This window comes from Trematomus bernacchii, unplaced genomic scaffold (assembly GCF_902827165.1).
Source record: "Trematomus bernacchii unplaced genomic scaffold, fTreBer1.1, whole genome shotgun sequence".
NCBI lineage: Eukaryota > Metazoa > Chordata > Actinopteri > Perciformes > Nototheniidae > Trematomus > Trematomus bernacchii.
In genome coordinates this window covers 1346133-1418221 of record NW_022987524.1, presented here as the reverse complement: position 1 = coordinate 1418221, position 72089 = coordinate 1346133, and the positions used below count along the sequence as shown (strand labels likewise).

The 72089-nt window shown below is 40.6% G+C and overlaps 1 protein-coding gene across 1 annotated transcript; it reads left to right on the top strand.

The window, feature by feature from the left end:
- The first annotated feature begins 12123 nt into the window (after positions 1 to 12123).
- Positions 12124 to 57387, top strand: LOC117472997 (junctophilin-1-like). Its single transcript, XM_034118468.1, has 7 exons — positions 12124 to 12712; positions 40830 to 41589; positions 50369 to 50487; positions 51632 to 51877; positions 52507 to 52937; positions 53790 to 53886; positions 56886 to 57387. Exons 1-6 carry the CDS (start codon positions 12334 to 12336, stop codon positions 53868 to 53870), a joined length of 2016 nt encoding a protein of 671 aa, XP_033974359.1. The 5' UTR covers positions 12124 to 12333; the 3' UTR covers positions 53871 to 53886; positions 56886 to 57387.
- The last annotated feature ends 14702 nt before the right edge of the window (positions 57388 to 72089 follow it).

The window sequence follows — 72089 nt, the reverse complement described above, 5'->3', positions numbered from 1 at the left end:
GCAGCAAGCTCCATCCTGGGGATTGTGATCTTCTTGAGAGGAGCTTCTAGAATAGAGATAGAATTGGGAGGGATGAAACCCTCTTTAATGGTCACACATGCAGAGCACACAGCACACACAGTGAAATTTGTTCTCTGCTTTTAACCCATCCTAGTACCAGGAGTCTAGTACTAGGAGCAGTGGGCAGCTATTGTACAGCGCCCGGGGAGCAATGGGAGTAGGGGGGGGAAGGGGGATGTCCGGTGCCTTGCTCAAGGGCACCACGGCAGGGCAGGAGGTGAACTGGGACCTCTCCAAGTAGAAGTCCACACTCCATATTTTAGGTCTGGTCGGGGACTTGAACCGGCGACCCTACGGCTCACAGTCCAAGCCCCTACTGACTGAGCCACTGCCGGACATACTCTTGCCTTTCCCATCATGAATGCCACGTGAATGTTGTTATTGTGGTTTACCAGTCTCAAGTAGCTCACTGTGCCATACCCCTGCTCACTTGCATCCGAGAAATGGTGTAGTTGTGCTTGGATCTGTTGGCTAAAGTCATTGGGCTTGATGCACCTTTTTACCTTGAAGTCAGTAATCTTCTGAAGATCTAGCTTCCATGTAACCCACTGCTTAGAAAACTTCTCAGGTATTTTCTCATCCCAACCGTAGCTAGTAGGGATGTTAAGGTTCACCAATTCGCATCGGTGCACCGGCATAAACGTTCAAGATGCGAGTGCACCGGTTGAAAGAGTGCACATCGGCTACAGTTTGGGTTGAACTCGCGATGCATCGATTGTAGCGTCTTTGCATCGGTAAAAAACCGATTCATTCATATAATATCCCCTCATCTTGTCAGCACTCAGCAGAGATGATCTTTGCTTCGCCACTACGGAGGCCGAGAGTCTCAGTTATCAACACACATGGAAGTCGAGGAGAAAGAGAAACACAGCGCACCGAAAAATACCTACAAATCAAACGTTTGGCAACACTTCGGATTTTTCAAGAAAGACGGATAACTTGAAAAATCGCTCGCAAATTGTAAACGATGCTGTGCGGCTATAAAGTACACAAGTAGTACGAGGAACTTAGCGACGCACATAAAGAGGCGACATGGGGTCTGCGGCTGAAAAGAGAAACCTGAAAGTTAGACAGATGAGTTAAATCACTCAGTGAGGTGTTCTGTCAGAGAGAGTGGTGTTTAGTTTACAACAGCCTGTGACTGCCAATAATAGTTTAAATGTCTTCCTTACAATTGTAAGCAGTTATGAAATACCTGTTTGTGAAAGGTTATTTTTATTCTTTATTGTTCATATAGAAACCACTGCTTTCTGCTCACTGGTGAGTTAGCCTATGAATGAGTGTTAAGCACATCAGTCAGCAGCTGTATGGGTATTGCACTTTGGTAGTTGTTATTTGCACATTGTTAATCATGGGCAATGCATCCTTAAATTGTGAGGTGTTATACAATTGTACTGTACTCTGGAGAGTTTTTTAAGGTAAAAAAAGGTAAAAAATAAACATCATGATGGGATGCGCAGTACTAGTAGAGAGAACCAAATATGTAAAGCAATTTTTTGTTAATGTATGATTTGCTGCATATAAGGAATAAAACAAAATCCTCTGTCGTACCATATTGAAGTATCATTATTTTGCATCGTGTTGAATCACATCGTATCGCCCCGTATCACATAATGTTGAATCAAATCGTATCGAACTGTATCGCAACAGGGGTGAATCGTATCGTATCGCATCGCCTGGTGTTTCTAATGTATCGTTAATGTATCGTATCGTTGGTAACGTATTGAGATGTGCATCGCATCGGCCTCAGTGATGGAGATGCACATGCCTAGTAGATAGTGCTACACAGCTCTTGTAATAGCAGCTTTACAGGCAGAGTGAAGGGTGGCACTTCTTCAGCATAACCTTTGTCAATTACATCAATGAGAAATCTGGTATATTCCTCATGAAATGATGCATTCCTACGAAGCTTTCTTTGCAGGCTGGAGAGACGTTGCTCAGCAACGTGGCGATTATCTGGCATTGAAATATCATTCCTCCTGAAAGGTAATCTTAGACTGTAGTGTCCATCCACAATGTTTGATGAGTCTTTTGCTATTTGCATGAATTGCTTGTCCTCTGCTGACATTTCTTTTGTGTCCTGATAGGCCTTTTCACTGAAGTCTGTGTTGTATTGTGTGATCAGTAACTCCTGTAAATTGACCAAAGAAATTCTGTTCACGGAGACGGTATTGCTGGGCTTCGCGATTCCTCCTCTCAACGGGCCATTGACCACCCATCCCAGTAAAGTCCTGCATGCGTATGGGCCTTCTCCTTGGCTATTAATAATTTCTATGGGTTCCATAACTTTTTATAAGTCTTTTCTTGGCCCATGGTGCGAAGAAGGATGTTTGTTTTCTTTCCTGACATGTTGAGCTGGTTCATGAGCTTGCTTGTGCAGAATGAAGCTGTACTTCCAGGGTCAAGGAATGCATACGTTTGAATAATTTGATTTCCTTTGTTAGATTTTACTTTAACAGGCACAATAGATAGCACACACTCCTCTTCCACTTCCCCGGCCCCAATATGCCCACATGCTTTTAGAATAGCCTTCTCTCCGGTCCTTGAGGTTTCAGACCTCTCACCTCTTTCCAATTTTCTTTCCTTTTCTCTTCCTATATGGAGCACAGTAGGGTGAGATTGGTTGCACACTTTACATGTTAAGCGGTTATTGCAGTTTTTGCTCATGTGACCTGGTACAAGACAACCAAAGCAGATTCCTCTTTCCTTTAGGAAGCTTATCTTTTCTTTGTGCATTTTCTTTTTGAGTGAGAAACATGCATCCATTGTATGTCCACCTGAACAGTACAAACAGGAAGCTTGGGAGGTGCTGCTGTGAGGCTGGGGAGATGTGGACTGGCAGTCAATGTTTGTAATACTGGTGGCAAAGCTGCTGCTAGTGGATGTTGGCCTCTTGTTAATACTTGCTTTGAAGCCCAGCTTTGCTGTGTTGACAGTTTGGTCCTGTATACAGCCAAAGACAGGGTCTGTTAATATCTTTACATGATGCTCAATGAACTTGACAAGGTCGCTGAATTTGACCTTGCTGTGCCGCCTTTCCATTAGCCTGTAGACTTCTGATCGCCACCTCTCTCTGAGTTTGTATGGTAACTTTGTAAGCAAGGATTTAAGATTTGAAGAAAGATCCAATTCCTCCATGTAGGTGATTTCCTCCATTGCATTACAGCATCCTCTTAAGTACAATGCAAAAGCCTGTAAAGCCTTGGGGTCCTCAGGTTTAATTTGAGACCATGACAGGGCTTTTTCAATGTATGCGTTAGCAATTTTAAACTCATTGCCATAATGTTCTTGAAGAAGTTCTTTAGCCTTTTGGTATCCCCTTCCTGGATCCATGTATAGGCAGGTTCTGACCAGTTCACGACACTGCCCCCTGGTGTACTGTTCCAAATAGTACAGCCAGTCTTTACCACAGACAGTAGGCTTGTTTGAGACGAGCTGCGGCTCGCCTCGAAAGTAGACGAGAATAGCCGATCGCAGCCGGGGGAGGTCTCAAAAAACTCGCCTGAAGTCGGACAGCTCGGAGTCGGCTTCTTCTTCTTCTTCTCTCGGTTTTTTGGCGGATTTCAAACAACTTTAAGGTGCATACCGCCACCTCCGGAGTCGGCTTGACTCGGTTTGCATTTATAAATGCACACGGCATCTATTGCACGTCTGTCCGTCCTGGGAGAGGGATCCCTCCTCTGTTGCTCTCCCTGAGGTTTCTCCCATTTCCCCTTTAAACTGTGGGTTTTGCTCTGGAAGTTTTTCCTTGTATGATGTGAAACGTAAGGACAGAGGGTGTTGTATTGTCATACTGATATTCTGTACAAACTGTGAAGTCCACTGAGACAAATGTAACATTTGTGATATTGGGCTATATAAATAAACATTGATTGATTGATTGATTGATAAAGAATGGACAAATGTGTTTAATCGTTAATGTCAGATATGTACTAAGTAAATACATTTGTTCCTGCTCAAGATTAGATTCAACTGTATTGTTATTGCACAGATTACAGGTACTGAGACAACGAAATGCAGTTTAGCTTCTAACCAGGAGTGCATAAAGCAGTAAAGTGAAAATTAATGTACACAATCTACAGAATAAAATATAGAATGAATTGAATGATGAATAAACAGTGAGGGGTATGAATACACTATATACACAGTAGCCTAGCCTAGTATTAACAGTGTGTTGTATGAATATGCTAAGATATATAAAGTATGACAACGGTAAGCAGTGCAAGTATAGTATACAAATATATAGATATTAATTTAATGATGATAAACATTGTGGAACAATGATGAAAAATGTGAATGGAAGTGGCGACGTAAAACTGACACAAAACAACAACACACTTTTGCCGAGCCAATGGAGAGTTTCATCCCCAGCACGGGGTAAAACCCACCAATGAGCGCTCAGCTCGAGATACCAGCAAGTCGTTTCCCATCAAGCATTTCGCTTCCGCAGCCCGTGGAGAGAAACTGCGCCGCCTCGCCGCGCCTCGCTCTCAAGTCTGCGGGCGTCTTTGTCCCGCGAGATTTCAACGTCTCATGTAGGCGAGCCTCCAGAGCAAGTCGGACAAAATGACTAACCATCATGCAACGCACTAGCAAGACGTTGATCGCAATTGCGCAGGTCTGCGCAGGTCTCGCTTGTCTCAAACAAGCCTAGTCTTAGCTTCAATGGCATGCTCAAAGGCCCTTAGAAAGGATCGGTACTCAACTGGATCTCCTTCAAAGACCTTTATGTCCTTTTGCGGTAACAAGGAATGGTGTTGTTGCAGAACTAGAGAGGCAGTCATGCCATTCTGTTTTTGTAATATTCTGTACAGAGTTGTGTCTCTTATGGAGTTTTCTTGAGTTGTTGGCTCACCTTTTCCATGTGATTGTGTTGGTTTCAAAGAGGGGTTTTGTGATGCCTTTGACTTCTCTGGAGCAGGATGGTGCAGTGAGTATCCATACTGGAGTCCTTCCTTTGGTCGCACACCTTGTATATCCACTATTTTATCCTTTGTGTACTCCTCTTCCTTTGCAGAGATTACATCCTTGTTTAAATGTGTTCATAATATTCGTTCATTCCATCCATTGTTGGCTGTTTGTCTTGAGTTTCCAGAATGTTGAATACAGAGATTTTAGCATCAGTAGCTTCTAACTGGGATTGCAGCTCCTTCTTCTATTTAGCTCCTGCTCCTCCTCCTCCAAAGCATGCCTGGTCCTTAATGAAGTTAGTTTTGCCATTAGCGCAGCTTCCTCTGCTTCTGCACAGATGCGAGCAGATGAACTTGATGAACGTTCACTTCTTTGTTCACTTCTTTGAGATCTTTTGGAGACTCCAGACACACTTTCCCAAAGAGAATCCTCCTTTCCTGTTGCACACTCAGACAGCCATCTTGTCACAAAAATAATAAACTATTCAATGCTAGTCAATTTTGATTGAAACCAAGCTTCACTCTCACGTTTTTCTTCTTCCTCGTTTAAAAGTATGTGATATGGCAAGTGTGAGTCTTTAAAACTTTCCGTCAAAGCATTATATTTGACCATATTCTCCTGCACTTCCTCTGCATTCATGCGGTCCTCCGTTAACTCCTTAATAATGTTTCTTAAGATGTCCCAATCTGGCTTGTCTGGATAAACGCAGGCTTGTAACATCATCCCCCTCCATTTGGGTTTCAGTTGGACTCAGATTTGCCACAGCTGCTCCAATCAGTTCATTTTTATTCATTTTGCTGATTATTTTTCACTTTTATATCAGCATTTATGAATCGGCACACTTTAGAAAGTTATTTTCAAATAGTTCTATGCTGTAGTATGTCTGCTTGCGCCGTTCATTAATTATATTACATATAATTAATATGTTTTTTTTTATGTGTGTATGTGTGTGTGTGCATGTTTGTGTGTGTCTCGCCAGGTTGTTGTACTCTGCCACCACTGCAGGTCTTGACACCTGGACATGCTTTTATCTTTCTGTGACCATCTTGTACAGGTATCTTTGAGCTCTAACCCGTGCACTGTGGACACCATAAGGACTGGTTTACTGTCCATCCACTTGGTCAAAGCCAGCTATTTTGGCTTCCTTGTCACCATTTCAGATGACCCTCTCCCTTGTTTAATCAAATATTTTATCACCGGTGATTTCGATTTATTTTGGGATTCTATTTTTCACAAGTGTTCCACTTTCAGGAAGGCCCTTTTCCAGCAATAGATCCAGTAGTTTGATAGAAGTAAAGTACCTAGACATATAGACAGACAGGAGAAGCAGGGGTTTCATAAGTGCCATATCCTTATGTAAATAGAAAATAACCATCAACTCTTTTAGTCATCATCATCATCATCATCATCATCATCATCATCATCATCATCATCATCATCATCATCATCATCATCTTACTTGTCAAAGTACATGTGAGTTCCCCTGGGAACGGACTCAGGCAAGAAAACAACCACGTTGCACCTATTCCAGGTCCTGAGTGTGAAGGTTTTCTTTCCCTGATAGACATCAAAGTCTAACACAATGCCTTTTAGAGTAGCAAGAACGAATATTTTTAATCCTGTTGGATTTGGCTTGCCGGGCTAAAAATTACGGACAGGTCACCGACCTGTCAAGGGAACCATTTTTTCATCAATGGAAACCTTTCCTGGCCTTGGAAGGTTAATTCTTCAGAAGTGGGCTGACTTTCCAAAGCAGGTTATTCTTCTTCTCTTCTTCTGTTACATTGAGATCATCGATGATTTTGAGTGAACGTCTGATCTTGATAAGCGATGGCGTGCCATGGACTCTGATATTACTGGTACTCTTATTTTTGTAGACCAGTAGATCTTTATTTTGGGGTATCCGAGGCATGCCATGTAAATGACAACCCAAAAGAAGGTATTGATCTCCTCAGGTGTTGTACTTAGACTCGAGCCTGACCCCTAAAGCTCTCTTTGATTTGTGAAGTGCAATATATCCTAAAAGACCTTGTTGTCGATGTATTGCTCAAATTGTTTAGAGGGGGGCTGTCCACACGGTTTGGGCCAGTATTACTAACAACCACTCTGGTTTCTTCCAACACAGGCTAAGAGATAAACAAATAATTAAAATAAATCATTGTCTAAAATATTATCCCTACTTCACCTAGCATATATTCTATACCTATTTCACACCAACAATAACAATAGCAAAAGTCAAACTTTAATGTTTTGAGAGAAATGTACACGTATACTACTAGTACTACTATAGTTATATTTCCAGAAGTCCTTGTAGGTTGAATAATGCTGCATCCCAACCCTACAGAAACCCACGTGCTAGCTTTGGCCCCTAGTGGACGACGGACCCTCTCTTCTGTAACTGTCTCCTGCTCTTCCTCAGTCAATGCCTCCTCCTCTGAGTTGTCAACATCATCCTCTTCCTCCATCACTGCCTGTGGATCCTCTTCACCTGATAATATATCTGAGTCTCCCTCACTGATTCTGTTCAGCATTCTCTCTGCCTCAGTTTGTTAGCTGCCTCCTTTTGTATCGTGTAAAATAGGGGAAATAAATAGTAAGCACATCCCTGTGTCCTCCGCAGAGGACATTCATATATTTACACTGCTCTGAAAACTCATTAACTACTCAGATGTTCCCTCAAAACACTGCTAATTACAAAATGACATACGTACTATTTTTCAATCCACAAAATGTGCTTGTGTTGATGGACGCCATTTTGAGATACAAGGAAAAACATTTTTTTAAGTCACAAACCCACATAGTCACATGTCTTAAAAAAAACAAGGAAGTCCTCTGTGAAGTAATTGAATGCTGTGGCATATTTGCTGTCAAAGTAATAGACCAACAAATGTGCACCACACAGGACAAAAATGAATGGATGGGTCTCAGGAGAAAAACTCTCGCTTTTGATAAATCTGGAAACCTAACTATACAACAAAAAATTATAATAAAATGAATCACGTTACCAAGTACAACCCCAATTTCCTGTAATTCCTCCGTTGATTTTTACCAACAATTGGCACAGGCTGCATGTATATCACAGACTGGAGACCGCTAGACATCAGTAAGAACCATCACAATCTCGCTGTAACAGAACTCCTGATGCATGACAAATGTTCTGCACTCGTTCCTTACAGTAGATGTGATGAAAACAGAGGAAAGGTGTTTTTCTGAAGCATTCTCCAGTTTCTTGAAGTTGCACAGGAATGTGAGATAGAGGACAGGGTCAGCACTGTAAGGAGAGATAGTGCTCACAGTAACAATAGACCATACGTATATGCAGCTCACACTGGGAATCACAGTGAGAGCGTTTTTTCACAAAGATGAGTGTCATATTATTGTTTCTCCTACCAGTTTGTCATGCATTTCTTTATTACAACACGCGTGTATTTGTTTTATCTCCCCCCAAAATACAGGTAAATACAAGTATTAAACTTGTGATTAATCAAGATAAATCACAGATTATTATTGTGAACAATGCAATAACATATTTTAAATTGAGTTACAACACTAAATAAAAGAAAAAAGCCCATTTCCGCTCACCATCCATGTCCCTGGTCTCCTTCGTGAATCCTTTAAAATCCAGACGGCTTGTTGACTCCATCTAGTGTCACAGTTTATCTACTACAGCTAGAGCAAGGTATTACTACTTCTGTCAATTACGCTGGTAATCAAATATAATTTTATTTAGTCATGAAACATAATGAACATGCAACATTTCCATAACCAAGGACAAAAAACACAGATACAATCCATAGTATCCATAGATATTAGCAGGTAAAATGACCTGAAAACATTTGCATACACTGTTCATATGTACATCTGTTAATTCCACAATAAACATTTAAATAAATCGTATCTAAAATGTGTCCTGAAATATAATACAACACTTCACACAAGGTAAAACAAAACTAGAGAAAATAATAGTTTCTTTCTTATAACCATGTCATTTGAATCGATGCAAATGCAGCATGCACAGATGTGGAGCAGCCAGCCAGATGTCCACTGCACATTGTTTTACCACTATTCCACATATACACTGATCTTAATCATTGCATATGGTGTTGCCTGGGCTTCCTCTTTTAGAGAATTAGGAGAAAATGGCAGTCAAGCTTTCTGAGTTATATGCAATCAGAGATAGCTGAATGTCCAAATTGACAAATCAGAATCAAGTACTCAACTAAACCTTGTTATAATGAACGACAATAGAACGGCACAAGATCTGAATTCTAACAATCTGAGCCTCCTGTAACTTTAAAAACCTCAGGATGAGCAGGTGGAAGTGTTTGCAATCCAATAAAATGACAGTCCTTCCTTGAGATGTCCTCATACTGAGGACACTGTCATGAGGTGGACTGCTGCTGCCTTCATGGTCTCGATTGTTTGAGATTAGAAGTCATGAATTGGTACACACTATACTGTCCAGTGGCTTCATATTATTTATCATATTATCAGCACAGCTGTCAGTCAGTTCCTCCCAGTCAGACTGTTAACAGAGCGACCAGAGTATCAGATAAAGTTATTATACATATACCACCTATAGTATTGTGAAGTTGTCGGAATTATAAAGGGAAATGGTAATTGTTGCTACTTAATTGCAAAACAACACATTTACAACAATTCATTTGTTGTAAATATTTGCTTTACAAATGTACAATGGTAGGAAGTAACTAAGTACATCAAGTACTCTAATGAAGTAACATTTTGAGACACTTTCAATATTTCCATGTTATGCTACTTTGTTCTTCTACTCCACTACAGTTCAGAGGTAGATGGTGTACTTTGACTCCACTACATGTATTTAATACCTTTAGTTACTTTACAGATGTGGATGAATGATGTGAAATATAACCAAGTGTTAAATCAGACTTTAGTTCCACCTGGAGTAAATCCACAAGCTACCCTGCAGTATACAAAGTCATTCAAACTAGCTGCACCTTTACCAGCTTTGAGAACACTTTAATGATCAATCATTATAAAACATATCATATATATTATTCTGAAATGGACCAATCTGCACAATGACTACTTTTACTGTCGCTACTTTAACTATATTTTGATGATAATACTTTTCTACTTTGAATTGAGAAACATTTTGAATTCAGGACTTTTACTGTAACAGAGTATTCCTACACTCTGGTGTACAAGAGAGTACTTTTCCCACCTCTGCAAATGTATTACATGTCTAACAAAGAATGGAAATAGAATTGTACATCAGTAGTGCATTTTCAAGTTCCAAACTATGACAGGCAACTGTAGTAATTATAATGACCAACATTTATATTACTTTTCATCAAGTAGTAGATGAACAGAGTTGCATCTGCTAAACACCACATTACCAGTATCATACAAATGTATAAATACAACAATACAAATGTACCAGGCAGTGTAAGACCAAGCAAAGCTATGCTTTCACTTATCTACACTTTTCGGAATATAACGTTTGCATTTTGTTTAGATTTTTGACCTTCATTTTGTAAAAGCCTGAAGTAGTATTTGAATTTCTGTTAGTATCAATAAATCCCTGACATGTGTATGCTGTCAGGATAATTGATGTAACAGATGTAACATGGAAACTGTTGATCACCCTCTGTGTGAATGTGTGACGGCCTGCAGACCACACTAAGCTGCCCAAAGTTAGCCGGAAGCATGCAGGCTGAGTGCTGTTTCTGCTTTCAAAATAAAAGCACATTTCTTGATCTTTTATAGAAAATAATGTTGCTATATAATGCTTGCTACTAATAGGAATATTTGCCTATTGCCCACATGCATGTGCAGTTTGGGCATATGGTTAAGTGTGTCTGAACAATGTTTTTCGAAATGTAGAAAAAAAATGTGGGGCATTTTTGTAGAGCACATCAAGCTGGAAGTCTGTGCCAAATTTCAAGTCAATATAAGTTCCTATGTGAGTGTTAGCATTATGGTCGCTCCCCCTGCTACTTTCTCCCCTAACACATCTGTTACAAACAAATATGTCTATGATCAAACCGCAAATCAGAACAATCCTTTTCAGAACTACTGTGTGTAAATAAAGTTGTGTGTTCTACATGTTGAATGTGTTGTCTTTTAATGCTAATTGTACCTGTATGTTTAAAGTGTTTCTAAGTCAATTGAAAACACTCTATTTAAAAAAATATATGATTATTTTTGTAATTTTAAATTATAAACTACTGAAAATAACACAATGGCACAAACTCAGTATTATACTTTAAGTACATTAATTATGATAGGTTTGCACAGCTCACCTATGCAAATATTGCATTACTGTTCAATTAAATTGAACATCATGACAATGTTCTCAACTGAGCTTTTGCAATACTGTAGAGGTACATAAAGATGCCTTTAATGTTGTTGGTTTAATGGTTTGTCACACCTTGTCAGCGCTGTCATCTGCCCCCAGTCACGTGACTTAGTTTACAATCTGACAGCTGGAAGCAAAGGAAAGCCCTCCGGCCTCATATGATATATGTGGTGGCGGCTGTGGCTCAGTGGATAGAGTGTATTGAACTGGTTTCATTAGTGAGTTTATTTAAGGTAATTAGTTAGAAGCCCTATTTTATCAGCCTATGTCTGCACAGCAGTTATAATGACCAAACTACATTAAAACAGGATTGTCCCCATTTTTTCTTTAATAGTTACTAACATTAAATATTTTAATGAGATATGGACCGCAAAACAAAAAATGTGCCTGAATAACGAATTTAGCAGTTGACATAAAAGTCAACTGAGTGTCACTTTCAATGACAGTGTTGTGTTTTTATTTTATGAACCTTTTACATTAAAAACAAGTAAGAATTTTCAAAAGGTCTTATGTTTTTTTTCCGGGGGGGGGGGGGGGGGGGGGGGGAGGCCCTTTTTCCAGTTTAGAGCAATAGCCCCTCCAAATGTCTGTGCACGTCCCTGCCTTGCTCTTTAACCTGATAGTTGTTTTCCCTTCTGCAGTGAGACCTGAGCAACAGGACCCTCTGGAAAACACGAGTTGAATGTCTGGCTTTTATTATGAAAACTCAGACAGGAAGACCACCCTGTCTCACTGCTTGTATCTTGTCAGTCTTCATTTCAGGGTTGGCGAGTGTTCCAGCCCTCAGCAGTGGAGCGACTCTGGCAGCCGTGGCGGCCGCCTCTCACCCTCCCACGTCCCGCTCTCAGTAACCGCCTGAGCTGCTGATGCGCCCGGCCGCCATCACTGGCCGTTCGCTCCTCGCACCTCCGCTGAGAGCCCCTCTCCTCACCAGGGACCCCTGTCATCATAACACCCGAAAACAACTCGCACTCTGGACTTCAGAATACGCCACCGAGCAGTACTTCACCCTCCGTTTCTGAATGACGGGCGGTCGGTTCGACTTTGACGATGGTGGCACCTACTGCGGAGGCTGGGAGGACGGCAAAGCCCACGGCCAGGGTGTGTGCACCGGACCCAAGGGCCAGGGTGAGTACTCGGGCTCCTGGTCCAACGGATTCGAGGTGGTCGGCGTCTACACCTGGCCCAGCGGGAACCTGTACCAGGGCTACTGGGCGCAGGGGAAACGCCACGGACTCGGCGTAGAAAGCAAGGGGAGATGGGTGTACCGGGGAGAGTGGACTCACGGGTTCAAGGGCCGGTACGGAGTCCGGCAGAGCCTGAACACACCGGCCAGGTACGAGGGCACCTGGAGTAACGGACTGCAGGACGGATATGGCGTGGAGACCTATGGCGATGGAGGTAAGAGGGGAACACCTGGGGGACAGATTCTGATCGAGTAACTGTTTGCAATTTGTATTAGTTGACATTTGGCCCAGGCTCGTTAACATGTGGTAGCCTTTCAACTTGGAATAGTCAATGTGTTGTCTCAATTAACCCTACAGAGCTGATTGTTTATGGCGACGGAGGTGAGAGGCAACCATAACAAGTGCAATGATAAAATGAGCAATGAACTGTGCAAAAGGAATTATATAACTTTTAATAAGAATAATAAAGACAATGAAGATAATAGTAATAATGGAAGTAGAGGAAGGATACCTTTATTTTGTGAAGTTATTTAAATCTCATGTTATAATCAAATATCTGGTCATTACATTTAATAAAAATGTAATTATATTTTATATAGTTTTCATTTCATATAAACATTTAGTTAAAATGCCCTTATTTATTGTACTTTGTTAGGCTACATTGTTTTTCTTTGTGAGTGCATTAAATAGCATAAAATAGAGCTTGAATTAAAAGAATAAAAGTGCCAGAGAAGTATGCCATAGATATCGGTACCGAGGTCTGGTCTGTCCTGTAGACCTTAGACCTGGGTCCTCCAGGAGCATCTGATCGGTCGAAAAAAAAAAGCAAAAGTGGCAAAGCAAACTGATTATCCCTGCATTCAAATATAGAGAGATGTCAGAGCGGGGCCTGCCTCATAGCACTGACATCCACTCTAACATAGTCCCCTAGAAACACTTTTTATGCTTCCCAATAGGGATGCTCCGATCGATCAGGCGCCGATCGTTATCGGCGATATTCACTCTTTGCCGATAGATCGGTGCTCTCTATAAAGGCCGATAAGGAGAGCCGATCACATGACGTAAAATACATGACACTTTTCTCTGTGCGCGGATAAAACAAGCTCGCCAAAACAAGCTCGCCAAAAGGGCTTCACCAGTCTGGCAGTATTTTAAGTGTCCGAAAATGACAATAAAATAGCGGTTTGCAACGTGTGTGAAGCAGAAATCCTGCAGCTCCACCTGCTGTGACGGACCGGTGAGCGGAGCAGAACACACACTAAGAGTTAGACCTAACACACTTAGCCATTTAATCTACCTCTGGAACAAGCTAAACTAGTTATAAATATATTTATTCTTCACTGTCGGGTCACTCATTACCAGTGTTGCCAACTTGGGGACTTTCTTGCTAAATCGGGCAACTTTCCAAACCCTCCGGCTACTTTTTTTTGTCAAAAGCGACTAGCGACAAATTCAGCTACTTTTTCTGGTGTTATTGGAGACTTTCTGGTGTTTGGAGAATCTGACGTGATAGCACGTAATTGTTACGCAGTTACTTTCCTCAACGAGCAGCGGGTGCTGAGCCCCTCCGCCGTCTCACAGCCTCGCGCGGCAGCTGCACTCGAGCAGAGAGGTGGCAAAGTGACCCAAAAGAGACACACTACGCGTCCAGACCATGGTCCAGACTGAATATTAATCGAGCATGCGCAAAGCCATCGCTGATCCCGCCCTGGCTTGCAGTGTGTCTCTTTTGGGTCACTTTGCCAGTCCCAAGCCCAGATAAAGAAGGAAGGTAGCAATTCCATCCCACATAACAATTTTTTGGATTAAATGTGACTAATTCTTTAACAATACTGGACAAAATGTATGTATGTAATGTTGGTCTACACCAGGGGTGCCCAACCAGTCGATCCACAAAGGTTCATGAGAACTTAGTTCATGAGAACTCTTTAGTTCTCATGAACTAAGTACAGATCGCGTTCACACCGGAATAAATTCCTGGGGAAGGATTAGGCCAGGGGTGCCCAACCGGTCGATCGCGGGGAGATTCCCAGTCAATCGCGAGATGTGTCTAAAAATAGAACAACAATATTCTGTTTTATCGTTAATGTCCTATTACATAATCTTCCTGTGCCAGAATAATGCACTTGAACGCATCAAAGCTTTGTGATTGGCGTGACCCCATATGTCGGGGCGTGGCTGGTGGGCAGTGGGCACTAGTTAGCTGACGTTGTCCGTGTCAACAGGAGTGACAGTCCGCACACACACAAGACCGCAATTATGGCAGAAGCAAAAAAGCCCAAAATATATAATTTTCACTCCGAGTGGGAGGATGATTATTTTTGTATCTATTCCAATTCAAAGTCCATCTGTCTCATCTGCAATGCGAGCGTGGCTTTATCGAAGAAGGGTAATTTAGGAGCGGCATTTCAAAACAGTGCACAAACGCTACGAGACGGAATTCCCTCCTAACCCCTAGATTCCACCGGGTCCGTCTGCGTCGTGATGATGAATGCATTTTTTTACCACTAAAATACAGCAACACATCTTTGATTCATGTCGTTTATAACTGGGATATTACAGTTATTATTAACTTTGTCTGTACAAAGTAGCCTGTCCAGGAAATATGCCCAAATCAACAAAAACTGCGAGCCGGCAGACAAGACGCTCCGCTTCTGAAATGCTTCTGAAACGCGCCCGGTAGGGTATGACGCCGGAGGAGGCCGGGCCAAAACCGCGGCGCAGCCGTGACGTGACGCAGACGGACCCGGTGGAATCTAGGGGTAATTCTGCCCTACGCTCCCAAAAGGTGAGGGACCTGAAAGGACAGCTAAATGCACAGCAGTCAATTTTCACCAGGCCCAACAACAAGAGCAAGGCTGCTACCATAGCATCTTATCGTGTCAGTCAGGGTTTGCGAAACACATGAAGTCTTTCAAAGACGGCGAAGTTGTGAAAGAAGCATTCCTGGAGGCTGCCGACGCGCTTTTGGGGACAGTGAAAATAACAGTAGCATTTCAACAGGTTTTTCATATCAGTGTTTCCCCTAGGATGGAGTCATAGCAGCGGTGCTAAGGCACGTGGGCCCAGCATAATGTATGTGCGAAGTGCGCCCCGTCAATTTGTTTCTATGTGTCTGCCAGCACAAGAAAGGCTCTTGAGGCCTAGTACCAGGGCCGGTTCTAGCCAATTTGCTGCCCTAGGCGAGATTTTATATATAAAGAATAAATGAAAAATCTCTACAAAAGACAAATACACTACAAAAACAGAAACTTATTGACATAGGTAATATACGTCAAAATGGCTTCAAATGTATTCAGTATTGTAAGAACATGTTTTAATTGGGAGGTGGACGTCACATCCTCTAGGGGGGTCCGGGGGTATGCCTCCCCGGGAAGATTTTTTTGAACATTTTAAACTAAAATGCTTCAATCTGGTGCACTTTGAGCAGAATTACTAGAGACGTGATCTAGGGGGTACAACTCTAAAACACCCATATGAAAAATATCAGTTTACATTTTAATAATCAAATAAGTATATGAACATAACCAATAACCTACCATAGCCAATAACAAATAAATGTAACTTATTTTATTTTTGTTGTTCATTCATATCTTATTTTACCTAGTTAACATTTATTTATTTATGCATATTTTTGTATCTCTCCAACTTTAAACGATATTTTTGGTTTACTCTCCTATAGTATGCATTGGAATGATTTCAAACCTGTTTTTATTTATCCTAATAATTATAAAGGAGTGCCTTGGAAATATGTGTTTACATAATTTGTGGTCAAAACGTTTGAGACCCACTGAGATAACTTAGACTAAAATTAATTATCTAAACACTCAGAGAGTCCTTTACCTCACTGAGCCTCTCAGTCTGACAGGAGAGCTCTCCTCCACCCTGGTTGTAGAAACATCTACTTCTTATATCCGTTAGCGCAGCTAGCACCAGATTCTAATAACAACAACGCCGGTACCGGTGCGCCCTCTCTCTCTCCCTCGCTCGCTCTCTCGCTCCCACGCTCGCACTTTAGCTGTGAGCTGCGGGCGCCTGATAAGCCAACATCCCACACTTTCATCACTTACAGCGCCCATCGTACAGGGCAAATGAAAAGTGTAACCGGGGTGAAAAGGGTGTTACATTTACTTAATTATGAATGTTGTTACATCAAGGCCAAAAATTTGGATGAGCACCAACGGTCAAAAAGGTTTTTTCCCCTCCCAGAGCTACCAGCGCAGCGCCCCCCAGATCTGGTGCCTATTATATAGGGCCTATGCCAAAAATCGGCCCTGCCTAGTACATACAGTGGCAATGTCTCAAGATTTTGCAAAAATACACCTTTATTGAACATACAGTAACATAAATACTACAAATCCACATAACAAACAATCAAAAATGAAAAAGTATTTTTTTTTGGGTAACTGGCTGGCGCCCCCTAGCAGCGGCGCGCATATTTCAGCAGCAGCACTATTTGTATATATGGGAAACACTGGATATAATAAAAACTCAAGTTAGATACCTTATTAATCAGCTGTAAGTTTTAGTTTGTTTGAACTTATTCATTATAATTATTGTACAAAATGATATAAGAATGCAAACATTAAGATCTGTTCTGTTTAAATTGATTATAGTCTATTATCAATTCAGGTTAAGAAACTTGTGTTGCTTGCATCCTATTTTAAAGGCATTTCTTTTTATACTCTACTAAAATGCAACAAAAAGGGTTTGATTCTATTAATTTTGTCTTTTTTATTGCACTTTGGCAGCAGATTCCTGTGTAGCTACAGATCTGAGTTGTCTTATTAGTAAGCCTAATTTATACTTTTGTAGCAACACTATTTTTATATACATGTAATGGCAAAGAAAGGGTTCAGTGTCTTTTCTTTTTTTCCTGTGTCATATGTGGCAGCACTGTTCAATGTTTCTTGAAAACATGACACACTGTAGTATGTGACGTGTGAATAAACTCCAACTCTGTATCAACAACACTGTTGTGTAACTTCAGTTAAATACTTGTATGTGTGTAGATTAGAAAGAGGTAAGATAAAGGATCTGCAGTATTTTATGAAGTATTCATCGTACAAAGGTCAGTTTTATACAAGTAGAAGTGTGTATTTACCTGGTAGTAGGCTGTCACTAATGGCTACGCCTCTCTATTTGGACTGGTAGATCTCGGCAGACTGGCCACTTTAAAAGTAGCTCTCGGTTCAAAAAAGCTACTGGTCTAGACAAAGCATTAAAGTCATCAAGTGATTGACTAACATAATTTTTTTTTTTTTTAAATCAACAGAAGGAAGTTCATTTGTAGTTCTAAACACATTAAGGGTGTTTTTTTCTTCACTTTTTGTATATAAAATATGCAAATTAGGCGATGACGTCATTTAGCGACTTCTAGCTACTTTTAGGACAGCCAACAGCTACTTTCCTTACTATGGAGTTGGCAACACTGCTCATTACTGGATCAGTGAGCTGCATGAAACGGATATTGACAGGCTGACAGGAGAAAGGGAGAGAGGAAAAGAGAGCGCTCCCGCTCATTTCTCCCGTGTTATTATCCAAAGTTAATGTAAATTTGAATAATGTACTTCATTTGAATGTAATAATTATGTTGGTTGTTGTTTGTGGAAGCGCCAGTGAATGAGCCCCATTAACTGAGTTTTAAACATCACTTTAAATGGAAGATCCTCATAGCCCCCACCCACTCGATCGGATCGGCGATCAGTATCGGCCGATACTGATTCCGTCGATCGGCGATCGGTCCCAAAATTGGCGATCGGAGCATCCCTACTTCCCAACTTTGAATAATATAACATTTTCAAAGTGTTGTCAACGTTCCAAATAAAGCCAGTTAGCTTCAGTTAGCTAGAGCAACAATAATGCCCATGTGTTCTGCATCAACCAACCAGAGGCTTTTGCTCTACATTTACACTGTTTACATATGCAGTAACTAAACTTCTGCAGACTTTAAGCCTAAACTAATTGTAACAAGCCTGATCTTGCTACCTAGCTGGGTAGGTATGGCCTAGCATTGTTAGCTAGCTCCTGTTTTCTTGAGCATTCCAAGAGCAAGCATGTCTCTTTTATCTTCAAAGTTGTGTGTTGTCTATGAGGAACATCTTCAGAATGAAAATGCTGCCAACGTAACGCTGAATTATCTGCTGTTGTTGCTCTCTGCCTGGCTAGTTAGCAGCTACATAGGTGGCCTTTTCAGCCTTGTCAAGCTGAATCAAATATTTTAGTTTATGTGTTTGTTTACTGTGTTTGTTTACAGCAGTAGCTAGATAGCTTATTAAGAATTTGCATTTGTTGTGCCTCTCGCTAACAGGTGATAACTGGACACTTCTGCTAGCATTTTTCAGCTAGCTGCGATAAATCTGCTGACGTTGTCGTTGTTTTTTTATGGAGAGAACAATTCCATTTGCGTTGCACACCGCTTGAAATTGCCATCAAGCAAACTGCTTTGGTTTTCATTATTTCAACTGTGACCTTTATCACTGCTGACCTTTCAAAGCGCAACCAATCAGAGAACAGCTGTATGAACCATAGAAACGTCACTAACTACCTATTTTCAACAAAAGGCTTTGCACCCTACTTGGTCTAGCAAATAGCAAATATTGTATGTGAAGGCAGATTAAAGAGGCAGGAGGCATGTGATTGGCTAAAAGGTTATATGAGAATGACCAACAACCAATGGCATATACCCAAGAGGTTCTGCCAATGGATCTGAAAACTAACAGCTACTTTCATGTGATGGTTGAACTTAATAAACTGAGGGACACCAACAGGTGGTCAGACATGTTCTGGAAGGAGAGCAGAGAACCCTCTCTTTTGGAGGGTAAATTAAACCATAATAATAATTAAGATGTTTGTTGAAATAGCACAGAGTAGACATTTAAAAAAAAAAACCTAACTGAAACTCGGCCGCACGGTCCCCTCGTTCCTTGGAAGAGGCGGAGAGGTGGGTGTTTGTCATCTGCTGGTGGACTAACCGGAGAGAATTACAGTGCTTGCCTCGACGGGGAGGGATTGCATTGAATTAAAGCAGCGGGAGCAAACGCTTGCCTCGGGGAGGGAGAAAAAAAGCCACAGCGGAGAATAAACAGAAGGGCAACCATGGCAACCATGCGCGGGAAGTCTTCTTCGCTGCTTTTGTGGCAGACTACAGCGCCACTTACAGGCCTGGCATATGTACTACAGCGTCTCCAGCGCTTTCGAGCGGCAATGGCCGGCCGTGGCCCAACCCCACATTCCCCTGATAGGTGGAGAGTTGGCCCAATAGCCGTAGCGCCACCGTCCTGACGTCAGGACAGGGTTCAAATCTGGATCAGTTTTTATCAGATCCGTTGCAGCCCCGTTTTTAGAGATTTGGGTATGGAGGAAAATAGAGAGGGTTGTGTTTTCTGACACTTGGTGAGTTCCCTGGAACACCGGGGACACATATTCATGTATAAAAGACGTACAAAAGTGCATTTTGCATGATAGGTCCCCTTTAAGGTAGTAATATTAGATCTACTAGATATTTTAATATTATTTATGCATCTGCCATTTCCTTATATGAACTTTAGATAAGGTCTGGAGAATCAGGTTTGGACATTCCCGAGTCTGGAGTTTCCCTTTTAAAAATGAAGCACACAACAGCAGATTGTCCGTGTCAATTTCACTTACTAGGTAACGGTTGGCACATGGTAAGTGTAACCAGGAGGCACGTTATGAGACACATTTAAGCATGGTTATGTAGCGTGCTTGTGATTTGTTTATTAAAAACCAAGTGTCTTTCTTTTCCTTACATTTTTAAGATGATTTTGGCAAAGACACTTACAGACAGATATTACATAACTGTTGTCTCTCCAGTCATCATGAATGCTTGTTTTCATCAGGTTTCACACCATAGACGCCAGTTGTCATAGAGATAGCTTACCTGATACTATGGGTTCAATATTCAAATATCAAATCAAATCAAATCAAATTAAATCAAGTTTTATTTATAAAGCACATTTAAAAGCGATTTTTGGTCGAGCCAATGTGCTGTACATGTAATAAAAACACATTACTACAATCACAATAACAGACAATAATTTACAACAGAAATATTAAAAAAAAAAACACAAGGAATAGTCAGGAGTCGTGCTCCGCTCTGACTAGAAGGCCAGAGAGAAGAAGTGTGTTTTTAGTGAGGATTTAAAAACCATAGTGTCTGGGCCGACCTCACATGGAGGGGCAGAGTGTTCCAGAGCCTAGGGCCAGCTGCTGCGAAGGCTCGGTGACCTCGGGTTTTAAGCCTGGTCTTGGGCACTACCAGCAACAGCTGGTCAGCAGACCTTAAAGCTCTGGCTGGGGTGTAGCGCTGGAGGAGTTCAGCTATATAGGCCGGAGCCAGCCCATTTAGGGCTTTAAAAACAAATAAAAGGATTTTAAAATCAATTCGGAACCAAATTGGAAGCCAGTGCAGTGAGGCCAGAATTGGGGTGATGTGGTCACGCTTTTTGTGGCCAGTGAGAAGACGTGCAGCTGCGTTTTGGACTAGCTGCAGGCGTTTAATTGAGGCCTGGTCCATACCCACATACAGAGCATTGCAATAGTCCAGTCTTGAGGTAACAAAGGCGTTAATAACCCTCTCTAGGTCTTTAAAAGATAAATACGACTTGGTTTTGGACAATAGTCTTATTTAAAAAAAAGCAGGATTTGACTACGGTGCTGACCTGCTTTTCGAATTTAAAAGTGCTAGTGAAGGTCACTCCAAGGTTCTTGACAGAGGGGAGGATGTTTTCATTGAGAGAGCCCAGAATATCAACTGGAAAATATATATATATATGAAATATATCTAATGATTGGATATTGATTTGAGAAAATGTTTTTATTTGGAAGCAATAGAGCGGTGCAGTGATGACATATTATATATGACCAAAGTTACTTGACAAGAAACAATGGGGTTTTTCCATTGGATTTCAGAATAATGCAGAATCTAAGATCATTGACAAACACACATTTATGATATTTGCACGTTTTGTTTACCAGAATAATCTGCACATATTAACACCACTTTTATGAATTTTGAAGCGTAAATACTTTCACCAGATGTAAATAGCTAACGTTTGGCTATGAACAAGTTATATCATGACTTCACCACCGCTAATCTAAAAGCAGACTTGTATTCGCTGTGATGAAGTTGTCGGCCTCCTTTGGTTACTTGTGAGCCACCGCCGTTTTTATAACTCATAGATTACATGCATTCACCAGTGGGGTATTTACTGAAATTTTTTAATGTCATAGCACAAAATGTGAAAATCTCTTAAACTTGTGTTAATCACATATCTTATTTCAGGCTTCAACACAAAAACTTGTTCAAAAAGCAGAAGTGATGAAATGCTGACTTATTTCTGGGGTTTTAGGACTCATTCCAGCACCACTGTAGCCTTACTTGAATTTAAAGGGGCAGAGTAATGTAATAAATTCAGGTAAACACTATTAGAATGTCTTATGCGGCTCTAGAGGCGCAAAATAAAACGGATGATGTCTTATCTAAAGAGACAGAGAGAAGAAGAGAGAAGGAGTTAACCAGGCAGGGGGGCTCTAACAAAAGTTGCATCGTGGGAAGTGTAGGAATATCTGAAAATCAAGCCATACAATACTAGGGACTGACAGATGTGAAGTCTTTTACACCTCTGCTGCATTGATTTTACCATTCTGTATCTCCTAACACTTTATGGAAGTTGAGTGCCCTTTACACCTGAATCCTCATTAAAGAACTCACCAAACCAAGCTGTAGGCTAGGCATTACAAAGCTTACTTTCACTCTGTAATCTGTGTTTGTTAATGTATTCTACACTTTGAGTCAGAGGGCTCAGAGTTAATGCTATACATTAACTGCAGGGTAGTTAATGTATAGCAGTACCAGGTTTGTAGAGCTTCTTGTACCCAGTACTGGTTATATGAAACCCTTTCGGCTGCCCTGCAAGGGGCCTCTCTATCTTTAGCTCGGCCCTGCACCTTGATGTGACAGGATTAATCCATCTTGGTTTGTGAAATGGTTCTTAGCCGCTGCATTAGGATTTTGCCAATCCCACGTTTTTAAAACTGCAATGATTTGGTTCACCTGGTCACTGTAAAACAGTGCTAGTGTAAAACTAGCCTGTTGAGCTAAGATTGCACATTCTCCTGTAGTAGGTAGCAACAGCTTCAATCTTAGTAGTGCATTATAGTGGAATGTATTACTTTGATACAGTAACTTAAAAACAAAACAAATTGAGGGCATGCAATTTCATTTTTATTTTGAAAGAGATAAATATAACCATAACACAATTTATTTTGTACAATAGCAGAGAATCATAATCTGGTTCTATGCCAAGTAGGTGTACACATACAAGGCATCTGCTTTAGTGTATAATGGTGAATACATAAACATGGTATAAGGAAATAAGTTGTAAGAGAAAGATAAATAAGAGAACGATTATAAGAAGAAAATATTACATTTATAATATAAATGTTTTAAATATATTTAATATGATAAAAATAGCCACATGGAATATACATACAGAAAAAGACAGTGTATCAGATTTGAAAGGGGTAGTGTTATACAGAAATATACAAAATAATCAGAGGGATAAGCTAGGCTCTCTTAAAAGGAACAAGATATTTGAGATTTCTTTTGTATAATTGTAGAATGGCTGTCGTAAATATTAACCTAACAATAATTACAACTTTTTTACATTAATAAAAGCAGTATTCTTTTTAGGGTTCACATTCAAAACGTATCGAACTGAAACAAGTGCACTTCTTTTGCATCCAAGTAGGGATGCTCCGATCGATCGGCCGCCGATCGATATCGGCCGATACTCACTCTCTGCCGATCGATCGGAGCTATTTCATCTACCTCTGGAACAAGCTAAACTAGTTATAAATATATTTATTCTTCACTGTGGGGTCACTCATTACTGGATCAGTGAGCTGCAGGAGATACTGACAGGCTGTCAGGAGAGAGAGAGAGGGGGAGAGAGGAAAAGAGAGCGCTTCCGCTAATTTCTCCCGTGTTATTATCCAAAGTTAATGTAAACTTGAATAATGTACTTAATTTGAATGTAATAATTATGTTGGTTGTTGTTTGTGGAAGCGCCAGTGAATGAGCCCCATTAACTGAGTTTTAAACATAACTTTAAATGGAAGATCCCCATAGGCCCCGCCCACTCGATCAGATCGGCGATCGGTATCGGCCGATACTGATTCCGGCGATTGGCCCCAAAATTGGTGATCGGAGCATCCCTACATCCAAGGATGACACATTTTCAAGTATTAAATTAGCTAAAAAATTATAAATTGGAAGTATTTACTATTCCAAAGCAGCAAGAGTTAGAGGAGGTGGAGCTGTGTTTGCATTGCAGCGGTGTGTGGAGAGGAGAGAGAGCACAGCTGGTATCAGTGTATCAGTGTATCATGGAGGGCCATGATTACTTCATGTGGACGTCTGTCTTGGTTAAACATATGCAGTAATCACTGCTGACAGCAGCATTTCCTCTGGTCTCCTGGGTGAAGCTCCTGTGTTAACTAGGTGCTGTGAGTCCTTGATCATTTTAGTTTTCAAATCCCTTTTTAAGCGCCTTTAGTTTGACATGATTTGTTATTTCTATTAAATTTGACTTTTAACGTATATTCAATCCAATGTCATTATGTGTTTATAGAATATTTATATTCTGTTGACGGACCAAAAAATGGGGACATATATTTGTTTAATTCCTATCCACATGACAGGGAATTGTTTCCATTGGCAGCTACAGATCTGAGCACCCAGCACACCATTTGGAGCTGTCTGGGAAGGAAATGTGCAAAATAGATGAACTCTCCTGGCCTTTCTCTTGCTTTGTAAACTGCTGTATAACATATATAAACTCTACTTTTAGTATGACTACTAAAAGTAGAGTTTTGTTTGACGGGACACAGTGATGAGTGTTTCAGGAGTGTACCTCCTCCGCTCATCCTCAGCTGGTCTGCTAACCATCCCCACCCCACGCCTCGTCACCATTGGTGCTCGGGCTGTTAGATGCATTGCTCCCAGACTCTGTTACTCCCTCCCCCACACATCGGACAGTCTGACACAATCACCACATTCAAATCCCAGCCTCCTCACTGTAGCGCTCTCCATCCTCTGTGTCCCCTGAGTAACCGCTCCCTATCGTCTGTGTCCCCTGAGTAACCGCTCCCTATCGTCTGTGTCCCCTGAGTAACCGCTCCCTATCGTCTGTGTCCCCTGAGTAACCGGTCCCTATCGTCTGTGTCCCCTGAGTAACCGCTCCCTATCGTCTGTGTCCCCTGAGTAACCGCTCCCTATCGTCTGTGTCCCCTGAGTAACCGCTCCCTATCGTCTGTGTCCCCTGAGTAACCGCTCCCTATCGTCTGTGTCCCCTGAGTAACCGCTCCCTATCGCCTGGGTCCCCTGAGTAACCGCTCCCTATCGTCTGTGTCCCCTGAGTAACCGCTCCCTATGAGTAACCGCTCCCTATCGTCTGTGTCCCCTGAGTAACCGCTCCCTATCGTCTGGGTCCCCTGAGTAACCGCTCCCTATCGTCTGTGTCCCCTGAGTAACCGCTCCCTATCGTCTGTGTCCCCTGAGTAACCGCTCCCTATCGTCTGGGTCCCCTGAGTAACCGCTCCCTATCGTCTGTGTGCCCTGAGTAACCGGTCCCTATCGTCTGTGTCCCCTGAGTAACCGCTCCCTATCGTCTGGGTCCCCTGAGTAACCGCTCCCTATCGTCTGTGTCCCCTGAGTAACCGCTCCCTATCGTCTGGGTCCCCTGAGTAACCGCTCCCTATCGTCTGTGTCGCCTGAGTAACCGCTCCCTATCGTCTGTGTCCCCTGAGTAACCGCTCCCTATCGTCTGTGTCCCCTGAGTAACCGCTCCCTATCATCTGTGTCCCCTGAGTAACCGCTCCCTATCGTCTGGGTCCCCTGAGTAACCGCTCCCTATCGTCTGTGTCCCCTGAGTAACCGCTCCCTATCGTCTGGGTCCCCTGAGTAACCGCTCCCTATCGTCTGTGTCCCCTGAGTAACCGGTCCCTATCGTCTGTGTCCCCTGAGTAACCGCTCCCTATCGTCTGGGTCCCCTGAGTAACCGCTCCCTATCGTCTGTGTCCCCTGAGTAACCGCTCCCTATCGTCTGGGTCCCCTGAGTAACCGCTCCCTATCGTCTGTGTCCCCTGAGTAACCGCTCCCTATCGTCTGTGTCCCCTGAGTAACCGCTCCCTATCGTCTGGATCCACTCTGATTTTCTCCTCCATGATCGTATGTTTGTGTTTTTATCATGTTCTGTTGCTTATAACCTCTTAGAGTATTTACCAAATTGTACGGTGTCCTTGGGCATCATGAAAGGCGCCCTTAAATCAAATGTATTATTATTGTTATGTAAATGCTTTCTATGAATATCTTTACAGTAATTTCACATTATATTAGAGATATATGCCTGTTTAGCTCTGTCTCTGCAAGTTGATTTGGAATTGAGTTTTTAGGTTTCATTTCTAGGACCTCATATAACTTCCATGCATTTCATTTTAAAGAAGTAAGGCAAATAAAAGATGAGGGAGGAAAGAACTGGACCACATATGTTTGGGTTATAAGGGCTCACTTGCTTAAAGCATTTCAATGGTGTGGTAAAAAAAAAAAAAGCATATAATAATATTGTAAAATGTATTTCCTATTCTCGAGACAGTTTTCTGATTCATGGTAAATGCTGACATTTTTAACATATTGTGGGAGGGGGGACATCTTCAACTCAACTACATTTTTGTGATGCGCTGCTTTGAGTATGTGCTTTTGTAACACACAAAGGCAGCAAATACTACTAAATACTATATGTCTAGTGCAGCAGCCATACAATAGACTGAATGTGCAGATATCAAATCAGTTTCACAGTCAATGTTGCAGTCAACAAATGAAGAAAATACAAATCTGTGATAAATAATGCTAATAATACTAACAGAATATAGAGCAATACAGATTGCAGTCAACTAATATGGTCATTTACATAATACATTACATGGGGAGCTTTAATGAGAGAGTAATTAACCTCCTACATCTGTGTTTTTTGTCCCATTCACCTGGGTTAAACACTATATTTTATTTAGATTAAATATAAATAATGGATGAATCAGAGGATGCCCAGAACGGATAAATCGCAATAATTTTACACAAATAAAAAATGAAAAGAACATTTGTGAACGACTTGTTGATGTTTTCAATCCTTTTAGAAAAATTAAAAATAAATTCAAAAACTCAGAAAAAGAATCACTTCAAAATGCTGTAAGATCCTTACTATGTGAAGAGCAGCTTCTAGAACACAGTCTTATGTGATATATATCAGTCAGTCTGCCAGAGAAGGCTTAGACCACATAGCAAGGTAGCTGCTTGGAGTTATGTTTGGCCAGCCAACAGACTTCCCGGTGTCTCAAGTTACTTCCATCTTTTAAAATAGCACATTCTCACATTCTCAAACTGCAGCCATAAGGGCCACAGCCCGAGCTTTATCACCTAATGACGCTCGCTGGTGGTGCTTTAAGCAACTGTTTTATGTCCAAACCTTTCAATCTGCAGCACACTGAGGCAAACGTACAGGTGTTAGGATCAGAGTGTGTCGTCTACACTCTCTAGGGGTTTAGCTTCAAGGCAAGCTCCAAAGATTCTACAATTTCATAGAAGTACACACTGAAAATACAATGTAGATGTTTCATTTCACAAAATCAAGTTAATAAATAAATGGCAGTGTTGTTCCTAGGTGCTTTGGCCTTTTATGGTGTGTTTACAGTCGATGCAAAGCAAATTCTTTGTGCGGCACGTTAATATATAAAGTCAATGCAAAACCGTTGATAGAGCCAAATGGAGAGAGTGATGCAACATTTGTTAACTGAAGCCAGTAATCTAGTGTTGAGATTATGGACCTGTCATCCTTTAAGTTGTTGAATCACAAAAGGAAACCATCAGCCCTAGGCCAGGTATCTGTGCAAACCATGGACTGCTGCTTTATTGTTGCCTGCATGACTTAATTCTGAGTGTGCAGCAATAGTAGCTTAGCCTAGCCTTGTTTGATCACCATTCAGAAAACAGGCAATATGCAATTTTTTGCTTGCCGTCTATTTTTTTAGCAATCTGACAAAGCTTTAACTTAGTCTTTTACTAATTGTTATTTATTATGGTGTGCCTTGGGCAGCTTTCGAGTATGTTTATTGTAATTCAATTGAAATGTGTTTACTCTGGGATCATACCACTTCGGTTCCCAAGATTGGTTCAGCTAGAGGTCGTAAAAACAGGTGAAATTCTCTGGGCTGTGTGTGTTTCCAGAAGACTTTATGAACCCAGATCAGCAGAGTTTTGTGTCCTGACGTATCTAGGATTTCAACAGCATTCACAAAGCAACAGTGGTTATTTTGTTCCATTGCTAATGAAACGTTGTAGGTGTCTTCATGGAAATAAGCCCCGCCTCCTCTCAGGCTAGCTTGAGTGACAAATAATGCCGCGGCCGAAATCAAGTTCACACAATAAAGTGAACATTTTAGAAATCATCACAACATTTAATATTTAATTATTTTGATTTGATTACATCTTTATTGGACATCTCACTATAATTTATTATGTTTATATGCATCTTATTTTATTTTTCCATTGCACATTCTTACTTCTTATATTTATATAATATATATATATATTTTTTTTTTTTTCTTTTTCACTATTTCATTCATTCTAAAAAGGAACAATTGTTACGAAAACTCATTTCGCACTGGGATTATTAAAGTATTTCTGATTCTGAAAACACTCAATACCTGACCAGGTAAAGTACACAGTACCGAGGAGTTGGAGTTCAGTGATGAGCAGAACATATGAATGAAGCTGTGAGACACATATTTAATGAGAAACAGCTGATTGGCTTACAGACTAGTAAATACCAGTGTTTCCCCTACCATTGTCTTGGAGGGGCGCTGCGCCCCGCCAACGGAGCCCCGCGCCCCCCCTGAAATTCAAGGTGTTTAAAAAAATAATAATAATAATAATCTTTTTTTTTTTTATAATTTTTCTTTTTTTAATTTGGAACCAAATTGCAACTAATCTATATCTACTGTCACTTTTCACATTGCACATGTGCTCTTTTATTAAATAAACTAAACGCTTTCATTTTAAGTTGTGAGTTTAGTGTTAATGACCCTAAGAAACATTGATGCACTAATCAATAACAATAATCCACAGCTCCTCTCTCTGCTCCAGAGGATTACAAATAAAAATGTCCCAATGCAGGATAACCGAGCTAGCTCAGCTTGTTGCTCTGATAACTTAAGTTCCAGAAGTCCATGACTAAAATCCTTCATCCGGTTAAATATTGTTCAAAAAATACCAATTGTATAGCATTAAAGTTCAAGAAAGGATGGTTTGCGGACAAAGAAAACGGTCTTTTCTTCAATTCCTGTATTTTTTCATATCGCAATATATATCGCAGGGGAAGAACATTTCGCAATGTCAGTTTTTTCCAATATCGTGCAGCCCAAATTTAGATAAGTGTGAAGGGGAAGAACATTAGACAAGCTTTTCCTTGCTGTTAATAAGGCCCAATTACTATAATTTATCAAGTTGTTTGAAAGAGTGTGTTTGGTATTGCAGAAAATAACTTTGTGATTTTTTAAGGTTAAATGCAATCGGCAGAAATAAAAAGCTAACGCTTTAAAGGTCCCATTACATGCTTTTCTGGTTATTAGACGTCCCCTTGTGTGTTATGTAGCTTTTTCTGCATGTTAACGGTCTGAAAAGTCACAAACCCTCAAAGTACACCCTGTAGCGAGTAAAACTCTAACACAGAAAAGACCTGCTATGCTGCCCCAGAACGCCTCGTTGGAGATTTCTCTTTTTCAATTTTTTTCTTCCTGGTCTAAGTGACGTAACGATGACCAAATGGACTCCAGACCCCACGCAGCATTCTCATCTGTTTGTCATTACTGGTGTAATTTCCTGGTTGCTCACAAACGCCATTGTAACACATAATCACTGATGTTCCGCTGTAACGGTGGTGGACTCATCAGAACATAGTGGGCGAGCTGACCAATCAGAGCACAGTGGGCTCATAGGGAGGGGGGGGCAGGAGCTCCAACAAGCTGTTTAGGACAGAGAGTGAATACACATACTATACAGAGATGCTGTATGAGAAACCAATGTGAGTTTGGAAAATTGAACAATGTAAATCTATTCTAGTAGACCTCAACAATGGAATTATGATCAGTAGAAATGGCCAAGACATGGGACCTTTAAACTAACTCGATCATGGTCGCATCGCCACGCATTACCACCGCTAAGCCAGAGGCAAACTCTGGTTTTAGGACTTATATTGCACCACTCTGATGGCAGTACTTTGAAAATGTTATTCATAAAAACTGTTAAGCTGCAGTTATTTATAAGAATACGTTGTGAAAAAATAAATGAGAGAAGAGGAAGCAAATTAAATACATAAAATAAAAAATAATTGTAGTCCATAGAGGACCTTCCAGTCGTACAATTAGCAGTGTCACTTATATTGTCCTGGCAAAGTCCTAAATGAGCATCAGGATACCAAACATTTGTGGAGGTGAAAGGTCATAACGAGGAAGGAATCTAAAAGCTAGACAGCAGAGTGAGTGGGGTTGCATCTAAAAATGTATGACATTTACAGTCATACGTGTAAAATGAATAAAACAATTGGGAGAGGACATGATGTTTAATATCTCAGGAAAGATCATGTTAGCTGTTTGGATGAGTCGATGATTACAGTCCCAATAACAGTGCCATAATTAAAGGAGTCTACAAGCTGTTAGTGTTGTGGTCCCCTTAACACAAAAGTGTAAATCCAACTTAACTAGCATGAATAGCCATTGCAATGTTGGTTGTTTGCTTAGAGGGTAACAATATTTCGTCAGCAGTATCATTGCAGTGAGAATTAAAGCAGCTACTATTTATAAATCACAGACTTGGAGTAGTTCACAGATGGTCAGCCCCCTACATGCCCACTATCAACGATAAATAGTCATTGCAAAGCACTTTTCAAGTGTTGATGAAAGTAAAAATAATTGAAAATAATAACGTCATGGTTATTACAAATAATGTAATCTCAAGGAGCTTCAAAACAAAAGAACCATGCGATTTTAAGGGTTAACAGTAGGTAGTTAATAGAGTCAAAATATCTTAGAGACCCAAGTTTAAACGGGAATATACATATGACTAGGACCAGTGGTGTAGTTTCCGTGATACGCTGGTATACGCCGTATCCCCACTAGAAAATGCCAGTGATTTCCGTATACCCTCTTAAAAATGAGCGATGATAGGTAACAACATCATTTTGTGACTGCGCTTTCACGCTTTCGCCCCTTCTGTGTTAATACTTTTGGACGTCGCTAAGCAACAGCAACACACTTTGTTCGGCTCTGACAAACCCCACGTTTCTCTAACGTTATCAGAATTTGATCCGTCCACCATTCAAGTTCGCAGAGCGCTAAACAGGAAGCAAACATGAAACGAAAACAGACGACAATATTTCAATGTTTTCCGAAGTTTTCCCCTACTACCACTACAGAAGAAGAGCCAGGTCAGGCGGCTGTCCTAAAGGTGACAGAGAACGAGCCCGGCGCTACCGCAAAGTTACCCGGTAAGTGAAATTAGCATGGTTATCATTAACGTAACTGTAGCAGGGGATAGTTGGTTAGAACTAGCTAACTTGATCAACGTTAGTGTGGTGGATCAATGGAAGAGAAAGGGAGCGAGATACTGCGTGTGTGTGTGTGTGTGTGTGTGTGTGTGTGTGTGTGTGTGTGTGTGTGTGTGTGTGTGTGGTGTGTGTGTGTGTGTGTGTGTGTGTGTGTGTGTGTGTGTGTGTGTGTGTGTGTGTGAATGTGTGTAGCTGTGTGTGTGTGTGTGTGTGTGTGTGTGTGTGTGTGTGTGTGTGTGTGTGTGTGTGTGTGTGTGTGTGTGTGTGTGTGTGTGTGTGTGTGTGTGTGTGAATGTGTGTAGCTGTGTGTGTGTAGCTTTGTGTGTGTGTGTGTGTGTATGTGTGTATGTGCAGTCATAAACAGAACACAATGTTTATATTATCTCCTTGTTTCGGACACAGATGAGAGCTCCTGGCCAGCCTTGTGGACTGAAAGTCAGGCTAGGGAATTTAAGAACAGGCATCCTTGGTTAGAGTGGAGGGACAGAAAGTTAGGTAAATGTCAGCACACATGCAAAGGAAAGCTGATCTAAACAACAGAAATTCATAAAGTCAATGACTATGCAAATTAGAGTTAATTCATGGTCATGTTAAAAGTGCATTTAAAACATTTGCACCATTCAATTACTATATGTTACTTATCAGTAGTTGTCAAATAATTAGCTATTGAAAAAGTGGAACATTTTTCTCCTTTTATCTGCTTTCCATGCATTTGTTAGCCATGATGTAAATATTGTAAGCATTTTATTAAATACTTTTGAGTAAATCTTGGCTCTTTTCTGCAGATGTTATTGGTAAAAACTTGTATTATGCTAATTAGTCATGGTTTTGTTTATTTCCAGGTTGTGCTCTTTGCAGCGCTACAAAATCAACCGGTGTCCTCACAGAACAACGAGTGTCTATGTCTGAGGAGTGGGTGCACTTTAAGATCCAGTCCTCAGATTCAAGCAGATCAACATCTCTGGCCTCTTTGAGAAACAAGATCAGACGACATGAGACGTCCAGAGCACACAAAATAGCCCAGGAGCTCACGGAGAAGGGTGGACAGGATTTAGTTGGAAATTTGGTGAGAGCTGTGTCAGAGACTGTGTTTGCAGAGACAGATTCTGTATTCAGAACAGCATACTATCTTGCGAAGATGAACCAACCTTTTACTGACCATGATAGTCTCATTGAGCTTCAGGAAAGAAATGGTGCCAACATGGGCACTAGTCTGCACTCAAGGTACAGTTCCACACAAATTGTAGAACACATAGCAAAAGAGATGCAGAAAAAAATAGTTCACAGTATTGTGACGTCTTCAAGCAAGTTGTCTGTTCTCATTGACGAGGCTACATCTATCAGCCACAAATCTGCAATGATTGTCAACTTGAAAGCCTCAGTGGATGGAGCTACTCCTGAATTTTTGTTCCTGGAGCTGGTTGAGCTGGAGAGCCAAAGGGCAAAGGATATAGAAGAAGCTCTGCTGAACTGTTTGGACACTGCAGGCTTCACTGAAGAGTGGCTTCAAAATAACTGGGTCTCATTTGTTTCTGATGGAGCCAGTGTCATGTTAGGCAAGAACTCTGGTGTGGCAACCAGGCTGACAGCAAGGTACCCTACCCTCTTCACATGGCACTGCATGAACCACCGTTTGGAACTGGCTGTATCTGATGCTGTGGATGAGGTTCAGGCAGTCAACCACTTCAAAGTGTTCCTAGAGAAGATCCACAATCTCTACAGTCAGGCCAATACAAATTATTTGAGCTTCTGGAAGCAGCACAAGAAGTGGGCTCGCAAGTCCTGAAAATTGGCAGAGTTTTAAGTACGCGATGGGTGGCCAGCAATTTCCGTTCTGTAAAGGCTGTGTGGACATCATATGAAGCACTCAATAGACACTTTGAAAATGCTGCAGGCGACCAAACAAGAAGCAGCAAAGAGAGACAAACTTATAGAGGCCTGGCACGTCGAATGCAAAGCAAGGAATTCCTGTGTGACCTTGGACTCATGTTTGATGCACTGTCTGAACTTGCAAACCTGTCTCAGCAACTCCAGGCCCATTCTGTCACACTCTTGAGAGCAGACCATCTTCTAAAGCGCACCATCAGAGTGCTGGCATCATTCAAAGATACCCAAGGAGAGAAATTAGAGGAGGCACTGACTGCACAAGTTTTGGGACATTTAGGATATGTTCCCTTGGAGTCAAATGCAAAGCTCACACCAATCAATGCAAAACAATTCCTACAAAGTCTGATCAACAACTTGGAGAAGCGCCTCTCATTTGATGGTGAAATGCTTCATGATCTCAGTGTTCTGGATACAGGCAACTGGCCATCAACCCCTGGCATACGGCATGGTGAGGCACAAGTGAAACGACTCTGCAGGCGGTTCAATCTTGGTGAAGAGCAAGCAGTTAATGGTATGAGAGATTTCCTTGAGCACCCAGACAGTGAGCCTGAAAGCTTAAAGCCACTCATACAATGCATGAAGACCTTCCCTTGCAGCACTGCTGAGTGTGAAAGGGGCTTCAGTCTCATGAACAATATATGCACAGACAAGAGATCGACACTGTTGTTGTCAAATGTAAGTAGTTTGATGATGATCAGCATCAATGGGCCCCCTGTAACACATTTTGAGCCAAGGAAGTATGTCACAACATGGCTGAGAAGCCATCGCTCTGCCACGCAAGCAAGGAGGCAATGCACACCTCAGATGCCTGAGTACAAACATATCTGGAAAGCTCTGTAGACGACCAGACTATGTCTAGAAGTGTTCCATCCTTTTTTCAGGGCTTGTGGACTAACACAGTGAACCCAGTATGGACATGTTGAGTGCTTTTTCAACCCTCATTTATTGAGGTGAAGCTTATTTGTTCATTTGTTTCTTGTTTGAAGCTAATTTGTCTTGTAGCACTTCAAGGATGTTTGCTTGTTCATTTAAGCTGATACAGTACATAGTTTGACAATGATTTATGGAAGATAATAGGGCTGAACAAGTTTGAATAAATATCTAATGCATTGAAAAATATGTTTTAAATGATTATTGTGTGATATTTGTGCAGATCTATGCGAAACAAAGATGTTTTTTTAAGTGTAGAATATGATGTGTGGGTCAGGACATCTGTAGCATGACCATATTTATTGTATATTACTTGAAAATTGCAGTAGGCCATATTGAGATTTTGATAAAAATTTCGATTAATTGTTCAACCCTAGAAGATAAGTGGACTTTTTCCATCATTGTTCATTCTTTTATTTTTGTATTGTTAATGTCACTGGCAGTTAAAAGTCACATAAAAATGCTTATAATACATTGACATGTTGATAACACATAACCAATCTCAAGACTAGTCTATGCATTAGTGAGTGTGATGGTGTTCATGAGGTGTTGCTTCGAGACAGGTGTCGCTCCGCGATGCGTCGCTCTAGGATGGATGAGTACAATTATTACAGTATACCCACTACAAAAAAGTAGACTACACCACTGACTAGGACCCTTGTGAACGGCAGGGAGAAACAGGTAAGACTTACATTTAGATTTAAAATCGGAGAGTGAATCTGACGCCTTAATCCTAGGAGCTGTTTGAGAGACTGTGGCCCAGGTCACCAGATAAAACCAAAATAGCAATCTGGCCGAGGGATACAGCAAAATCATAGGTTCTACATTATGTGCGTTCATCCGTACATAAAATAAAATACGAATATCATTAAAAACATTTATACAAAGGGTCAGAGTGAAAACGAATGTCCACACATAAATATGCTTTATTACAGGGCATAGTTGAATACTCAATTGTGATTGGTCAATTTGGACATTCCAGAGGTCTGTTAAGGAGAACAGACTGTTGTTAAGGAGTATGGGGGTTATTCCCTATCTTTATTCAAGAGCGTGGTCTTTAAATTTGAGAGCATAATTGATTGATTTCACGTTCAGATTATGTATTTTTTCCCTCAAACCCTGTCCTCGCACTCAAATTGTGCCTGCTTGTGCTTAGATTTGCTCTGCTTCTGCTCAAACTGTACGCTTGCACTCAGATATATTGCTGCTTGCACAGATTTCCCGTGTTCCAGCTTAAAACCTTCTCCTCGCACTGATTTCTACTGTGCGCTTGAATGTTTTGTGCAACAACCCTGTCAAAATCCCTCAACCAAAAGGAGGCCAGGTGTCCTTGCGGGTGCGTTCGCTTTACTTATTAGAGCGTCCCGTAAGGGCGGTTACTCTTTGGTTGATAAACTCCCGCCCTCCACGGCTTTCTTACATAATAATAATAATGCATTTTATTTATGGGCACCTTTCAAAGTTCTCAAGGACACCTTACAGAGCATAATTAAAACAAGCAACAAAGAAGATCACACAGTAATACAAGACTTCAAAAACAAAGACTTCAAAACAAATATGTATGTACTTCACTTGTTTCATTTACAACTTTTTGGGGAAAAAAGCACAGTTAATATATATATATATATACCAGCACCTTACTATAACAGCTACGTTAATAGTAGCCGTAGCAAACAGTCTGGAGGATCGCTGTCCAACATGGAGCAAAGTCAAGGACCCCAAGTACGTTTTTGATTTGAATGGCACTATTAACGTTAACGTTACTTCCTTCACATTAATTTGGTAGTCATATTTGCGGCACATCTATGATAACAATTGGCTTTCAAGTGTTGTACGTTACGTGAACACTGTTGCTAGGCAACTGACAATAAAATTTATTTCTTTTTTTCTTATTTCATTGTTTAGGAATAGGGAAATATACAGTTTTCTTCATGTAATTTTTTATGTAAGATAAGCCTCTAGCACGACTTTTGGTTCACTACTGTATAACACACATTTTTGTGGAGAATACGAAGATTTTTTCAGTTCTTTTCAAGCAAATGTATATGTACTACGTATGTTACTAAAGAGGTTTTAGATTGGCCAGTGTCCATGTGAAGTTATCGTCATCTCTCGGCGTGAAAACAGTATTTCCCTTGTCGGCGTTTTCATAGTAACGTGGTTAATAGGGACGCAGCTCTCGCTGCCGGAAATGGGTATTCTCGTCACTGTCCATCACATACTCACTCCCAACTCGTCCTATATGTCAGGATCCCTCGGCGTCACTATCAACGCAGTGGGGGGCCCTTTAGCGTCGATTTTCAACTATCAGGGAGTCCCATTGACTTGCATAGAGCGACACCCCCCCCTCTCTCTATTCCTATCGGAACCATGGATAACCAGCTATTTGTTTACGTGTTTAAAAAAGCACCAGAAGCTTATATACAGGGGTGCACATAACTGGTACACAGGTACGCATGCGCGGCAACAATCTGAAATGCGTACCGTCACTTGTGTCTCAAAGCGCATTTGCGTACCGACGTACTTGTGAAGCTTTTCCAGAAGGCGGTTAGATCACCGGACGACAGAGTCGGTCTCCGTGTGCACAGACAGGGCTGCTGTTAACGTCGGTCTGTACAACGGAATTGTGCCAAAATTACGCCAACCAGCTGCGGAAGGAGACTCCCCCCCTTCACTGGAGAACTGCGCTAAAACAGCTGATCACAACGTTCACGCTGTGTGGTCACGAAGTACTCCACTAGCACCCACCGCCCCCCCCCGTTGACGTTCGCGATACAGAGGGCTTCATCAAATAACTTTGAGTGGAGCCAGAAGTTGGAGTACCAAACACTGACTCCAGGTACTCATCTGAGTACCTCACTGAGAAAGTTATGTGCACCCCTGCTTATATATAAACATCTACGTTTTTCGTGCCCCACCACTTTTGTACATATAAAAACGCCACTGGATCTTGCCAAGCAACAGTGTTCACGTAACGTACAACACTTGAAAGCCAATTATTATCATAGATGTGCCGCAAATATGACTACCAATTTAATTTGAAGGAAGTAACGTTAACGTTAATAGTACCATTAAAATAAAAAACGTACTTGGGGTCCTTGATTTTGCTCCATGTTGGATAGCGATCCTCCAGACAGTTTTTCTGCTCCAGCACACGGCCTCCTGTCGGTGTGCTACGGCTACTATTAACGTAGCTAGGTGCTATATATATATATTAACTGTGCTTTTTCCCCCCAAAAGTTGTAAATGAAACAAGTGAAGTACAAAGTATAAGCCGTGGAGGGCGGGAGTTTATAAACCAAAGAGTAACCGCCCTTACGGAGAGAAAAAAACAGAGTGCTGGATCTCAAAGAAATCAACAGAAGGAGACAGACAGGAAGTAAACACTTACGGGAACAGCAGAAGAAGACAGAGAAGAAGTAAACACTTACGGGAACAGCAGAAGAAGACAGAAAGGAAGTAAACACTATCTGGAAAAGCAGAGGAAGACATACAGGAGGTAAACCCTAACAGTAACAGCAGAAGAAGATAGACAGGAAGTAAACACTAAAGGGAACAGCAGAGAAGACAGACAGGAAGTAAACACTAAAGGGAACAGCAGAAGAAGACAGACAGGAAGTAAACACTAACGGGAACAGCAGAAGAAGACAGACAGGAAGTAAACACTAACAGGAACCAATATCACCCAGCTGCAGCCGCAGCAAGACGGTACACGACACGCCCCCTACACGACACGCCCCTACACGACACGCCCACTTGACACGACACTACGGTGGCTGAGAGACATTGATACCGTACATGGAAGATTAAAAACAAATTGCAAATGTTATTGTAGCATTTTAAGCAACTATTAGGCAAATAAATTAATAACGGGGGGTTACGTATTGTAACCCTAGTTATATAAGCACAGACGGAGCCCTCAACTGGACTCTATGGGTACTACTCTCAACCATGCTATGCGAGCATTCACCTACTGAGATACATAAACGTAGCCGGCCATTCGGGGCGAGCCTACCTGAATGCGCGCGCAGGCCCACAGTATATAAGGCGGCCACGCCTCCTGATCCTGTCATCCTACACCCTCTTCAGCGAGCGGCATAGGAAAGACAGAGCCCCAAGGTAGAGGGGTCCGCCTGTGCTTATATAACTAGGGTTACAATACGTAACCCCCCGTTATATCTCACACAGGCTCCGCCCTCTACTGGACTCTATGCGTATAGTGGGTGCAGCCCTGATGGATAACGCCCTGTCGACCCATCACACTGCCCCTGACCGGCCTTTGGTTAACAGACACATTTCTCTAAATGCCTGCTGCTTCTCCTCCTCTCTCCTCGGTTCCCCTCCTTGACTCCTCTGCTCGCATCTCCTGTGGGTGGGACTAAGACACGAGGATAGGAGTCGAGGAGAGGAGTCGAGGATGGGAAATTAGAGAAATGGTAAAACCTTCCACAAGAAGATAGACAGGAAGTAAACACTAACGGGAACAGCAGAAGAAGACACACATTGAGTAAACACTAAAGGGAACATGGTATGGGCTCTAGCAGTGTTTAACCTGTTAAGGCGGGGCTGCAGGCTTTTTTTTCACGAAACTGTGTCTCAGGGCTTCTTAACATTTAACAACCTATTAATGTGTCATACCCACTTAACGGGAAGAAACTCAGCTAACTGACGATATGAACCATTTTTAGCTAAACGAAACACAAGGGTAATACCAAGCCTCTGAATTAGCACTAAGCGAAAAAATGCTAACGCACTTAGCACAGAACTCACGGTACAAATATTGTATTACTTATCGGATCTGCACAAACAAGATATCAAATTAAAGCTGAGATTCCACAGATTCTAGAGGTATAGGTATCATCACCAGAACTCAGGGCAGCGAAGGCAAAACCAGACAACACACAACGTAGCTTTATGGAGCCAAAAAGGCCAATACGTTTTACCTTTGCTGTTTTCTGATCAAAGGTTGTGTTCAATGGCATTAAAATGCATAAAAACGCTGCTGAAGGTTAATTAAATGTGTCTGTGTCACTTTGAAATGATTACTGATAATCCATCATAACATTTTTGTCAAAAACTGAGATTTCATATAGAGTGTGTGAGAGCTACAACCCAGCTTCCGGTTTTGGGCATTCTGGCTGCGCATCACCAATGGGTAATGTTTAGATGGATTTAGGAACTTCCCTCTCGATTCTATTGGCTCTAATGGTTCAAAAGAGGTGTCAATCATCAAAATCGACCGAGGGGGGCCAGAGATATGGCAAATACACCCAAATGTTTTTTTTGTGCTGAATCTCTCTAAAAAGGTCAAATGTCACTTGTTTTGCAATCTTGATACAGGGTACTTATTATATGTTATATTTTGGATTCCTAAAGCTTTTAGTCTACTATCCCATCATTCAAGGGTGGTTTTCACTATAAGTAATGTGTTTTTTTGGACGGACACTACAATTTACATTTTTTTACTATGTTCAATCTGAATTTACTTTAAAATAAACTAGTCTATATTGATTCTGACTTTTCTACATCCAACTCACAGGTTTATCATTGCTTTGAGAAAAAAAGATTATTAATTTACCCCTTTTGAAGTGAAGATATAGTCATTTGTTCTGGGAATGTCATTTTCGAGCCTGAGACCTGAAAAACAGGCTCAGGGCTTAAACGGTTAATGATTTGTTATTTGAAAAGAAAATATGAATAGACTTGGACAATTACAGAAATCCTCGATCAGTGCTGCCGTCATTTTAAGTTATGTTGTTGTTGTCGCAGTTCAAGCCATTAGTACGCAGTCAAACGGACTGTTATTTTTTTAGCGGTTACTATGCAATCATTTTCAAATCAACAAAATCATTTTTATTCAATATTGTGAATCAAGTCGTTGGTTTATCAGACAACCTCTACACAAACATAGTGAGGTGAAAAAAAATGGCTAGCTCTCTCCAAGGCTGTCCCCAACAGCTAACCATGAGATCTCATGGACAGAATGCTTGATCTCATGGGATAGCTCAAACCAGATTTCCTCTTGCTTCCACCTTTCTGCGAATGCTACCCTCTTAGTTTGCTCTGGCAAACAGCCATTACCAACGGCTGGGACCCGGCCGAAGAGGCTGATACGTTTTTCCTCGGCTCTTCTTGGTAGCTCTGAAAGGCCAAACCTCCATGCATGGAATTGGACTGGCAATCAAAGACACAAAATATGTTTCAGTAATGGGACAATCCTGGCAGACCCATCACCTAAGGCACTAATTGCCATGACCACAGATACATTCACCGAACTTCAGCGTTCGGTGAATGGCTTCTGGTAACTGTTTGCTTTCTTCTGCCAGCAGTTATGCCCTAATGAACGAAATAGCAGCACTTTCAACCGGTGGCACCCCGACAGTACTTGCTGTTTGAGGACTGCAAACCATTTACATTTTTCATGGCCAATTTGACCGAGCCATGTTCCGCCCACGAGTGCCAGAGCACTAGGTGCATTGCCACATCTTCACGGGCACAGTTCTCAGTGCACGGAAGAAAGTTGGCGATCCTGTACCCCAAGGTTTTACACAAATTCTTACCATTGTAGACAGGACTTTTTGATGTCAAGAAGATGCACACTGATTATCACAGCAACTTCTGAGAAAAGTAATTTTCCAGTAACATAATTCAAAGTGCTAGGAATTGTGATGGTCCCTCATTGGCTATAAATGTGTTTTAAATCAAGTCTTTCTAATGGATTTCAGTTTTGATCTTGTCATAGGAGCTCAAACCATACATCATGGTTATTATCTGTGTATTTAACTGTTAACTGACTGTCTTTTGTTTCTCTCCCTGCCTCTGTTGCTGCTACAGGTTCATACCAGGGTCAGTGGACTGGTGGGATGCGTCATGGCTACGGCGTGCGTCAAAGTGTACCATACGGTATGGCTTCTGTAATACGCTCACCTCTACGAACCTCGCTGTCTTCCCTCCGTAGTGAGCAGAGTAATGGTGCAGTACTTCGTGACAGCCTGTCTGACAGCCCTGCCGGTACACGTGGTGGCTTTGTACTCAACTTCCACTCAGACGGAGAAGGTTCAGAGAAGAAAAAGGGTCTTTTTCGCCGTGGTTCCCTCTTTGGGAGCCTTCAGCGACTGCGCAAATCTGACTCACGATCGTCAATTTCTAGTAAACGCAGTTCAGCACACAGCGACACAAACATGAGCCGCATCAGTTCTAGTGACGCCAATTCCACCATCAGCTTTGGAGACGGAGACACAGGCGATGACTACCTGCCTCTGGAGGACTACGTGGATGCCACCACCACCGAGGCCTACATGGGTGAGTGGAAGAACGACAAGCGCAGTGGATTTGGTGTCTCAGAGCGCTCCAACGGCATGAAGTACGAAGGCGAGTGGTTGAACAATAAGCGCCATGGCTACGGCTGCACTCTGTTCCCTGATGGATCCAAAGAAGAAGGCAAGTACAAGAACAACGTTCTGGCCCGAGGCCTCAAGAAGCAGCTGATCCCGCTGAGGAACACCAAGACCAAACAGAAGGTGGATCGAGCCATCGAGGGAGCAGTGAGAGCGGCAGCTATCGCCAAAACCAAAGTCGAGATTGCCATCTCCAGGTAAAATGTTGCATGTAAGATCATCTCACCTCAAAGCTATAAACGTTCACCCTTTTTTTGCGTTTGTATTAGGTAGGTTGCTATAGAGAGCAGAGGACAGTCTATTGTGCAAAGGTCCCTTGCTGGATTTAAACCGGACCAAATACATTGTTAGCATCCTGAATCCTTACACTACAGAACAGGACACTGAAAATGATAATCAAACAATCAGGTTGGACACAATCACTATCAGTTTGACTCCCAAACAAAGTTCTTATAATCTTGCTAGTGGAGCCTCGCAGATGGGGGTGCTGCAGCCCCCTCAGCACCCCCCCCCCCTTCCCGCGTCGATTCGCGATGTCTCACTGTCTCGCAGATCCCACGCAGCAAGCAGGAAATGAACCCAGCTCACACTGTCCGCTCCTCGCAGCAGCGAGCCGTGCAACGTCCCGCCAACATGGCACCCAGACCCCACGCAGCATTCTCATCTGTTTGTCATTACTGGTGTCATTTTCTGGTTGCTAACGCCATTGTAACACATAATCACTGATGTTCTGCTGTAACGGTGGTGGACTCATCAGAACACAGTGGGCGAGCTGACCAATCAGAGCACAGTGGGCTCATAGGGAGGGGGGGGCAGGAGCTCCAACAAGCCATTTAGGACAGAGAGTGAATACACATACTATACAGAGATGCTGTATGAGAAACCAATGTGAGTTTGGAAAATTGCACAATGTAAATCTATTCTAATAGACCTCAACAATGGAATTATGATCAGTAGAAATGGCCATGACATGGGACCTTTAACATCTAAATGTCCTTTAGCTTACACTTTTACGAAAATGACCTGCATACACCTCAGTACCTTTGTCATGCCTATGGGAGACATTTGGGATTGCCCAAGAACATTTTGACATGTTGACCACTGACCTCCTGAGCACAGTGGCCTAGCTAGAGTGGCGTAAGTTAAGAGTAATAAAGACACTAACGCAACTTCATCAGACTGTTACAATTTCGTGTTTCTAGAATGTTGTCTGTGTGATCTGTTGTTAGCAGGTGCTAGCTCTAATCACGACATTTGTACTGCAACAGCTGTTCCTACAGCCTCCCTCTGCTGATTTTAACAGAGTCCATCATGGATTCAATAAATATAGGTATTTTATAGTAATTATTCTCATGAGTGCTCTAGTTAATAAATGTAATCTTTGAGGAGTGGTTTTCTGAGTTGATGGACATATCAATCATCTTCAGTTGGCAAGGTGATCAGCTTATCGCTGTAGCGCTAACACTTGAAACTGCTGTGGCAACAGAACCCTCCCTAAATGCTTTAATATGCAACTAACAGAAGAAATTCTGCAGTTTTAATTTAAGCACAGTTTTGCGAGCTGCAATTTTATTTGATAAATCTAGCCGGGTTAGTGCAGGATGTCCTATAATGCCCAAGAGCGGTGTCTCTTTGAGCAATCAGTGGTTTTTAGTGTTCAATTTTTTAGCATTGGCTCAGCTAGCTTGGTACTGCAGCTGAGTTGGTATTTTAGAGAAGGTTCTATCCACACTTTTCCTAATGGAAAACTGAAGTTGAGTATAAAGGAGATCATTGCAATCACAACTCAGCAGCATTAAAAGGTAAACCACACATTTGATTAAACCCAGGGCATAACTGATTGGAATATATTTTTTCGTGCTATATTTAAATGCTCCAGTAGATGTCCCTTGATTTAAAGAAAACGTTTTCAAACTACATCCGGTGGCATCATGCTTGACGCTTATTGTTGGTGGGGAATGGAAATAGTTTGACATCCTCCCTAGAACAATCTTTTTATATATATGTTTACATTATATTTTGAATCAAATGTACTGTCTATGTTGTAATGTTATTAGGTTGTTAATTCTGTATACACAACATATTTTGCAGGAGTTTCCATCCTGAGAGAGGGATCTTTACATTGAGATTATGAATACAAGAAGCCAAAAAGTTCCTACGTAGGATTGTCTCAGCTAGTGGCCATTGATTCCTCCTGTGCATATCCTTTTAGAGATTTTCTGGGCACGCCCAACTGGTAAGAGGCCCCGGGTTAGACCCAGAACACACTGGACAGATGATATATCTTGTCTGGCTAAGTATCACTTTGGGGTTACCCGGGAAGAGATGGAAAATATTACTGGGTAGAGGACAATCTGGAATTACCTTGTTAGCCTGCTGTCCCCCCAACCCGGCCCTGGATATATAAAGAAAATTGATCATAGACAGATGTATGTATGTTATACCAACAAATGCATGTAGAGCAGTATTACATAGATACCCATTGATAATTACATTCACAAGAGAGCCCACCTGAAAATCAACCCTCCACAGTCCAGAGCTGAGCCCAGAACAGAGTCCTCTATGCTGCTCCCTCTCAGACACACTATAAGCAGCCTCACAACACTGCTGTCCTAATGCCAATCAGAGTAAAACTAACAATAACGCAATGTAGGGGAAACTATTGAGATCATTAGCAAGAAGAATCCTAAAGCAAGAGTAGATTACAATGTCATCCAGCCCTAAAAATAGAATGAATGAATTGGTAGTCTCTCTGTCAGGGATAGAAAGCAGAGACACGTCCTAACTAAGTACGGTCCTGGCAGCCAGCAGAAAGCTGAATATGGGGTTACCGTTCAACACAGATGCAATTCCTTAAAGAACATTTATTTTTCAAAAAAAGGATAAACTGAATATTGTCTTTTTGTCATGTTAATGTTTGTATCACTTTTATTGTGTGCTGTCCGATTATTTGGACCATTGTTATTTTAATGCTTTGTCAAAATTGTTATTGACATTTTCAAACGAATAAACATTAATATTATTTTATTTAGGCAGGAAGAGATTGTGGGAACACAGTGATAATACAGAGAGAGAGGAAGAGTAGCTGTGTGGGCTGGAGGGAGAGAAGCAAGTAGGCACATTCTTGGCTGTGTGTGTGTGTGTGTGTGTGTGTGTGTGTGTGTGTGTGTGTGTGTGTGTGTGTGTGTGTGTGTGTGTGTGTAGGCCTTTATGTGCGTCAGGAGTAGTGCTTGTCTAAATAAGGCCAAGATGGACAACGCTTATCAACAGCTGACATCCCCCCCTGAGCTACACACACACACACACACACACACACACACACACACACACACACACACACACACACACACACACACACACACACACACTCACAGTCCCAGAGTAGTGTGCTTTATCTGGTATCCTCCTTGGTCAGTGTGGAAGAACGCTCTGAACTCTGGTGACGACATGGCAGACCTTTGGACTCAAGCTCCCCTGCTTTGGTGTCTGTTGTAGATCTAGGCTGATCTTCTTTTTGATTTCACTGGTGTATAAATAGTTCTGCTGAATATTATAATTATATTATATATATATAAGGGGAGTGCATGTTTCCAAAAACCTTGTTAGCTTTGGATCCTTTCATTAAAGGCAACCTATTATGCAAAATATACTTTTTCAAGTCTTTTATATATAAACATGTGTCCCCTCTGTGTAAAGAGATTCTGAAAGTTTCAGAAAAAAAGATTCTCTCACTGTATGTCCTGATCCATTTATATAAAAACCTGTCTGAAAATGAGCCGATCAGATTTTGGCCACTTTATGATGTCATAAGGATGTTTTGGCTTGTCAATCATTCAATGTTTATTTATATAGCCCAATATCACAAATGTTACATTTGTCTCAGTGGACTTCACAGTTTGTACAGAATATCAGTATGACAATACGACACCCTCTGTCCTTAGACCCTCACATCGTACAAGGAAAAACTTCCAGAGAAACCCCACAGTTTAAAGGAACATGTGAGAAACCTCAGGGAGAGCAACAGAGGAGGAGGGACGTGCAATAGATGCCGTGTGTAAATTGAAAAGATAATACATTTGCAACATAGGTAGTCCAAATGTTTGGAAATGCATGTGTCTACAATAAGAAGATGAATCCACGAGGATATCCATCCAGGACTTATGATGCAGGACCACAGCAACAGGCACAGCCACGACTCAAGATCCAGGGCTCGCGATCCAGGACTCAGGACCACAGCAACACGATCAGCCACAACTCAGGATCTCGGCGTAGATAGACACCAAAAAGAAATGTGGGGAAGCTGGGTTATTCAGAACATGAGAGTACACAGGTACAGACAGAGAGAAGGAAGAAGTAAGGTGTCCCCCGACAAACTAAGCCTATAGCAGCAAAACTAGGGGCTGAATCTAATCAATATAAGCTTTATCAAAAAGGAAGGTCTTAAGCGCACTCTTAAAAACGGATAGGGTGTCTGCCGCCCGAACACAAACTGGAAGCTGATTCCACAAAAGTGGAGCTTGATAAGAAAAGGCTCTGGCTCCCATTGTACTTTTAGAGACTCTAGGAACAACCAACAACCCTGCATTCTTGGAACGCAATGCCCTAGTAGGACAGTAGGGTATAATGAGTTCTTTAAGGTAAGATGGCGCCTGCCCATTAAGGGCTTTGTAGGCGAGAAGATCAATTTAAAATTATATCCTGTGTTCTATAGGGAGCCAGTGTAAGGCAGCCAGAACAGGAGTAATGTGGTCCCTTTTCCTAACTCTACACGTGCTGCAGCATTTTTGAGAGGAACGGAAGATTAGAAACAGGTCTATAGTTGGCTAAAACCTCTGGATCGAGGTTGTGCTTTTTAAGCAGAGGATTTATCACTGCTACTTTGAATGATTGTGGAACATAGCCTGATAATAAAGACATATTCATAATATTTAATAAAGAAGTGCTAACTAATGGAAAAACTTCCTTTAACAGCTTAGTTGGAATTTGGTCTAAGATACACGTTGATGGTTTAGAAGAGAGAATCATTTAATTTAATTGTTCAAGGTTTATGGCTGAAAAGCATTCTAATTTACTATCTAGTGTAATATTAGAACTTACGTTTCCGGGAGCTGTTGATAACACTATACTGGTCAAAGGCAAGAGGTCATTAATTTTGTTTCTAAGAGTAACAATTTTATCGTTAAAACAGCACATCAAATCATTACTACTGAGTGCTATGGGAATAGAAGGCTCAATCGAGCTGTGGCTCTCTGTCAGCCTGGCTACAGTGCTGAAAAGAAATCTTGCATTATTTTTATTCTCATCTATTAATGAAGAGTAGTAAGCTGCTCTCGCTTTACGCAGTGCTTTCTTATATTCATTGAGAGTAATATGCCAAATTAAACGAGATTCTTCAAGTTTAGTGGAACGCCATATCCTTTCAAGTTGTCTCGACTTTTGCTTTATTTTGCGGGTTTCGGCATTATGCCATGGAGCTAGTCTATGTTGTTTTATTTTCTTCTTTTTCAAAGGAGCAACAGAGCCTAATTTTATTCGCAGCGCATCTGTAGCACTATCAACAACATGATCAATTTGGGGTGGTGTACATTTTGTATAAGTTTCCTCCCTTACATGCAGACATGCTATCGAGTTAAGTATTGGTGGAATCTCTTCCTTAAATTTGGCTATAGCACTAACAGATAGGTTTCTGCTGCAGGAACCTTTGACTAATGGTTTGTAGTCTAGTAACAGTACTTCAAAAGTTACTAAGAAATGGTCGGATAAAGCAAGATTATGCGGTTCGACTAATAGTTGCTCAATTTCAATAACATAAGTCAGAACAAGGTCGAGAGTGTGATTATAACAGTGTGTTGGTTTATTTACACTCTGACGGAAACCAACATAATCTAATATAGAGTTAAATGCAACAGTAAGGCTATCTTTATCGTCGTCAACATAAATATTGAAGTCACCTACGATAATTACTTTATCTGTTTTAAGTACCAAAGTTGATAAAAACTCAGAGAATTCTGATAAGAATTCTGAACACGGACCTGGTGCACGGTACACTGTAACAAATACGATTGGCTGCAAAGTTTTCCAGGTCGGATGCGTAAGACTAAAAACAAGACTTTCAAAGGAGGTATAATTTAATTTTGGTTTAGTATTGATAAGTAAATTTGAGTCAAAGATGGCTGCAACTCCACCTCCTCGGCCTGTGCCTCGAGGAATATGAGTATTGATATGGCTGGGTGGAGTGGCCTCATTTATGCTGACATATTCTTCATGTCTCAACCAAGTTTCAGTGAGACAGCATATATCAATATTATAATCTGATATTAAATCATTTACCAATATTGCTTTAGATGCTAGAGATCTTATGTTTAAGAGACCACATTTAATCTTCCTGTTTTGTTGCACTGTAGTAGTTGTTACATTTACTTTTATTAGGTTATTATGTATGACACCTCTATTAGGTTTTACCTTAAATTGTCCTTGGGCAGACACACACACACCGTTAATATTGGGTATTTTATTGGGTTCGGGATTCCTATGGATGACTGCCCAGGAGAGAGCGCAGAGAAGCGTGTAAGACTGCGACTCCGCCTCCTGGTCTCAACTCCAGTTTGTCATGGATTAAGTCCACAAAGCTCTGAAATGTTTGCCGAAATGAGATTTGCACCTTCCAAAGTAGGATGAATGCCGTCTCTCTTAATCAGATCAGGTTTTCCCCAGAAGGCTGTCCAATTATTTACTAAGCCCACATCATTTGCTGGGCACCACCAAGACAACCAGCGCTGAAATGATGACATGACATGTCGTCATTGATCAGATTGGGGAGGGGACCAGAGAAAATTACGGTGTCCGACATTGTCTTAGCATAACTACACACCGACGCCACATTAACTTTGGTGCATTCTGATGTGCAAATATCTTGTGTGACCATTAGCCAATCAGCAACCAATGTAACCCCCCCCCCACCTTATCACCTGAATCTCCTCCGATGCCCCTTTCACACCAACGCGTTTTCAGCTCCGGCTCGGAGCTGGAGCCTGAAAAGTACAGTTTTTTCCTGTTCACACCGCAGCGGCGCCGCCTCTTAGCTCCGGAATGCGGTTCACTTCCAGCTCCAAAAAATTGTCGGTCTAGAAGCAAGAGCTTCGGAGCTAAGAGGCGGCGCCGCTTACGTCTCTCTTACGTCGAGGCGTGCAGGAAACTAAACCCACCTCCCCTGAACATGCCATGGGTCGACTGAAGAGTCTCATCATGCCTGCCTACAAGCAGTAGCGCTGAGCAAAGTGACTAGAAGGCAACCACACACTTATAAAAAAAAACACACTTTATAAAGTCAGGCAACACTAACCAGGCTTCGTGTGATTCTGTTTATTTGTACCTTACTTTGACCATCCGTTCGCTGTTATTGATCATTGTGGAGAGCAGGCAGACGTTTTGTTTGTTATTATAGCAGCTATCGGATGGAATCAATACATGGGCTGCACAGGTTGTCATGTCCGACTATCACAAGTAGAATCATAATGAAAAATACGCCGGTAAAATGTGCCTGTAGAAAACGGCTTAGCAAGTAGTCAGTTTAGCTTCGGTTGCTATGCTAACATCACCCATGTTATACCAGAGAAACTTTCATAACAGCGTTGTGATGCCAAACAGCGTCAATTCAGACTGACACACATTCACTTAAAGGGAACTGGGGATATGTATCAGCTGCTTGTGTGACAGTCAGACAGTGAATACTTTAGAGCCGTGTGAGCTAACCCGGAGCTAACGGGAGAATAAACTCCCGTGGAAGAGCAGCCAGCACTGCAGCGGTCGGTAAATGCCGCTGAAACACATTAATAAACAATGAACCACGGCACTCTGGAGAAAAGTATAAGGTTGGAGAAGTCGTTATTTAATTTAATCTGGCTTCGTATGATTAAAAGCAACACGATCATCGACCCAACGCAGTCCCCCGTTGTTGTTGTTGTTGTGAGCTCCGTTGGGGAGAAAATCAGCGATGTAAACGGTGACGTTATGACGCAGCAGCGGCAGCACCATCCCGGCTCTGAGTGGTGTGAACAGAGCGGGAGCAGAAAAGGGAAACCGGAGCTGAACCAGAAAAGCTCTAGCTAGGAGCTAGAAAGGGAAAAGCGCTGGTGTGAAAGCCGCACTAGAGCACCATTGTGTTCTTTTTAACCAAATATCTCTCAGAGGGGCGTGGGGAGTGGCTCCTTATTTTCATCTAAAGTAACAGACAGAGAATCAGCACTTTGGAAACAGGGCTGAAACAGAGGGGATTATCGGATGCTACAATGCACAATCTGATTGGTATTTCGAGCCAAACACATCGGAGACTTGTTTTGTATATATATGAGACCTATAATATATTGATGAAAAACAGTATAATAGGGGACCTTTAAAATAGCATAGTTAATGCTATGTTCGCGAAAAGCTAGCAGCCGACACTGATGTACAGGTTAGCCTTGATAAATTACTGACAGTTTCCTACGACGATATGCATATGTAAATGGAACATAGTTGAACTACAAAAAGCAGTAGCATTGCTTTACGAAAAGGATAAATGGTCTTGCCAATAGACAAGCAAAAATAAATATATCAATAAGGACAAAATTAGAGTTATAGAGAACAATGGTATTAATAATAATCACTGTTATGTTAATAATAACATGAGTAAATGCATTGAAAATAACAATGATATAATATAATAATAATGATAAATACAGAAAACCTAATGCTTGAATATTTCGTAAATAAGCATTGTGTTGACATAAACATCACTAAATATTTGTAGGACAACACATCGTTAAGCTTCCCAGGCAGCAGCTTACACACAAACACACTTTAACACTTGGTAGTATTCTTATCCAATATACAGAAATCTTTGTTCAGACATATATTCAATTAACCATGTCTAGCAAAATGGGGAAGTTTACCATTCAAGTAACTGAGCCTATGTTTGTTATTTGTGTGTTTCTGCAGGACAGCCCATGCCCGGGCCAAAGCAGACTCTGCAGACCAGGCGGCTCAGTCAGCCGGGCAGGACTCTGATATTGCCAGAACCGTGGCCAGAGAGCTCTCTCCAAACTTCCATCAGCCAGGTACAGTACAACAACAGCACAGTACACGTTATTCTGTCAATAATGTTACAGAAAGCAGAATGTGTAACTTTGAACTCTATTGGGCTTTTTCAAAAATGTTGCAAATTGCATGATCTTTTACAAATAGTATTCCCATTGGTCTTGAAAAATGTTAGGAACATATCAAAGTTCCTATTTCTGTCTATTTTATTTTTAGCAGCTGAACAACGAATTGGAACTAAATAACTGTTTTGATATCTTCCAGTCAGAATTTTGACCACACCACAACATTAGGACTGCTCTTGTTAAGGTCTTTCATGATGTCCACACAGACATTGGCGGAATCTCAGTATTATTATTGGACTACTATTGTGTAGTGTTATTAGATATTTGTGCTGCCTTGGACACAGTCGACCCCAACATATAGCTATATCAACTGAAAAACGGGATGGGACTTTTTGGCCCCTTACCTTTGAATCTTAAAGAATATGGGGAAATATTTTTTTAAATGTAATTGCAGATCTAAGCAGACAGATTTGATGAGGGGGTTCCTCAAGGCTCTATCTTAGGGACCTCTTCTCTTTAACATCTACATGATATCAGTATTGAAATATTAAATAAAAGACCCACTTGTAAATCAAAATATTATCAAAAGAGTTTATTCGACATCAGGACAATTATTGGTTATTTAATGATCGTTTTTGGGGGGATTTTAACATTTCCTGATGATGTTATCTTCCCATTTTATGAGATTTGAAGGCATAATTATTAAATGAAATTACATTATAGAGTGTTTCAAACTTTATCAGTAATATTAAACTGTACTGTCCAGCAGAGGAAGAAACATGAATACTCAGATGTGTATTTTTTACTTCAAAGATTGCTTTAAATAATCGTTTAAACCTGTGAAATGTCTTGATTATCCTACATTTCTGTAATGAAGCTTTAGCCCCAGATCTCAACAATTATTTGAATGAGTAAAGTTTTATCACAAGAGATGGACATGATGGTCTGCTAAAAAAAGACCCAAGCTGTTATAAACAAAAAAAGGGATGTTTTTTATGGGCAATTTTCACTGTTGTATTTAACTACATATATATATAAATTGCTTTAGTAATGTGTTTCTGTGTGTTAAAACCTTTCTTAAATCTTATTATGATTTCAGGCCCTGACTACATACGGCAGAAGTATAATGAGCCAATAGAGGTGAAGGAGGTTCCTGTGGAGAAAAAGGAGAAATCTCCAACAGGGAGCCCTCATTTCTACCGGAAGGGCACAACACCCGACCAGTCTCCATCTTCAAGCCCAGTTCCCAGCCCCACTCCTTCACCTATTGCTGTAAAAAGTACAATTTTTAGCAGTAAAAGTCCCGCCGCAGTCACTCAACCAACTGCACGACCAACGACAGCAGGTAAACAACTTTTTGTTTCATTTGACCAGCTTGTCTTTCTCATGAAACAATTAACAGTCAGCAAGTTAACATGGTACATTTCTTGATAATTTTACAACACAGATGTTCCCCCTCCAAAGTTCACACACATACAACATATATTTAAGTTGGAAAATAAACTGTGGATACTGCAGAAACAATGCAACCAGCAGTTTTTGCAGTACCTGACTCAGAAAGCAGGCAAATTGAGTATAAAGTACGGGATAGTCCCTTCTTCATCAGTTTATTGTTACTTTGCACTTTTTCGGAATATTATTAACAGCTACAATAGGTCGTAATGGGTCACAATTTACTGGTGATCAGAAATGGACAGATTTTATTGCTACTATAATAAATTACTAGCAATTTTCGACTCCCATTCATTCTTTAACACACATTCAAACACACAGAGGGCAGTGTTACAATGCAACACATTGGCCTGAGCATCAAAAGCTATTTTTGTTAAGTGTGTTTCCAAATGACATGTGGACAAGATGAGGATCAAACCGCTTACCCTGCAATCATCTTACAACACAGCTACCAACCAACACAGTGTTTGTCGTTTCTTTGGTTAACCATTATTTTCTCTTTTCCATTCTTCTACTTGGCAGGCATAACAAAGGCAGCCTCAAAACTATCTCTCAAACAGGAAGTGAGGCAACAGGAGGCTCCTCCAGCAGTCAAACCAGCTGTAACATCAGCAGGTGGCGGTAAACCTAGCAACGGGCAGATTCACTCCCAGTACCATGGTTACTATGTCAAGGCAGATGTCAAGATACCGCCCCCCGAAGAACCAACTGGTGTGGAGGACGACCTTCACCCGGCAAGCCTTGCACGCTTGCCACCCCCCGCCAAACCACTTTGGACTTCAGCACCAAAATCCCCACCCACCCCTACCCCTTCACCAGCTCCACCGAAAGAGAGCACAAAAGCACCAGAGCCCCCCAAGCCAAAAAGACAGGAATCAACCAGACCAAAGAGCCTTGCAGAAACCAAGAAAGCTAGTATGGAAATAGTTCCTGAAATTGTAGAGGAGGAGTCGGTGAGTTAGACAAAGTTACTACATGTTTGATTCAGATTTGCAGATTGAGTGCATTGTTTCATACCCGCTGGGGGAAACCCATGGATGTACAAAGAGATCTGGATCAGCGTCGGAGTTGGGGACCCGTTCGTTCCTATGAGAGTTGCCCTGTGGTGCATGAAGCCCAACATGGAGCGATTGTAGATTCAAAAAGTAGAACCATAGGGGCACTATTTTATTTTAATAAACACAATTGTATACCTTATCCAAAACACATAATAATCTTAATTCAATATTTAATGATTACATTACATTACATGTCATTTGTTAGACACTTTTATCCAAAGCGACTTACATACTCAATACTGTGGACAATCCCCACAGGAGCAATTAGGGGTGAAGTGTCTTGCCCAGGGACACAACGACATGCTGACTGCAGTGGGACTCGAACTTGCTATCCCCTGATTCAAAGTCCAGCACACTAACCACTGAGCCACAGCCTCCCTTGATATGATAATAGGTTTTCTGTATGCTTCTTATATCTAAAACCTTTCTTTCATTGGATTGTAGACAAAAGGTGTAGACTGTGAAAATGTGTTTTTTTCTAATATCAGTCAGAGTGCTGTAATCCCCTCGTCAGAAAAAAAAGCAAAAATAGAAAATATTGGAGAATTACACACATAGGGTACAAAATGAACAATATTCTTAAATTGCTTACTGCCCTGTGTTAACCAGCCAATCAGCAATGTAGTTTGTTAACCAGTTGGGCATTCACTACATGTGTGTGTTTGTGTTCCATACAGTATGTGTTAAACTAGCATTGCTTCATCCAGAACACATAATGCAACATAAACTCTTCTTGTGTCTTCACAGGGCCCGAACTCTATCTTGGTGGCTTTAGTGATGCTGTTGAATGTAGGCCTTGCAATCATTTTTGTCCATTTCCTCACCTGACCACATCTGAACCCAGGTAAGAGTTTACTAAAAGTTCTAAAGACAATCTGCTTAGGACTAAAACTGAACATGAACTGGAACAGTGGTCGTGGTTAGTTTATGAATGGTTCTGTGTTATGTGAATCATTTTAAACAATTCAAAATCAGGTGAATGTTTAATGCAAAGTGGTATGTATACATTGTTCATATTCTCTCTAAATGATAAGTTGTTTATTTTTAATGAAGAACCTAAGCTGTATGTTTGGCAGTAAAAAGAGACATCAACATGCTTCTACCTAAATTCAATGTTTGCTGACTTTGCACTCAGTGATTGTTTCTTTGCTGTCTTCTCACATCTTCCTATAACATATGACCGTTCTTACTTATGATATCACTTGTTGATTAAAGCAACACTGTTATCAGACAAAGGTAGATAAGGCAGGCTTCTCATTTCTAACAACAATGCATTCCCTCGCCGGCATGCAGCTAGCTAATAAGTGCATTGCAGAGCTAGTTGGTGTTTTAAACGTATAAGATATACTTTATTAATCCAAATTTGGAAGTTACAGCAGCATTGACCATCATTAGAAATGTAAAAGAGTAGAAAATAAACAATTATAAAATATAAACATTTCAAAAATAGTTGACTGTTAAGTTTGTCTAACTATCTGACAAATAAAATGTAAGGAGAAATTATTTAGCTTTCATACTTGTTCAAAATTGTAACAATAAGTTTCACTTTTATATTACACGAGAACGGCTAATTTATGGTTTTGGCAAAAATGCAGCCCTATCTCTACGGGAGTATAAACTTCTAGGAGCTTCCAAAGCTACACACTGGGTGTGCTAGTTGTGATAGTGGCTTTTTAACAAATCCTGTAACCCCACACACTTAATGATATGTAACTTTAGTTTTTTATGTGATATTGCTAGGTAATAAGCCAGATGACATGCTGGTGTTAACCGTTTAGGTTAGAAGATGTTGAGACACAAATGATTTATTCTAATTCTCCTGTTACACTTTTCCTCTTTTGTTTTAACTGTTGTTGTTGTTGGTTTGTGGAATATTACAGAGAACAAGATCTTTGCTAAACACACATCTGTGGTGAAGGATAGTTTTGACTTATTAACACCACTTTAGGCTTTAAATGAGCTATGAGTGGAATAGCTGCGCATCACCTCTGCTAAGCTAAAGGCTAATACATGTCTTGATGACATTCAACAGTTGGGTATTTACTGATGTATGTTATGTGGTAGAACATAACATACAAATCTCGTAAGCTTGTGTTAACCACCAACCTTATTTTGGGCATTTTATCAAAAACATGTTTAAAAACTCTGGACTTAGAGACAAGGGAACTGTAAGTGGTAAAATGCTAACTTATGTCAAGGTTTTAGGACTCATTCCTGCACTACTGTATTGCTCTTAATATCTGCATACAAACTTAATGATATTTAACTTGCCTCATTATTTAGACTAATCAGAAGCTTGATAGGCCAGACCTAGTTACCTCATAATTAAGCTATGACTGGACTATCTTGTTTTAGGAGGGATGTAGCAAGTCATTGACTGACTCTGTTACAGAGAATATTGGAAGAAAAAAATAAGAATAATACAAATGTATAGTAATCAATGTTTTAAAATTATTTTAATGCATGTTTTGTTGCACTTTCCTCCCCACCCCTCATGAATCTGTGCACAGCAGTCATTATGTCAGGTCTGATTTAAATGATTGGACTTGCTTATAAAGCGCTTCTTATATATAGATAGCAGACTCTAGCTTTAACCTGTTCAACACGGAGGCCCCCGCCTGCGGGGGCTGCGTTTTTTTTTTCACAAAACTGTGTCTCACGGCTTCTTAACATTTACAAACCTATTAATGTGTCATACCCATTTAACGGGAAGAAACTCAGCTAACTGACAATAAGAAACCATCTTTACCGAAACAAAACACAAGTCTCACAAGAAGCGTCTAAATGAGCCCTGAGCGAAAAAATGCTAACACACTTAGCACAGAACTCTAGGTATAAATACCCTTATTACATATCGGATCTACACAAACAAAATATCGATTAGCAAGCTGGGATTCCACAGATTCTAGGGGTATAAGTATCATCACTGAGCGATCTGAACTTGTGACAGGGGAAGCAAACACAGACATCACAACACAGAGCTTTACGGAGCAAAAACGGGACATTATCTTAGCTATGCTGTTGTTCTGATCAAAAGTTGTGTTCAATGGCATTAAAACGATAAAAACGCTGCTGAAGGTTAATCCATAGGTTAATCCAATGTGTCTGAAATGATTACTGATAATCCATCTTCATATTTATGTCAATAACGGAGTTTTCATATATAGTTGCTATGAGAGCTACCAGAGTGTATGACAGCTTCCGGTTCCGGGGCATTCTGGCTACGCATCACTCATTCACCAATGGGTAATGTTTAGATGGATTTTAGGAACTTCCCCTCAATTTTATTGGCTCTATCGGTTAAAAAGAGGTGTCAATCATCAACATCGACCGAGGGGGGCCAGAGATATGGAAAATCCACCCAAATGACCCCAGAAATTGTTTTATTTTGCTAAACCTCTCTTAAAAGGTAAAATGTCACTTGATTTGCATCAATCTTGATACAGGGTACTTATTATATGTTATAGTTTGGATTCCTAAAGCTTTTAGTCTACTATCCCATCATTCAAGGGTGGTTTTCACTATAAGTAATGTTTTTTTTTTGGACGGACACTATAATTTACATTTTTAACTATGTTCAATCTGAATTTACTTTAAAATAAAGAAATTATATGTTGATTCTGACTTTTCTACATCCAATTCACAGATGTAACCTTGCTTTGAGAAAAAAGATTATTAATTTACCCCTTTTAGAAGTGAAGTTATAGTCATTTGTTCTGGGAATGTCATTTTCAAGCCTGAGACCTGAAAAACAGGCTGAACAGGATAATATATTATGTGTGTAGTTACAATGTGTCATTCAATAACATGTATCCCTAATCCCAACTCTTCTGACCCCTGCAGTGGACTCATCCAAACGCCCAGGTCGCTAACTCTCCATCAGCCAGAGGGGCCTTCTACAAAAATGGCGCCCCTCGGAACGGCAGACACGGGCAAAACGGAGGACTGGAAATAGACGAGTGAAGGTGGAGAAGACGTGTGGGGGTGGGGGGTGGGGGGGTACACGTGGAGGCGAGAGAGAGGAAAAATTAGAGAGAAAGAAAGATGAAACCTCCACTACCGCCACCCCCCAGCCCCCCCTCTCTGGATGGACTGAATGAATGTCTTTGGTGCTGAAGTCCAACTTGATTGGACTGGCGATGATTTGTGACTCCACTTAGAGTGCAGTGAAAGCTGAAGCAAGCAGTTACTGGTTTTGAAAAAAGGGCCCCTGAGCCCCCCAACTATGGAGTCTCTATCAGGCTTAGCAATCACAGGAGGCCTGGAGAGTGGCGTGAAAGTGAGTGAGCGTGAGGCCTGGCATTGCTAAATGCCTGCGGTGTGTGTGTGTGTGTGTGTGTGTGTGTGTGTGTGTGTGTGTGTGTGTGTGTGTGTGTGTGTGTGTGTGTGTGTGTGTGTGTGTGTGTGTGTGTGTGTGTGTGTGTGTGTGTGTGTGTGCTCGTCTGTCTGTAGCTCCATTTCCATCCAACTGTTCAGAAAAATGTGGATAAATGCTAAAATAAAAAGTTTGTGCGCCGTCCAGATGAGTTCAAGAGAATTTGTTTGAGCATCCAGAAAAACAGAGCGACTTACGGTGTTACTTTGTAATGAATGCCATGTTGGGCCTAGGCCATGCTTTCAATCAATTGAACTACCATCAGATACTTCCGGATGGACAATATATTTAGAACAGATTGTTGAAATCAGAAAGCCAATTTGGAGCTGTAGTACACTTTAATTGAGCTCTTCACCGGAGCCTTTATTTCTGATTCAGTCAACGCTGCCAAACTAGCTTCAGTGAGCATGGAAAAGTTGTTGCGATGGATGAGGAACTTTTGTTAAACTTCTACTCTTACATAAAAATCCACACAAAAGTCTTTGGATGGAAACCAAGCTGGTAAATATCTCAGTGTATTTCACACGTGTCTGCTTCTGCTTTGTGTGTGTGTGGGCATGTGTGTGACTTTTTGTGTGCTTGCGTGGGTGTATGTGTTCCGAATGGGTATGTTCAGAGATGCACTTTGAGCTGATGGAAGCCGACAGCTGCCTTACTATTTTACAGAGTGACGTGGTGGTGGGTGAGGAGGCCCAGGCAGGAATGTGAAACGCTCGGCTGATTCTCCCCTGGCCATGTCCTGGGAGAGGGGCTCTATTTCTATCAGTCTGTCAATCGATCTGTTCATATCTGTTTTGATCTGTTTCCGTGGGGCCTGCCTGCTGTTTTATCTTTATATTTTTTTCTTTCCTATATATATATAAATATATATATACATTCAAAAATCAGACAATCAGAGGGGTATAACATTTGTAAAATATAACCACCCTGATTTTTTAAAAAGATTCTCTGCAATTTTGCAAACCCGATTACTCCATAGTGCATTGAAGAGTCTTTAATTGGACAGATCAAAGACTCCTTTTGACATGGTCTTCACTAAATGTTTGTTTATGTTTATTTAATTTATGTTCCCTCATTACATTGCCTCATGTAATCCTTATGATCAAACATGGAGAATGGTAGCTGTATAGCACCATATCGGATCAGAGGCCCTATTGTGCTTTGGGGGTTTTCCCTTTCCTGTAGTGTGTTCTATACAGTAGGTGTTTGTGCATGTACATGGGCTGCAAAGGATAACATCGCTGTGTTCCCATCATTTTAGCAGGATGTGGCCCCATTAATGACGCCCTATTTCATACATTTAGATTCACCTCCTGTTATCACGAGGTCCTTAGATAAAGAGGCACACCAATACTTGGAATGTAAAATTCCCTGTTGGTATTTGTAGTCTGCTGTGGTTTGAATCAGGACCGATGGACGGACAGATACATAACATATTGAATTCTTCCTGACACTACAGAGCACAAAGTGGAATGTGTCCCATACTTCCAACATGTCATCATGTGCTGCAGCTCATACTCTTTTTTTGTTTCATTTTTATTTTATATATCATGCTCCACAGTATATTAAAAGTTATTTTATCATTTTAGAATTATGTTCAAATCATTTTTAGGGAAATCTTTTTTAATTGATGTAAAGGATTTCTCTTATGTCATACAGTTTCTACAGAATGAATATAGTGTAGGTGCCTCTGTCACTCACAGTGGTTATTTTGCAGTATTAACATATTAACTAGTGCAAAGACATAGGATTTTAATAACACAGACTCATAATAACAATATTAATCAGCCCTTTGAAGAATGAACTGCTTTCCTTTGGTTGTTTTCCGTTACAGCTTATATTCAGCCACAGAGCCCTGAGGCTGAAAACATATTATTTATTTATTCATATTTTGATGGGAAAATATGCAGTTTTTACCAATAAAATAATGTTTGCTAGCAGAGCTGAATAATGATTAACAGTAGGTGTCTAATATTTCATGTATTTGTATCACTGATTTGATCATGATACCTGTTCTGAGTAACAATTGCCTCATGATTCATTTTCAGATATTGTTAAATATTCAATATATTACAGCAAGCTAAAATGTCTACATGTCTATACGCTTTATTTTATGGGTTTGTAAATTACTAAAATGATGCATAAAGTTATACTTCTTACTAGGAAACTTTTCATAAAATAATTGGTAAATTATGGGCTTGAAATATCTTGTTTGGATGTTTTTATTACTTACATTTTGCATTCAGTTATAACTGTAACAAGATGCTTTATTTTGCGTAATTAAATGCAATCACATTTTTGGTTAAATTATTTACATTGTATTTTTTTGTCAGATTAGTGATATGATAACAGTAATTGTTATCTCTGGCCATGCTATAATCCTGTAAATGTAACCGTAGTAGCCGAGAGCGAGGTTAGCTTTCACTTTGTTTGGCGTCTGCATTTCTCAACAGAATGGGCCTTGAGATCATTATGAGTTATGGTTTTCATGTTTTTAATGTATTCTAAGCTGCTGGTGTGTGATTGGTGGTTTCAACATAAAGAGTTTGCCCTTTGAAATTATCCACTACTAACACGCATGACGCCGCACCGAAAACATATTTATATATTTTGATGAAGATAATTTATTTGAACTCTTAAATAAGTTTACTTTTGGAGAAAAATCATCGTCTTAAATCTGTTTCCACCCTGATAACATTGTGGTGCTGAGTTTAGCATGCAGATATCGGCTGGTTTTGTTTGGTTAGATTGGACGTCAGAGTAGAATATATTGTGTGTGTGTGATTAGGATTCAGAGTTTGGTATGGATTGCAGAAGGTAAAGACACTGTGGGAAACTTGTTTGCAAAATGAAGCTTTTAAAACTTTTTATTTAAAAAGCTCCATTCCCATTGTTTGAGAACATCAGAACGTCTTCTTCATTCCAGCACTGGGAATTTAGTGTGGTCCACCATCTCCATTTTTTATAATAACACAGATACTCCGAATAATAAATAGTAAATAGCTCAAAGTCTATAATACACTCGTTAAAATAATCTTGAGAGTATACAGCTACCACCCTGTACTCAAAGATCAGCTAAGTGAGAACAAACATTGATTTATTTTATATACCATACAAATTAGGAGATAAGAAATGTGTTACTACATGCACATCCCCGGTGGCTCTAAAAAAACATGTGGATCTTTTGAAAATACGTGGATCCTTGAAAATAAGTGGATTTTGTTTTTAATAGTTGGTGTGTGTCCTAGCTTAAACAGGCCGTCAAATTGTGGCGGACCCTCTACAAAAGCAATACATTTTCCATGAGGTCTTAAATAGTGTTTTCACAAAATAAGTGGAGCTTTTGTAAATCTCGATTTCCTTTCATGTGTATTTAATATTTAGATTTTCGGTTCCCAGTTTTAGGGTCTAAGAGATCCGAGTTGACAGCTTTTTATCAAGGCTGGTTTTCACTTTGGAGTGACTTATCAGCAGAACGAGACACTTTTTAAAATAATGAATGAATTGAAAAGCCATTGAGTGGGAAATAGCCTATAGATATTACAAATCACATATGTTAAATTAAATGTATTTTAAAGGATATTATAAAGGTCTTCTTTTTCTTTGGAAAAGGGTTACAGTAGATGGAAGAAACAGAGTTCTGAGATAATGTGCAGACAGTGAGCAGATATGGTGTAGAGTTGTGACTTCTGGTGAAGCTTCTTGAAGATCGCCTGAACTTACAGGTGGAAATAATCAACGTGATGGTGTAGAGTGGTGCAGTGATGACGTGTATTTATTGAGGCCGACCTGGAAGTTAGCATCACAAGAACTCACTCAACAAAAGGGAAGGGAAATTGGATTTTGGAAAATGCAGAAACTAGGGTCTTCTGCAAAAACACATTTATGATACACATTTTGTTCAGCAGGATCATCTTCACATATATCCTCAGCTTTATGATTTTTGAAGCTTAAATGCAATCGCCAGAAGTGAAAGCTAGGATATAAAGGAACTACATCACCGCCACATGGCTGCGAGTCACCACTGCTAAGCTAAAAGCAGCTAAGGTTCGGCGTTATGATGTTATGTAGTCTATTTTAGTAACTTGTTACAGCTCTTTTAAGCTTTTTGAAGCGTAAATGAAATTGCCAGAAGTAAAGTGCTAACGTCAGGCTATAAACCTGCTACATTGCGGCCGCGTCACCACCGCTAAGCTAAAGGCGGTTAGGTGTGATGAAGTTTAGTATTTAGCAACTGCTAACAAGTGTTGTTTTAATCACACATAGAAACTTGGGACATTCAACACTGGGGTATTTGCTGACTTATTTTATGTTGAGGAAAAAAAAGCGTTAACTTTGAGAGGAGGGAACTGGAAGTGGTAAAATGCTAACTCATGCTCATTCCTGCACCACTCTACTAAATCACAGTTAGCATGCAGCGGGATGGAAGTCTGATCTCAAATCTGCATTAGACCCACTCTCCAGCAAGAAGCTTAAACATATCATGATAATCTTCCTAATAATTGTTTTGTTATCTTTTGCTTTCTTTGCTGGAGTTTGGGAGTTGTTCAGTTTAAAGCAGACGCTACTAACATCATGCTTCACTCAGGTCTGATCTTAGGGAGGTTTGTATTGTTAGAGAAGGACACAGAAAGAATGGGCAGATTAAATGTTTCTGAGGGGAACAGGGGAGAGAATGTGACAGTCTCGTTGTATCAGGAATGTTTTTGTAGGCTAAACTATAATTGGCCCAAATTTGAAATTGATCCCGGGTTATTCGTTGCATGATAGCAGTCACTGTGGAGCTGTTTTTAAGCTGCTCTGTGAAATAGGTGTTGACAAATCAAGGAGGAGCCTTTAAAGTGCGTATGTGTGTGTATGGAATGAGCTCGAACATCTATTTGTACATTATGACCCCGACAGGAAAATCTCTTACATCTCATTTTTGTCTCTGTATAGATTTTTACATCACTGTATATTGTGTTTGGTTTCTAAGGCGTTCTGAGAACCTTTTTTCTAACACTGTATGCCTGTATTTTGATTTGTTTGGCTTTGAACGCACCTATCATCTCGGCTGCTGCTGGTGATACGGTGCACATATTATTATTATTATCAGTTATTTTACTTGACAACATGTTTTGTTTGTTGTTTGGCAGTTGTTTCTATGGAGATACATTAAAAAAGAGGGTTTACATTTTACTTCATGAGTTTGTGTGTTCTTTGAAACTCACTTCACGAGCGGCAAGGAATTCATGATGACTTTCATCACGGCGGTGAAATGTAAAACATATTTGTGATCCCTATGATAACAGTGTGACAGTGTCATACAGTGACATAATGACAGGGGCATTCCCTGTTGCATAAGCCTGCAGCGCTCTATTCCATTAGGGATGCTCGAACAAAAAAAAAAACTAAAGTGTGAAAGTTGGCTCGGCTCTCCGTGACAGGAATAGTTGTGGTGGCTGACAGCTGCTGGCCTGCCTGGAGACTGCAGCAACACTCAGAGGCTTCAGAGACAGGGAGCTACCATGCTAATGTTCTGAAGGTAAAACACGCACTGTCTAATTCTTCTGTTTTCACAGGAAATGTCAAATTTCCCACACACCCAATTGGGAAGCTACAGAGGTTAAATGTTGCAAGTGGCATTACTTAATACTTTATATGGGAACCATTCAATTTCCTTGTTTCATGCATGAATTGGTCATTCATGTGATCTGATTTCATCTAAATCACAATGTTAGACAAACACAATGTGCTCAAGCTTATAACACACAAACATTTATAATCTCTTATTGCTTTATATCCAACCCGGTATCACGGCAAGACGTGAACATGTGACGATCTACCATGCTGGGAGACGTGAATATGTCACGGTTTCGTCCCTTCAAACGTGACAGTTACACAGTATTGTTAACATGGCCCAACCAGTGGAGAAATACCCGGAAGTGCCAAGCAAATGGTCTACCGCGCCTATTGGTCGGTTTTTATTGTCAAAATTAGATGTTTTTAATTAATTTTTTAATCGTCACACTCGATTTCGCCGATTTTCTTGTTGCCCTAGCTGGTCGACACCTCTTTTAGCAGAAACAAAGGCTACATTAATGTATTAAATCGATGTTAATCCATGTGTGTTGATCATAGACTGTATAACAAGTCTGACAAACAGGAAGCACTGCCGCCAAAACTGAAAACGTGACGTGGATCATAAATATATCAGCAATTAAACAACATCTTACATTTCTTTTCACACAATACGTCTCCTTGCAGTATCAATACTAATTCGGCTGACTTTTATATTTGATCCAATTGGTAGATAGGCTGTATTTAGACCATAACGGTGCACAGCTGATAAAAAGGACTTGTCGTTTTTAAAGATATTACTGATTTTCTTTGAATATAAGAATGTAAATACTGAGTTGAGAGAATAGTCAGGGGATTTGGGTGATGGGAGACACATCTATGGATTCAGAATTTCAATAGCTTACTGTTAAATGATGGATATACCTTTCTGTCTGTGATGTTTTACAAATCAGATATTAGAAGTAAAACATGTGAAATAATATAGCAATATCCTGTACAATTATGTGAAAACATGAATAAAACTACACATCTTCAGATGTACATACACAAGTGTCCTACACTAATAATACAAAGTTATTATGGCTGTGTGTACCTTGTGTGCACCGCCTAGTGGTTAAAGCACATTATTGAATTAGTTGTGTATATGTCAATGAACCTTAGAAAATCTTGAAATCTTGAAAGGGATATGCAAAATAGCCATTATATACAGTCTTTAATGAACTATTAGTAGAGAATAACGAGTAATGAATATACTTTATAGGGATCTGCAGATAAATGTTTAGTCTTCTCAAGCAGCAACTATCAAATATCTCTCCTGATTGTTGGCACTTGACAATCACCTTCACTGAATTTTACTCAGGTGTAACTAAAGCCTGATTTAAGGGTTGTTTATATTTCACATCATTAATCAGAATCTGCAAAGTAACTAAAATAAATGTAGTGGAGTAAAAATACCAGGTTAACCTCTGAATTGTATTGGAGTAGAATTGCTGTTTTGTTTAGTAATGGATATTGAATATGGAATAAAGGTTTTGACAAGACCTGGTGTAACAATAATCAAAAAGGACATTAAAAGAGCTCCAGATGTCAATGATCTAAACAAAACAGCACACCTGAAATGTATATTTAAATACTTTATTTAGGGCAGTGAATTAGTTTTTTCTGTATGTTTTTCAAATCAGTGTTATAAGTGTCATAGACAGTGTTACATTGCTATTATTATCCTTAAAATATATGTAAAACAAAACCACTTATGATCTTTTTATTTGAGTGGTTTACTAATGACAGTTAATTCTGTTTTTGCTATTGATGGTTTCATTTTTGTGAAAAATAATAAAATTCAATAACGTGCTTTAACCACTAGATGTGCCTTTCTATCAGCTGTGCACCGTTATGGTGTAAATATAACCTATCCACCAATTGGATCAAATATAAAAGTCAGCCGAATTAGTATTGATACTGCAAGGAGACGTATTGTGTGAAAAGAAATGTAAGATGTTGTTTAATTGCTGATATATTTAAGATCCACGTCACGTTTTCAGTTTTGGCGGCAGTGCTTCCTGTTTGTCCAGAAGTCTTCTAATCAGGGCTCTATAAATACAGAACTACGGCAGATATGTAATATTTAATGCAGCCGAACCGTGTATTACAATGCCGTTATGTGATGACCTCCAAAGAGAAAAGCAAGCAAACTCGGAATAAAGTATTATTTTCTTTTTTTTAAATGTTTTCGGATTTCACATCGCATAAACACCATTTCCCAACATGCATTGCGGCAAACCATCGAATCACCGAGCTGAGGACCTTGCCTACGTCTGTTTCCGGTATTTTTTATGACGTTTGTATACACACATTCCTTCACATTTAAATTTAAATTTACATTAAAGTATTTCGTGAGGCCTTCTAAAATGTTTTTAAATATAACTACGGTTCTAGTTGAAGAGTTTGTAAATTAACATGAACCGAAGCTGTTGCCTGGCAACGCAATCGCACAACGTCACGTCCGTTAATTCCACATCCACACCAGTCTATGATCCACACACATGGATTAACATCGATTTAATACATTAATGTAGCCTTTGTTTCTGCTAAAAGAGGTGTCGACCAGCTAGGGCAACAAGAAAATCGGCGAAATCGAGTGTGACGATTAAAAAATTAATTAAAAACATCTCATTTTGACAATAAAAACCGACCAATAGTCTTGGTAGACCATTTGCTTGGCACTTCCGGGTATTTCTCCACTGGTTGGGCCATGTTAACAATACCGTGTAACTGTCACGTTTGAAGGGACGAAACCGTGACATATTCACGTCTCCCAGCATGGTAGATCGTCACATGTTCACGTCTTGCCGTGATACCGGGTTGTTTATATCACGGCAGAAGATGCGTCTTGTGAATAGAAACGTGTAAATGTTGGTGTTATTTTTATATGTCAAAGTAGCCTGAACAACAACTTTCATCTTGTTGCACTGATTAAACAAAGTTTGCTAACTCCTACTGTAACTCAATCGGTGCGGGCAGTGGCGGCTCCAGAGTATTTTTGTTGGGTAATCTATGGTAGGGCTAACCCATACAGTGGTGGGGCTCAAGTCAGTATTTGCAATGTCTTGTAGTAAACAAAAAGGGCGACCTGGAGCCAATCCTGCAATTTCCCCACAGGTGAAAGAGTTGACATGCTGAAAACCCAACCCCTGCAGAGGGGTCTGGGGGATTCTCCCCCAGGAGATTTTTTGAAATACTAACACAAAATACACATTCTGGTACTCTCTTGAGAAGAAAAATACATACATCTATTACTACACATTTAAAAAAAAATGAATGCCATTTTTGTTTTGTTACTTTGTTCTGAAAGCTGAACCTGCTGCAGCAGTGCTGCTCCTCACAGAGAAGAGGAAAGAGGCTGTGTGAATTACTTTACATTGTGGATAAGGGTGGATAGCCCCCATTGTTCTGTGTGTCAAAATGAAAGACAGCCCACACATATCAATCATCAAACAGTCTTATTAAATCAACACGTAATGTTGTATCGAAGTATAGAGATGTACTACAGCAAAAGTATTCTCCGTCGGGACTTCCTGTAACAACACCACGCCGTTATCGTGATTCTGATTGGCCAGAAGACATTATCAAAGATGTTTTATTGAGAAGATGATCACTACGTGACAAAAGTTTTCAAAACTGTTTCTAGTCTTCGGTATTTCCAGACAAGTGGCTACTGAAATCAATCTTACTAACTGCTGTCTGTGCAATTTACTCCGTGCGAGTTGACGGACTTTATTTTGCTTACTTTAACATCATTTTTCATGGTGGGGCTGAGGTGGGGCTAAGCCATTTCTTGGTATGGCTGTAGCCTACCCCAGCCATACCCTGGCGCCGCCACTGGGTGCGGGACATCTCTAACATCTTTTGTTAAAATCGAGGGGTTCACACCGTGAATATTTGAATGATTTATTCAAAATGGACAAGAACAATACAATAGTGTGTGTGCTATTAGTTAAAAAGGATTGTGTTTTTTTACAATTGTAAATTGGATGAATATCAGATTACATTTAATGACCAATTCATGCATAAAATCAGGAAATTCCAAAGGGTTCACATACTTTTTGACACTATTTATATTTATAAAGATGCAACAGAAAAGACTTGGATATTTTGGGTTCTCGACAGTATGGACTGCAGATTTGAAAGATATAACATTACATTACATTACATGTCACTTGTTAGACACTTTTATCCAAAGCGACTTACATACATTCAGTACTGTGGACAATCCCCACAGGAGCAATTTGGGGTGAAGTGTCTCAGGGACACAACGACATACTGACTGCAGGGGGACTCGAACTTGCTATCCCCTGATTCAAAGTTCAGCGCACTAAACCACTGAGCCACAGCCTCCCGATATAAACAGTCTATTGATTAAAAGAGAATATGGAGTGACATCTCTCTAACATCACGTAATTATAATAACCAAATGATAAAGGAAATAGTACATTTTTGGGAATTTCCTGGAGTTAAAACCGTTGTGGAGTCAAGTGATTGACATCATTTGGGTTCAGATCAGAATTCCTTTATTAGTCCCGCAGCGGGGACATTTACAGTGTAACAGCAAAAGTGGCATGCAATAATAAAGAGTAAGCTAACATATTTAATATAGAGAAGAAGAGCACACATTGGTATCAGAATAAAAATGAAGGCAAATAAGTAGACAAACATGGATAAACATGAGAAGCAGCAATCTTAACATGACATAACATAGGTGTTGAGACATTATAATAATGATAATAATAATACATGGCATTTTTATAGCGCTTTTCCTAATGCTCAAAGATGCTTTACATAAAATCAGAACAAAAACAATATCAGAACAGAAATAATATATATAAAATAGTTATAAAAGTGTGAGGACACATACAAATGTATGTTTTACATAAAAGTGATTATTGCACAGTACAATTGCAAAAAAGTGTTTATTTTGCACATGGCAGGTCTTGCACAAGATTTCAGCAGATTGCAACAGCATGTATAGTGTGGGGGTCTACCAGGGCCTGGTGGTTGTACAGATACCATGCCTCCCAACTCAGACAGCAGACAACAGCATCTACACCTGGGACTAACAATATAATAATAATAATATAACTAATTATATGGCTGACATTAAAGGTAGAAATGCTACTGAGGCATGGTTGTGCCACCTTTATGGGAGTGCCAAGTGAATTCAATGAACAAAGACAAAAAACTGGTTAAATATCAGATTTAACTGGAGGTTTGAAGACATTTGAGAGTAATTATTCCTATTTCATTTATAGTTGCTCATGAAGACAAATCCTCTCCATTCAGTCCATATTTTTTTTAATATTTTGAATAGTTTGATTTAAGGCCATGAAGCTGCTCTGGGTGTATATGTGTGATCATTTGATAACCCCAATGCAATGCAACTTTGTCAATCCATGAAAACAGATATGTGTAAAACATATTTGAACATAAAATAAATAATTTAATTCATAATCAAATAAAGACACAAATAAATGAATAAGGAAATTGTCTACATGGCATACAGAGCACATTATTATTCTTCAGTTCTTGTTTACCAGGTTGATGTCTGCGCTTTGTATCTGTGATGTTTCTACCCTTCTGTTACTGGAAGAAGTAATCAGACTACTTTGAAAATCACATTCCTGCTGCTTCTTCTTGCAGGATCTTGAGTTACTGCCATTAAAGGGCCCATGTCATGGCCATTTCCACTGATCATAATTACATTGTTGAGGTATACTAAAATAGATTTATACTGTGCAATTTTCCAAACTCACATTGGTTTCGCATACAGCATCTCTGTAAAGTATGTGTATTCAGCAGTATTCACTCTCTCCACTAAACGACTCGTTGGAGCTCTTGCCCCCCCCTCCCTGTGAGCCTAGTGTGCTCCGATTGGTCAGCTCGGCCACTCTGTTCTGATTAGTCAACCACCAGAGAGGCTCCGCCCATGTCTAACAGTGCTTTTTTCGGCTCGCTCTCGGAACATCAGTCTTATAATGGCGTCGGTACAGCCGTATATTTTATACGCTAACTAACCGAACTGTACCTACAACTGTTGTTATAGAAGAGTGTGACGGCCCTAGGGCCTTTGTGCAGGTGTGTTGCAGGTCTTACGATGGGGTGGAGCTGAAGAGGCAAATCAGCGCGATCACGGACACCTGGCCGGAGCCGAGGTGCTATTAAGCCCAGCTGCCCGGAGTCACACGGCGGCCCCTGTCTCTCCAAAGCGGCTGCAGAAGGACGAACTCGGCGATTCTCTCCCCGACCACCTATCTCTGCATTTACCACAATAAATGTGCCGTGGTTTTGTAAACTCGTGTATGTCTCCTTGTCTTTCCGTTGTGGCCTACGAGCCGGTCATAACAAAGAGTAAGTTATTTTTACCTGTAATAAACTACTACTGTTTGATGAGAAATCAAATAATGGTTTGCTATATATGAATGATATGTTATAGGAGCAAATAATTCAGGGAAGAAAGGATAGGCCTACTAAGTATTTCCATTAAACTTTATTTTTAGAAATGTACAAAATGAACATAAATATACATATATACACGGTATATCATCAATTCCTCCCGTTGTCGGCATCTTGCCTATCGCAGCCGGGGCTTTTTAGGACGATGCATCAGTGTGGTAGTCCCGTCATGTATTGTCCGGCAGGATCTGGCTGGACGAAATCAAATGCAAATCACAAAATATTAGAGAAACTTAGTTGTTTTAGATTCGTTAGTAGTAGTTGTGGTAGGAGTGTGGATCTATCTAATTCATCTATCTAATGAACACAGTAAGCTTGCCAGCTAATATGCTAACCTAGCTTTGTTTACTTTGGTAGCTAACACGATATGAATGCTAGCTCGTAATAAAACTACTATGAACAAAAGCTAGTGGTTCATATTAGGCTAGCAATAACGTGTTTATAATTGCAATCTTATACGGGTAGTCTGCTACGTTCGGTCATTCATTGTAACTGGCATGAATACATTGTTTTGCGCTAGCATGTATAGCTAGCCTCGTTGCATGCAGTATGTACATGTACTGTCACAATGTACGGTAAATCACCCGGAATATACTGTATGAGTATTCCGTGTGTGACTGCATACATTCTCCTGCCATGACAAACATGTAAGGCCATCTGCTGACATTGTAGTTGATATATTTAAACGCTAGCAACATCGTTAGCCCAGTAAGCTGGGCTTGTTTAGTGTAATAAAACCACTATGAACAAAAGCTAGTGGTTCATATTAGGCTAGCAAGAACGTGTTTACAATTGCAATCTTATACGGGTATTTTCATTGTAGCTGGCATAACAAAAAAATGTTCCCGAGCAAACTCATGTCTAGCTCCGTTGGTTAGCTCGGTAGCATACACGCTACGCCAGCTATAATGTAATTACGTTTCGCGACTGACCGTACGGCAAATCACCCGGAGTATACTGTCTATGAGTATTTAGTGTGTGAATGCAGACATTCTCCTGCTATGAGATACATGTATGTAAGGCCATCTGCTGATATTAGAGTTGATATATGGAAATGCTAGCAACTTAGTTAGCACAGTTAGCACTGTGTCAATGGCTTAGCAGTCCGACACAGTTTACACATTTAAACAGTCTTGTTTGATAAATACACAAATAACAATGCAAACTTACAGGTTGTGTACCCGAATCTTCCCCTGCTCCAAACGGTCCAAACAAACTAGGAATAGCATCGTCCTTCAGTTTCAAATGCTGTGCATATCCGGCCTCAAACTGGGCAATGTTTTGGAAGCTTTCGTCTGTGAAATGCCATGCACACAGTCACGTTCTTCGAACCTCTGAAGGAACAGTGTTAAAAAGAAATTTCAACCACTGACTTCGTCGTGGTTCTTCCGTCGGTAGGACAAACAGCTCAGATTTCTCCTCACATTTCAGGAAACAGGTCCTTGGCATTGGCATGACTGGATCGATTGTGAACTGAACCAGAGCTTCCAACAGTAAATGTTAGGCTGGCAGAGGGTGCGGCCAGCGCCGCTGGGTGTGACCATAGCTCTTCCGGATTGGTCCATTTGTTCCGGGTACAGAATCAAATGGACAGTGACGTATCTCCAACGAGGCGTTTTGGGGAGGTATTTTCTGTGTTAGAGTTTTACTCGCTACAGGGTGTACTTTGAGGGTTTTGACTCTGCACACTGTTTACATGCATAAAAACCTTCATAACACACAAGGGCAATAACCGGAAAAGCATGACATGGGAGCTTTAAAGGTTTTTCGTTACACTGTTTTGAAATAATGTTTGAGTTAATTTTTTGCAAGCGCTTACAACTATATGTTGCTTGGTTAGCCGGCAACCAATCATTATTTTCAACAGAGATTAATCTGTCGATTATTTGTGACCTGCTAAAACAAAATCAGTCACATCGACCCCAAAACACATTTCGAGTTGCATACACGTTTAAAAGAGGAGATTATTAGCTTTCCAATGATATCCTTACTGTTTTTGTTCTCCAAATATTCAGAAAAATGTTTTACATAACATAATAGGCGCTTTCACACCAAGTACTTTGCCATACTTTGTTCATCAGAACTTAGTTCATCAGAACTCTTTAGTTCTGATGAACTAAAGAGCAGATCACGTTCACACCGGAATAAGTCCCTGAGGGAGGATTAGGCAAATGAAGCCGCTGACGTCACTTCTTCTTCTTCTGCTTTGGGTTTACTGGCAGGCTGCAAACAACTTCACGGCGTATACTGCCACCCGGAGTCCCCGGCCGGAATTCCCCAGAGTTGGGGACTGGCTTCAGTAGAAGCTGCTGGGACTCCCAGCAGCTTCTACTGGAGCCTTCCGAGTAAATCGCAAGAACGCCGACACCTCCTTATCTCCACCGCTCCCATGTTTTCTTTTGTGTTGCCATAAGTTAGTCTCTCTGCGTTTGTGCGCTGGGCTAATGCTAATGCTAATAATGCTAATGCGAGGAAAATAAAATGGCGGCTTCACAAAACTTTTTGGGAGTTTTACGGGGCGTGGTTTGCAATCCGCACAGCAAATCAGAAATGGGAAACTTTTTCTCCCATGAAAGTACCTGCTCTCTAGCAGGGACTGAAAAGGG

What these genes read in the sequence shown, in the direction of transcription:
- LOC117472997 (XM_034118468.1), top strand. Translation starts at nt 12,334, where the DNA reads ATGACGGGCGGTCGGTTCGACTTTGACGATGGTGGCACCTACTGCGGA. An exon ending in TGCACGACCAACGACAGCAG is followed by an intron (nt 51,878 to 52,506) that starts GTAAACAACTTT and finishes TCTACTTGGCAG; the next exon opens with GCATAACAAAGGCAGCCTCA. An exon ending in AAATTGTAGAGGAGGAGTCG is followed by an intron (nt 52,938 to 53,789) that starts GTGAGTTAGACA and finishes GTGTCTTCACAG; the next exon opens with GGCCCGAACTCTATCTTGGT.